We start from the raw sequence: 70,889 nt of genomic DNA on the forward strand, positions 1-70,889 counted from the left end.
TTACAATTTTACATCTTATTTTGTTTAAGTCAATTAAATTGTCTAAAACGATGTGTCGGTTAAAATGTAACAATTATTAAAACACGAAGGGTGTAGTGAATTAAAGAAATTAAAGAAACTCCATTCATAATATAACTAATTTAGAGAGCAGATACTTGTAAAGAAATTCGGATAGGCCATTGGAGGATGATATTCTCCCAAATGAAGGCTAACACCACTATTTATAGGACACCACTATTTATAGTTGATGTATGTCGGTAGAAGAAGTGTGTGGAAAATTCTACACACATCTCTTTAAACTGCCACATAAATATAGAATCTTCATAATCATTCACCAATTCTAAATTCTTCCACAATTCTTCATAAATATCTCAACGTAGTAGAGTTTTCTAGATGTAATAAGTTGAGCTATGGAATTTGAACCACACTAACCCAACATGTTAATTACTCACTATTCCAAAGGGGCCTTCGACATGCAAGATAATAATTCGTTGACCAAATGCGCATATTATTATGGTACCAAGCTTGGAATCCTAGACTCGTACGCAAGAACATGTGATCCTAAGTTCAATTTGATTCTTTAGTACAATACTAAACTTTTCCTAAGTATCAATTCTTTTATTTCAGACTACAAATTTCAATCAGTCTTTGATTCTAGGTATGATATGATATTAGGTTTTGTTTTTTTTTTTTTTCTTTTTTTGAAAGGAGCAAAGTTATATATTAATAGCAAGAATATCCATCGTTACATATGGGGTTACAGAAGGTGGGACACAAAAATCCCAAGTTTGCTCAACATTAAAAGGAATAAAACTTGTGATAGATAAGGTTGTGTGCCACCGTATTTCCTTCTCTTCTAACATGGCTCCATTGTAGATATTAGTTAGTGTGTCAACAAGTATGATTACTCAGTTTTAGATTGATATTGAGGTTTCTAATAGCTTCTGCTACATGTTTATCTGAAGATTATGTTATAAGCTAAAGCTCGTATCAGTTCCAAACTCATTTGAAGTCAAAGAAAAAGGTTTCTTTTAATAAATAATAATAATAATCTTAAGACAAAGGCAAAGGATCAAAGTGATAATAATCTGTTTGCTACTTCTCTTTATGCAATTATGCCGGCTATACAAATTCTTAAATGGACCTGTTTCACACTAATTTATTGTAAACCACCAACATTAGAGATAACATGATAGTTTTATTAATAAAGAAAAGGTCATTATATTAAAATAAAGGTTATTATGTAAAATAAAAAAGATTAAAAGTCACACAATAATATTATAGTGGACCAAGTCCACGCAAGATTTTTTGTGCTATAGCTATACCTTAAATTACCAGAAATATTTGTTATTTATGGTACAGTCAATGATTTTTTTTTTTTTTTTCAGAATCCACTGAAATGTATATTTCCTGAGTTGATATTTCAATCTTACTCTGATCCCAGTTGAAAAATATAAATTTGAATGTTTGGTTTGACATTTGCTGCTGCTTGTTCAATAGATATTTTATTTTCATAAACAAGTATGCTAGAGAAATACCAATTAAAAGAGGAAAAGTCAAGGAAGAAAACAGAGTTTAACAATTATAAAGGAAAAAAATAATAAAGGTATGCAGAAAAGTCAAGGAAGAAAACAGAGTTTAACAATTAGAGAGAGATAATCATGCTGAGTATTTTGATGAGTGATTAGTTTGTAGTTTTGGGAGAGTGCCCTTCCCCTCGAAAGATTGGCAAAGCTGTAATTGGTGATTACATTGATTAGCATTAATGCATATATATCTCTGATTGTTCTTCCTGTATTTTTGTTCTTCCTCCCTTCGTTCCTGTCCTTAATTTCGATGTTTGGTCACTTATCTGAGCTGACGACTGATAGCATTTTGATATTCCCCAGCAGGGCAAAATAATAATAAGAGTGAAAAGGGTAGCAAATAGCATATGTTTGTTGCAGAAATGCTCCCAGCTGCCTGATGTCAAGGATCCAAGGCGGATTTAATTGAGTTGCCTTTTTGTAATGCTGCTTACTGACTAGATTTACCTGGTTTAAAAGCTTCAAACTTTCAGGAGCTAATTTGATGTTTGGTTCAGGTTTTGTTTGTAAGTGCATGTTTTGATCCATGTTATCCCTTGTTTCATGCTTGTTGCTTCTATACCTTACTTTGCTAGTAAATTTTGCTATTGTTTCTGCACTTTCTACGAACTGGTTAGTGTCCACTAAGGTTTGCACCTCCTGAATCAATATTTCCATATACTCTAATTCTACTTGAAGGAACACGTACAGTACAGATTTAATTGAAGGAACAAATTACAGATATGATTGCTTTAATTATAGTATCAGTAGCTGATATTCACTGAATCACTGGTGCTTGTTCTTTACTGATCACAAAAAAAATATGCTAGGGAATTAATTAATTAAAAGAGGATCATAAAAGTCAAGAGAAAGGTGAATTGCTGAAAAAAATTATGATGAATTCATCTAGGGGAGGGGTTGGCATTGATGAAGTAATATCGAAGCAGAGAGATTAAGAAAGGGTACATATTAGCTTCTGGTTTGGATTGATTTCAATACTTCGTACTCTCGTATTAAGGCATTCTTGTCACAGTTCGTTCCTTTATATGAACAGAACCACAAGGAAAGGCTTTAATATTACAACCTGCATTTGAGTATTTATGTTTTATGACTCTGATCGACGTATCATTTTGCCATTTTGGTTGTGCATTCGACCTAATATAGCCTGAGGATATTATTGAGGGGTTTGCAACACCTAATGCCTAGGCTTCCTTGGTCTACATATGGTTTCTAGCTATTTTGTTTCAGCCAAATACTTATTACACTTTGTGCACTCATTTCGCACAGTCCACATGACTGTTTAATGTGTACAGCTGAGAGCTGATGAAGGAGATCAGAACTATTCTATTAAGTGTATAATATATACAATATCCTATAATCAGTAGCATGTAATTGAAGTAGGTCTTATTGCCAAGTTTCTACCAACCAACATATAAACATGAATAATAATCATGTCATGTTGAGGCACATGACTAGAATTTACTTAAACTGAGCTACTATTAAGTGAAAGGTGATTACATAATAATAACCAAAAAGATATTAAATAGCAAGGTTTAAGGTCGTTGACACCATCGAGCACTTTTGACAAGTGATTCTAAGCATTAAAAAAACTACTGCATACATCAAAAGAGAATGAAATTAGATAAAACTCAGAAGTAATCTAAAGTTTACAAAAATAACGTCTGGTTCTTTCAGGTGTAAGGGTGATTCCGTTTTCCCAATCATCACTTGACGTTTCGAGCCCACGTAAACTAAACACAATCTCACAAGTTGAAGATGCCCTGGCTAGACGGAACAAAGACTCACAAAAATTACACATTCCCCTTAATCGATCGTCTTTTTCACCAATAATACATCTACCACGCACTACATAAAGCTTTTCCAATACAAGTGCATTACGTAGAATGTACTCCAGCAACACGAGCTCATCATCAATAGCATCTAGTCCGTATATGCCTAACATCTTCAACTTACTTAAACACTCTGGTACACACCAATTCCTGGGATCCATTACGGGATTTGTATAACCCATATTAGTTAGGCATACCGAAACATGCCTTAAGTTAGGAAAACATCTCATCGAAAGTAGCAAATCCTTCCAGCCGCCATAATTTAGATTCGTTTCAAGACGTTCTAGATTAGGAAAGGTCCCGAGATTTACAGAGTTAAGGCAATGATATAGGTTTGTATGCTCTTTATGCGCTAGCAGGAGAGAAAGCTCCCTAACACTAGACAATTGCCAAATAAACTTGAACATTTCCTGTCCATCTAAATGCCTCGGATTCCAGTACATGTCAATCGATGCTTTGACTAATTTCGACGGATTCTGAATTGAGTAATAATCTGATGTGAAGCTCACTAGATTAAGGGTCTCCAATTTGGGTGCATCGATGAGGATTTTAGGCTTTTGGTTGTACATATGTTCCAACAATCTTATTTGCAACGACCTCAGATTCGGCGCTGATATATTTAGAACAATCTGGGGTTCGGATTGGGTTATATAGTGATTGAATATCAATTTTGCATCTATCAAACATTGACAAGACCTAAATAGATTCCCCAAAAACTGTTGAGGGACGTCAACCATATAGTTTAAACTAATCTTCTTCAAATTCGGAAGTTGAATATCTGTATTTTCTGGTGAATTAAACTTGATCATACCTCTTAATATCAAAACTACCAGATTTTTGGAAGAAAACAGAAACGAAGGAATAGGAAAGCAAACCTTAGAATAAGGGAGATCCTCTTCAATAATGACCTGCTCCACGTTTCGGCCACAAACTTCACGGAAACATGAATCTGCAACACTAGGGTTACATAAGTTGGACAGAGAACTTAACTTGAGTTTGAAGACATGCAGTGTCTGAGAGGTCAGTTGTCGAACAATGTCGACGACAACGGTAGAGAATTTATTTGAGGCTGGTTTGGAAACGTAATGTACATTGAAAGTGGTGACACCGGTCCAAAGGTAGCGCCATCGATGGGATAAGACGGAGGTGGCAACGGCGGAATTGATTTGGAGACGAGAGAGTATATTGGCCAGAATATCATCCGGAAGAGAACTCAATTTGTCTTCCTTGCTCTTCATTCTCTTGTAGGCTGTAGCAGTAGACATACTGCAGAATTGAGTAGGTTAAGTTGAGGGCTAAGGTGATGGTATTGCACCTGTCAAAAAACAAAGGTGATTGTATGGGTGTTAATACTTGAAAAAATAATCAAGAATTATTCGAGATTAAATTTATAAAATTATTGTTTAAAAAGAATTATAAAATTATTGTTTAAAAAGAATTATAAAATTATAAACGTTCCATATATTATACCATGGTTAACATAATTATAATTATTCATATAAAAATTGATAGAGAAAATCTGTAGATATCATAAAGATATTCACTGTCAAAATATATCCTTAACTTAAAAAGAATGTTTTCTACGGATATCTATAGTTTTTTATATACTAAATTAATTCCATAGTTATCCCTAAGATATAAAGGAGAGTTTTTAATTTTTTTTTTTCAATGGCCATGTAAGCAAAATTAGCGAATGAGATTTAAAAACTGATCGAAATTTGTAGTCTGAAATAAAAGAATAGTATCTATAGGATTTAATTATTATGCATGTTAGTGTGTGTGTCGGTCATCAATCAGTTTGCGTTTGTTGATTGATTTTTATCAATTGTAAGTGTTTACTGTAATTTACTGTACATCGAGTACACTTTTGTCAGATTTAGTGTCACTTTTGTCAAATTTAGTGTCACTTTTGTCAAATTTATCAATGAAGCATAAATAACTTTCACATAACAAGTGAGCGGTGTGATGGCCCGCTATCAGGTATGGTCCATACCAAGGGACGAAAACATTATTAGTTATAAAATCAATAATAAAAAAAAAAGTATAAAATTAATAATAACAGTATAAACAAAACAAAAAAAAAGTACTTGGTATGGACCGTATCAGATATTGGCCTATACTTACTCATCAGGAGACATGCAAAATGATCGCCAACACAAAATATACACCTATTATTCGCTAGTCACAAATGTGATATTAACAATGAGGAGATCAAAATAATACAATAGTAATTGACAAAACAGAGAAATTATTCTGTTGCACAGCAGAGTATCATATATAAGGATGCAATAACCAACATTACTAGAAGCAGCAGTAAAGTTTAAATACAGATGTTTTGAACTAGAGGAGAAAGAAATGGATTGAACGGAAGTAAACCAAAGCAAGACAGTAAAGATTGTCTGACAGATTTTTTTTACAACATAACCCTAATAAATAACTAGAGCAACAAAAGAGTAGCCTTGTGAATAATATCAGAGATCATGCTTGGGACAACAGTAAAGGTAATAACATCAGATACACATTTTAGTATTTTACCAAAAGAGAGGTTCTGAAAGGCGGAAAGGGTCCAAAAAAAGAAAGGAAACATCCCTTAAGAGTAAATGACTCGAATAATAATTGGCTCCTACATAATAACAAGTGAATTTTCATTAATAACACATAAAAGCACCAAATATTAAAGTGAAGGTTTCAAGGGCCTGAAAGACCATTCCAAATGTGAATCCAAAGCATAAGGCGATGTATAGATAGATGTACCGTTAAAGAAATGAAGTTAGTAAGAATCAATATCAGGAGTAAATCCTAAATAAAAAGCAATAACAAAGAGAGAAAAAGGGGCTGAAATGACTTGCAGCAAAGCAACCAACAATGCAAGACTAACTTCAACACAGATGCACAAACGTTTTAGAAAAGAATAACAGATCATCAACTCCAACTACATAGCTATCACTAGCCAATATTAAGGAGTTTGCAAAATTCAGGGGCAGTTTTTAGTAAGCAGAACAGCAGCTAATGCAATCTGAACAGAAACGGATTTATTGAATCATACAAGTTTCGTACATTGCATTGTGATTGCTGTTTACAAGCTTTGCACATCATCAGTCAATTATTGATTTTTCACAGTTCTTACAGTTCTTCAAGCTCAGAGGAGAAACCCTTTTAACACTACTACACAAAGTGTCAAGAACTGTACAAATTTCACACTGTAAAAAAGGACTGACAGTGTAAAATTTGTAAGGAATGAGCTAACAAATGCTCAAGAAAGACACATCTTTGCGGACAACATATCTCACTAGCTTAGTGTTATGCCTTCAGAGATCAAAACCAACAATTTGAAATGGAAAACTACTTTGTAACACTCACTTATCAATCAATTGTATAGTGGCATTTGTAGTTTTAACTGAGCCTGAACCACTGAATCAGATTATTGTTTTGTCCTGTTTGTTGATCATATATACTTTGAGCAAGATGCTAGCATAAATTTCTGGACTGATACAAAGTCATGACCTTATAAAAGACTACGAGTAAATAGCAAGTTAGCAACTATGTACTAAGTCAAGCATTGTCTGTTGGTACATCGCACAAAATAAATACCAGGAAAAGCGACCTAAGAAGATTAATTACCTCAAAAGTAACATTAAATCCAATATCATGTATATTTGGCTCTTAAGAGCATATGCATGAGAAGCTTATTTAAAAATCTCAGAATCTTTATGCTACACAAACTTCTTCCCATTTCCTTGGCTCTTTCTAAAGGAGCTAAGATTAAGATTAACCCCAAGAGCAAATTACTCCTTGGACTCTTTCTAAAAGGAGCTAACCCCAGAGAAAATTACTCTTTCGGCTCTTTTCTAAAAGATGCTAGAACTAACCCCAGAGAAAATTACTTAGTTGGCTCTTTCTAAAGGAGCTATGATTAACCCCAAAGCAAATCACTTACCATTGTAATAATCATAGGATTGTCTTTTTCTTGGATATAAGGTCAAATAACTATATGCAAAAAACCATGTGACTGAAAAAAACTGATTATTGCTAAAGAGAATTTCATTGAAAAAAAATAGTTATTACCAGTAGAGAAGACTTGATGTCTGATGAAGACTTCCAAACACAAGACCAGAACCTGAACACAGAGATTAGCGAAGGGCATTTGCTTTATACAGGTCGTAAATACCAAGTTAAGCAGCAAAGGATATTTTTAACAAAACACGAACACAGGCATAATTAGCAACATTTCAATATTTATCTACTTATGATTTTCAATGCCCCGTGCCTGAGGGAGAAATGCTATCTTGATCTGTATGTTAAGCTAGCTGTATGGTAAATTGGTAAGACTTAAAACTGAGATAGAGACACAAATGTACCAGTGTTTAAGGATTTTTATGCCAAAAACCTAACATACACCAAAATTAGCCTTTTAAAGGATGTAAATCATGAGAAACTTCATTCTACACTCTTGATTGACAGGTTTAGACAAAATAAATAAATCCTCTCAAACATCTATTTAAATACCCAGTTCAATTAAATGACCAAACCTGTGTTCATTTTCACCAAAATTAATATGCTTTGTGCCTGATAGTTTTGACAATTTATCACTAGAATTTAACATAAATTAATGATACACAACAGCAAAAAAGAGAAAATAAATCATTCATGAAATTATTTTGTCAATAACAGGTTGGATATGAATACATATCAAAAGCATAAAACTAGTACATCAGGAGGGAATTGAATAGTCCAATACACACCAGCCCCAATGCTCATCTTAGAGATCGCGTCTCATTCTCACCTCCATCCTTTAAATAGGAAGCACATTGTAGATAAGTTAGCACTTAGGCACATATCAGTCAGTACCCTCTATTTTAAATTTCTTCAAAGTTGGCTTTTGGAGAGTAGCAAGAAAATAAATTGTCAACCAGCAACCTATGCCATTTGACATTAAGCTTTCTGTTTTCCGAAACATTACTTGATAATGTAACACAATTACCCGAAAACACAACCTCACAAGTCAATGAGCTCTTAGGAAGCTTATACAAGTACCTACCAAACTTAAGTTCTGCTTCTTTAGAATATTCTTTGACACAATCTTTTAAGTACAGCTCTTTCAAAACTTTTGCATTAGCTAGAATGTACCTTAGCAACTCCAACCCACCATCATTCTCTTCCAGTCCCGTTATCCAGTCCCGTTACCATTGAGGCAGATAAGTAAGATGATTTAACGAAAGCTTCTTCAAATTCGGAAGTTGAATATCAACAGCTTTACTAGAATCATATCCAAAGGGACCATACAAATCCAATACCACCAAAGATTGACAATTAAGCAAACAATCTGGTAACGGAAAGACTATACCATAATCTAGGTTACTGAAAATGAATTGTTGTACATTGCGACAGCAAATATCATGAATGAGTGATTCTAATGCATGGTCACATACAAACCACTCGAATGTCCATGCAACCTCAACTTTGAATACATCAAGTTTTGGGGAAGTCAGTTGCAGCAGGATGTTGCTGAGGAAGTCGGTGAGGTTTCGTGTTTTAGCTATATGATGATGACCTTCACCTCGGTATGGTAATAATAATGGTTTAGTGCGGAATTTAAAGCGAGTGAGTCTGGTCCAGAGGTGGTGGCTGCAGAATTGATTGGAAGGCGAGAGAGGATTTCATCTAGAAATGAGCTCAATCGATCTAGGCCTTCGCCCTCGGGGATGTGGTCTGCCAACTCCATTGGCAATATCACTCTCTTTGGGTTTCTACAAAGATATTCAGTTTCAGCAAACGAATATGGAGGGGATTATTAGTTTATGATCCGTAAAATATGCTAGGATAAATTTTCAACAACTATTAAGATATTTTAGGGTTTTATATTTTTTATATCACAAGTACTATATGTACAAAATTTTCAAAATGCAGAAAAGATTAATATATAATATGTAAATTAAAAGAAGACAAAAATAACCTCTTCTAAATCAATACTATCTTTTTTGGTTATTATAATCAATACCGTAGATTCTTTCTTAATACCGTAGATTATAATCAATACCGTAGATTCCCCCCTTCTCTTAATGTCTACTGTAGATTCTTCGGTTGACTTCACAAATTGTTGTTATATACTTGTATTTCATAATAAGGTAGTTTACTTTTCATATATATGTCTAGTTTGTGGGAAAAAAAAAAAATTGTCTTTTAAGTTAGGGAAATTTTCAATGGTACTCTTAAGATTTTTTTTTTTCTCAATGGTAAACACTAAAAAAACAAATTATCAATGGTAATCTTCAATTAGTAAAACTAATTTAGTGGTAACATTAATGACATTAATTCATGATTATTAGCCTAACCTTAGTTAGCTAAAGGCAAAATGACTAATTTAACCCTATTAATTAAAAAAACCCTTGTCGCCCCAACCACAATCCACACTGCCAGCAACCCTCCCCTGCCAGCGGCGGCCGCGGGCGGTGATCCCCCTCCCTCCCTTCTCCTAGTGCCGGCGCGGCCCAACAGCAGCCGATTCCCTCTCCTCCCTCGATTCCCAGCCCAGCAGCATCTCCTTCCCCTTATTCCCAAAACCCTCGATTTCCAATTCACCCAAATCAAACTACACCACCAACAAATCCCCAACAAACTCCATCAACAACCAACAAACCTGGGACAAAACCTGCGACTAAAATCTACGAGCAAATTCCATGAACCACTGACGAAAATCCCGACATGGCAACCCACCTCCCCCCTTCCTCGATTCGCTTGATTTCCAACCTCGATTTTTGGTTGAAATTTCTAGGGGTTTTGGGGGCGAAATTTTCAGCTTTGATTTGATTTCTTAGTCGTTATTTGCTCGATTCAAAGTACTTTAGGGGGGTTTTCATCGATTTTTGCTCGAAAATGGGATTGGCTCAAAAAATGGGGGTTTTGGCTTAGTAATTCTGGGATTTTCGGTGAAATGCAGGTGGGTTGAGGAGGTGGAAGGAGGCCGAGTTTTGAAAATGGCGGTGGTAAAGAAGGGGGATTGGGTGGTTTAGAGGTTGCAAGTTTGCAACAACAAAGGGGAGGGAGTTCAGCCCGACGCCGGGGAGGGGATTTGGGTGGTCGTGAGTCGTGACTTGCGCCGGCCGGATAAGGGCTTGGGGCTGGGCGGACAGGGGGTGGCTGGGAAGAAGTGGGTGTTGTCATTTTTTTTCAAAAAGGGTATTTTAGGCTTTTTTTCTTTTAAAACATTAACCATGGTTAATATTTTCTTAAAATGTTTAACTATTGTTACCACTTAATAGTTTTACTAATTAAAGATTATCATTGATAATTTGTATTTTTAGTGTTTACCATTGAGAAAAATAGAAACCTTAAGAGCACCATTGAGAATTTCCCTTTAAGTTATAATTCACAGTAGATTGATAAGGGAATTTGTCTTGACGCCCGGAAACATCATCCCGTAGATGATTTAGAGTCCCGTAAAAATAATTCGATAGGTAGTTTAGAGCCGCGAGAACATCATCCGGTACACAGCTTTCAGCCCCGGAAACGTTATCCGGCAGTTGGTTTTAGAGCCCGAACATTACAACCAATTGCTAAATGTTGGTATTGGAAATTTTTTAGAGAAACTTTTCCATCAATCTTACGAGTACTATATACTTCGTATGACGAAAGTGACAGGAAAAAAAATCAAAAGGTTGAAGAAGTTGAAATTTGTGTACAAGGGGTGAAAGGGATGATTATACACTACATAGTACATATACTCCGTATATAATTTCTGGGTTGGAAGTTGGAACTATTGGACTTTAGAGTCTTTAAAAGAGGTTATTTTAACAAAGGGTAAGATTGGAAATCAATTTCTTCGTAAATTTTAATTTGTCCTGCATTTAGGTAATTTTGTACCTGCATTTAGTACCTCATTTTAAAATGTAGGAAATTGAATTTTTAACTAATGATTATGTTGAAGTTTAAAATAAAACTGTAAAGAAAAGATAGACTGGAAGAAGAAAACAAAAAAGAGGGTAAAAAAAAAAAAATTAAATAAAAAATAAAAACGATAAAAAATGACAAATTAAAAGAACACAAATTTTAAACAAAATGACACAAGTTTTAAGCAAAATTATACGGAGTACAAAGTTTTGATTATTCATGTAATCACGTTAATTTTCCTTTGGACATTACACATAAAACTCACCTTGTTAGAGACTTTGTGGAGCTGATCTAGATCCAATTCACCTTATTAGAGAGCAAAATATGAGTTCATGAGGCAGAAACGTTCTTTGAGTTCCCTTTTTAACTCTGCCCAGTGCCCATGTGTTAATCTTTATATTTCCTGCTTTGATGTCGGCATGCTTAGTGAGCCACCAAAACTAGGCATCGTCTGATAGGTGGATGAATGCAATATTCACTTTTAGATCGTCACTCAATCGACACATTCAAATGTACTGCTCCACGTCAAAGAGGAAGTTATCTCTTCTCTTTTGCGTCTTTAACGCCACTAGTCGCTAGTTTAGTAGGTTTCATCTTCACCGCACCAAAACCACCGTCCACCGACATCCTAATTAGGACAGCACAGTTCTCAAGTGCTTCCTCGCCTTGCCCTTGTGCACAATTCAACTACTCACACAGCATTTCTCTTTCTTGCATTAACTCGTCAACCACACACTCAAGTCGATCGATTTGTTTGGACTGCTCGATCATAACCTGCCTGAGCTTGGTCCATTTTCTGACATGCCTTCAAGAAATCAGGGTCTTTCTTCAATAGTTTCCATCGTTATGTAGCCCTCACTAGGGTTATCACATGAGGTCTTTGTCCATGAGGCTTGCTTGCGCAGATAGTCTCTTGACCTTAAATCAGCCTGGGGAATAAGGAGAGATGTAACTTCTTTTTTCTCATTGATCTTTAGTCAGTTACATAATGAAGGCTATAATATTGAAATTCCATATCAAAAGCAGTTAAGGGTTCTAGTAAACAGTAAAAGTAGAAAACAGCAGTGACAAATAACAAACTGCAAACACATGAATATAAGTAGATGCAACTATGCAAGAAACCCATCAACCTACTTCTTAAAGTCCTTATCACCAATTTAGCACTCAGTGAAAGTGTGAACTGTGAAAGTGTGAAGTACTTAATTTGTGAGTGACACAGCCCATACATGTGACTGTGAGCAAGGAATAAGCAAGTATTACCTGCCTGATTGGCTCCGGCACACGGTACTTACAAGTCAATTTTACAACCTTCATGGAAGTAGTAAGTGAAATACGATGACCAATTGAAATATATATTGGCTTCAAAGCACCCAAAGTGGATCTCATAGCCTGCAACAAATAGTCAAGACCTAAATTTTAAGACATGTCAACCAGGAACTACATTTAAGCCAAGGGATCAATAAGAAACAGGTGTTGAACAGTTGATCTCGAACAACTCAATTTTCCGAAAAGTTACAAGATATGAAGCCTTTATACTTCAAATTTAATCATTTTCCTACCTCAGCACAGCTAGTAAACTGGCAAGAGATGGCATGACCTGATTGCCACTTACCCTACTCATCTACATTCCCTATACAGAAATTGAGTAAAGCTCACACCTGACCAGCCCCATAGATCAATGCAGCTTCAACAAATGACATATCTAGAGATATAAAAGAGCACAAATCACAAAATTCCGGTGACATCGACATCAAATTTTGGAAGCATGAAAGCAAGACATTGTGATTTCTAATAATGTGGAGCTAAAGGAGACAATCGATCAAATTACTCCATCCACATCCATCAAAACTTGCCCTATATATTTTTTTAAAAAATGTTTTAAATTTTTTTTTTGTTTTTTTTAAAAAAAAAAGAATTTTATAAAATGAGCTTTTACAACTAACTGAAAAGATGTAACCTTTGGTATGTTGCTTACTTACCACACCCAACGTCTGTCCAGAGTTTCCATTCATATAAACTGATTCATTATAATCACCGGTCTTAAAAAGGTCTCTGACTTCTGAATGCTTTAAACCCTCAACATGATGTAACTGCATTTAAGATTAAACAAAGTGAGCATCTTTTATTTAAATCACAAGATTGCCAACTCCTAAAAACACATATGCAGCAATGCATGGAATCATCCATGACAAAAGATGGATTATTGCTACAATTAACAAATCTAAGATAAAGTATTCACATATGATAAGCAGGTATATGACCAATTCCCTAAAAATCACTATCTGTCATGGTAAACCTTTGAAAGAAAAGCTTTTACACAAAGCTGGCATAAGAACATACGAAGTATCAAACATAAGGCCATAAAGTGGAACACTTTTTTTGGGATAGTTAAAACCAGAAAGTGTTAAAATCTCTAACAGAAAATTAGAGTTACCAGAATGAGCATATGTAAGTACTAAAGCCTTTAACAAAAAAAAATCAAAAATGGATTCATGCAGCCATATACAGACAGAACTCACATTTTTTCCTATTCCGATTGTTGGAAGATCAGCCATAACTCCAAGGTGACAAGCCAATCCAAAACCTATAAAGTAACATTTCAGAATAAATATCTTGCCTTCAGCAGCAAAGCTACATCCAAATGCATAAAATGCATTTTTCACTAGCATATTCTACATCAGTTTCAAAATTAGGGAATGCCGCATGTTATCACACAAGAACACAACCAATCATACTTATAGCTTCATTTTTTATTTTTATTTTTTTTTTGAAAGGATGGAAGGAATCATCCTGTCACCAAAAAGAAAAAAAGAAAGAAAAAAAAAAAAAACCCGACTCTCTCAGTTCATTGATAATAAATAAAAAGCCAGAGTCCAGAGTGCCACTGCTCAGTATATAAGAATTCTTGAAAATTCGCATCTGAAGATTTGAGAAAGTTGAGCCACTATTATGACTTATTCGTCAAAGTCTCATAAAAAATCTTGGCTCTGAATTTCACACAATATGAGCAGCTAAGACCCTAAGCCTCCTTTCATAGGGCATAGTCTTTTATATATATGTAATGCAACATTAAGTAAATAAGAACAATATGTTTGAAGTATTTGTAGGGATCGGAAATGGGTCACTAAGACACCCACTATGTCACACACAAGACAATCAACCCAAATTCAATTCAATCAAACCAAATTCTCACACAACTAAGATTACACAACCAAAACAGCAATAGGCAGTAGCAAAGCAACAATTACACCAACAACAATAGAAAGAAACAATAATCATTAACACACAAAGATTATACGTGGAAAACCCCTTTAATGTGAAAGATAAAAACCGCACGATGGTTTAAGGAGTCCACCCTTTCTTCTTCTCTTATAATGACAAAATTGAGGGCAAAATGAACCTAATTCAGTTCACAACAATTACAACCCACCAAAGAACAGCATACAATAAGAGATTAACAAGAAGAAGAGCAAAAGTGAATAATATCACCAAAACACAAGTATCTGTCCAACAGCAATTTTGGACGAACCAAAGCTTCAAACAACGATCCAACCGTTCAAATAGAGGCCCTATGTGTCCTCAGTCAAAATTCTAGCACGATCTAACGATTGAATTTCCAGCATTTCTGGAAGTTGTCCTTGAAAAACCAAAACTGAAGCACTTTCTTTGAAACCCTTGCCTATCCTTTTCTTTTTCTTCTTCTTTTTTTTTTTTTTTTTTTTTGTGTGTGTGTGTGTTACTTGCTATGCCACGCCCACGACTCTTTTTGATGACTTTTAGATACCAAGTATACATCCTTGCAAAGCTTCCAAGAGAAGCCACCAATTAAAGACCAACATGGACTAAACACATGAGACTAAGTTTTGAGCTTCTCCCAAAACAAACTATCACAAGTTTACAAAACTTATGCTCAAAAGTGGGCTGGACCCTAACAAATCTTCCTCTCCAGCCCAACACGGGGAAGACCAACATGCTTCAATAATCACTTGAAGCTCATTCCCACAAACTTGCTACAAACATCAAGCTTGTTCTGGAGAACCACTTTAGTTAACATATCTGCAGCATTCTTGTCGGTGTGGACTTTCTTCAAATTCAAATGTCTCTCTTCAATCACATCTCGTAACCAATGATATTCAACATCAATATGCTTGGTACAAGCATGGTACATTGCATTTTTACTCAAATCCATAGCACTTTGACTATCACAAAGCATTAGATATTCTCCTTGCTTCAAACCCAGGCTCTTGAAGGAACCTTTTAAACCATAGCATCTCTTTGCCAACAGCTACAATGTACTCTACCTCGGGACAATGCTCTACATTTTTGTAGCTTGGATTGCCATGAAATGGCTTCCCCTTGAAAACGTAAACATAAAACCTGAGGTAGATTTTTTGTTATCGAGATCACCTGCCATGTCGACATCTGTATAGCCTCCAAGTAAAGGGTTGCCACTTCCATAACACAAACTCAATTTGGAAGTGCCCCGCAAGCTATGTTACTCGGACACTGCAATTTTGTCGTCATATCCGAGTCGATACGACCCGACACGGTTCCAGGTATAAAATCCGTTCCGGACACGCCACTTGGCTCTCGGGTACGACATTGTCGTCTTGAAAATGATTTTCATGGCAAAGATATGTACAAAAAACCCATAATTTAAGCTCCTGTATACTTATTCGGCGAGGTTAACTGGCTACTTCCATGCCATATAAAAAGTTTTTTATTTATATAAAAGGAGTGGGTTGGATAAATCTGTATTATTTTAACTTTGACCTCTTGACCTGTCAGCACTTCTGTAACCATACAAATTGTTTCTCACAATCTATCCCACGTAAACCACCCCTTTTCCCACTTTTTATTATTTTTTTTACAGTCTTTTCATTACTACTCAGTGCTCACATACTATATTATTACTACTAGATACTCCGTTCTACTCTACAGTCTACACATGGTAAAAGATTTTTAATTTTGTTTGAATTATTAATACGGGCATATTAATTATCCATTTTTTTCTGAAAAATTTATTGTCGTATGCCCGTATCCGTACCCGAGTCCAAAGTTAAGACGATACATGTCCTAAATTTTTGAAATTAATGTATCGGACACTTGGATCCGTACCAATATCGGATACCCGTAAGCTGTAACTGTATCAATGTAACAAAGCCCACAAGTATCTGAAGATCCACTTCACTACTTCCCAATGAGTCAAACAAGTGGTATCACGGTTCACTGGGACCATACAGGTAGTGTTATGTGTGTTGGACGTTCCTTCAAATGTGTGACCTCACGATTAAGGTGCCTTGTGCCGAAAGTCCTGACATTGTGGCTAAGGTGGCGCGTCCTCTAGTGATAGCCCAAGATAGTTTCGCTGGAAGGGGAGGTCATGAGTTATGTGGTACTTGGTCCGAGGGGAGGTTTGTTAGGGTTGTTCATCCCAAGTCCGACATTGAAGAAACAAGAAAAGAATGACTTCCTTATAAGTGATTGCACATTCCAATTAGTATGAGGCCTTTTGGGAAGGTGCCCAAAAACAAATTCGTGCGGATTAGGCCAAAGCGGACAATATCATACTAATGTAGTGTGGAGTTGTGCGTGCGACCTGTTAAGGTGTGTGACCCAGACTCAACAAGTGGTATCAGCGCCCATGGTTCAATTAGGAAAATATGGGCGTTATGTGGGACGGTTCCCTCAAATGTGAAGGGAGGTTTGTTGGGGTTGTTCATCCTAAGTCCCGCATGGAAGAAGTAAGGAGGTGAAGAGCTCCTTATAAGTGAGTGCTCACTCTATTAGTACGAGGCTTTTTTAGAAGATGGCCAAAAACAAATTCGTGCGGGTTAGGCCTAAAGCGAACAATATCATACTAATATGGTGTGGAGTTGTGCGTGTGACCCATGAATGTGGGTGACCCAGCCCAACAAGTGATATCCAGCCCACTTTTGAGCATAAGTTTTCTAAACTTGTGCTAGTTTGTTTGAGGAGAAGCCCAAAACTTAGTCTCATGTGTTTAGTCCAAGTTTGACATTAATTGGTGGCTTCTCTTGGAAGCTTTGTAAGGATGTATACTTGGTATCCAAAAGTCAACAAAAAGAGTCACGGCATAGCAAGTAACACACAAGAAAAACTAGAAAAATAAAAGGAAAGGCAGGGATTTCAAAGAAAGTGCTTCAGGTTAGGTTTTCCAGGGACAACTTCCATAAATGCCCGTTGCCATGAAATTCAACCGTTGGATCGTGCTGAAATTTTGAAAGATTACACATAGGGCCTCTATTTGAACGGTTGGATCGTTGTTTGAAGCTCTGGGTCGTCTAGAACCGGAATTGTTGTTGGACATAAACCTGCGGTTTGGTGATATTACTCACTTTTGCTCTTTTTTTGGTTCATCTCTTATTGTATGATATTCTTTGGTTGGTTATAATTATTGTGAACTGAATTGGGTTCTTTATGCCCTCAATTTTATCATAATAAGGAAGACAAAAGGGTGACTCCTTAAATTGTGCCGTAGTTTTTATCCTTCACATCAAAGGGGTTTTCATGTATAATCTTTGTGTGTTGATGATTATTGTTTCTTCCTATTATTGTAAGTGTAATTATTGCTTTATTAGTGCCCTATTGTTGTCTTGGTTTTGTAATCTTGGTAGTGTGAGAATTTGGTTTGATTGGGTTGATTGTCTTATGTGTGACATAGTGAGTGTCGTAGTGACCCCTTTCTCATCCCTACAACTTGGTATCTAAGCCGATGATTCGGCAGGATAGACACGGGCACTATGTGTGAGACGTGCCTTGCGTCGAAAGTCTTTCTAATATTGTGGCGCAATCAGCGTGTCCCATGGTAATAGCAGCGGTGCAAGATAGTTTCGTTGGAGGAGAGGCCATGAGTTATGTGGTCCTTGGTCCGAGGGGTGGTTTGTTAGGGTTGTTCATCCCAAGTCCCACATGGAAGGAGTAAGGAGGTGAAGAGCTCCTTATAAGTGAGTCACTCCATTAGTATGAGGCCTTTTGGGAAGGTGCCAAAAACAAATCCGAGTGGGCTAGCCGGTTAGGCCTAAAGCGGACAATATCATACTAATGTGGAGTGGAGTGGAGTGTGCATGCGACTCTTGTCAAGGTGGGTGACCCGGGCCAAACAGTATTCAACTAAAGTAGAATCACCTAGATGTTTGCTAATTGGAATCAAGTCTAAAAGTTGACCAAAAGTCACCAAGCTCCAAGCACTTCACAAAAAAATATCATATTCTCATTTTAACCTCTATCCCTGCAGGCCACCAGAATCAAACATACTCCAGAAGGAGAGGCAGCCACAAAAAGTTTTCAAACATAATCCCTTAATGATCATCACATCATACACAGGACAAATAAGACAGAGATAGTATGCATCTCTTATAGTATAATGTTTTTTAAAGAAAATCTTGTAACACTTGAGGGCTTTCATCTAGAAGAATTGTCTTAATTAAGGTATTATTACAATTTTTCAATTGAGACTAACAGTTCCTACAGTTGGTTCATTAATTAGAGAAATTATTTAAGATAAAGTATTTGCAATAACCAGAGCTGTGTGCTTGGGTTAAACCCTATATAACAGGAAATCTTTAAGCAGGACATGTTATCATAATTTCCACCAACATAGATCTTTCTTTTCCTACTTGGTGTGCAAGTAAGTATATCTCTGCTCCATGCCTTCCAAATTGTTTTTTTTTTTTTTTTAACGTTCTTAAATAGAATAAAGGGTTTTTTTTTCCATTTCAAATATACTGGTTATTTAACTCTTTCCTTTCAAGTGCCACTTTCGTCTAAAGTTCCATCTTGTAGAAAAGAACTTCATTTAACACTTCTCAAAATAAAACTTAAAATATCTTCTTATATTGTTAGTTTGTTACTAAAAACATTCAAAAGGATAAAAACAGTGGAGTAATTGATGCATACTCTAGAACCTGATTCAATTGATTCAGAGAATAAAAACACCACCCATCAATTCATCATTGACAACCAGAACTTGTTATTATAACCATAAGGTAATAATTAAAGCCAGGTGTGGTTCTCTCATGATAACTGTGGGACTGTGGGTGGAGTAAAAAAGCAATTGAGAACCCAATAGCCTATTTAAGTTTTATAATCTTTCCTGACCACATATAACTTCCAAAGCCAGGTAAGAAAAATAAACATAGGTTTAATAAACTATCGTATCAATAATAACAAAATCTTGAGACTGGACATCCTCAAGTACAAGTACCATGCATATTAGTCACAACATATTCAAGCAATATAATATGTACTTGTAGGCTATAACAAACATGACAATTAGTGTATCAAGGACCAAAAGGAATTAATCGAAGAGCTTTTAGGTTCAAGTAAAATATAGGAATGGTCAGAAACATGACAAGAACCAGCAATGCTAGTTTCAACAATGTTTATGAGGCTCTGACCTATTTACAAATTACCATGATCCTGTTCTCAATGGTCAAACTGATGCAGTAAAATATGCAGATGCTGCTCTACAGTAATATTAATTCAGATAGAAGATGACTGATTTAATTATTGCAATTGCATATGCATGTTCATGAGTCGGTGAGTGATCTAGGATAACCTGCCTCGGGGATGAAGAATTCCATTGCCATCAATCATCAGTAGCTGTCAACAAAGTGTATAACGTCAATACAGTGAAATAGGCAGAATTTATTTGGATAGAAACAGCACAATGTTAAATGAGAGGGGACAAAAAAAGTTAAACTGGGACAAGAAAAGGAAGCATAGAGAGAGAGGCTTTGAAGCCTTGTAGGTTGTGTATAGTGAGCATCAGCAGGAATGTGATTGGAGAAATGAATTGCAGTATATCAAATATAAATTAAGAACACTAAAGTATTCTGTTACTTGTGTACAAGGTAAACAAGCCAGTGGTGGTGAAGATTTTAGAAGCCATCACTAGTTCACAACGCAGTTCATTGGCTAAAACACTTGTTTATAAAGTTGAATTTTATCTAATCTCCATCATAATTCTACTAACTGGAAGCCCTTAAACTCCCATGTATCCCTTTAAAGTAATTTTTAAAAAAAAAATCATTAATACTTCTCAATTTCTTTTGCATAATTCACCAAAACAAGGCTTATCCTTGATATAAGTTAACATGGAAAGTGATGAATATCACCAGTTCACAATAGCTAAAGGTACCCACACGGCCACACAGGTTTGTAATATATAAGCAAAACAGGTAAGCAGAACGACCACAAAACAACTATAGTGAGTCCCTCATATGCATTTTCCATAACAATGCGAACCAATTATAGACTTCAAATATATGCCCATCCTAGTACATCTTTTCAGATTAAAACCATTTTCATTCTCAAGATTATGTTATCTCTCCCTAACATATTTTCAGTCACTCTTACATAATTGAAGGGTAGATAACTAGTAAAATAAAACCAACAAATAATTATGATCGACAATCATTTTCAATGTCAAAGCACTACATTACACAAAGTACCTGAGGATAAAATGGGTGAGCATTTTCCTTCATTTTGTCCAAAAGCTTCAAAAGAATAGGAGCCTACAATAGAAATCAAACAAATTCATATAACACCCAACAAATGCTCAAATGTTTCAAACAAGTAAAATAACAATTTTCCACTAGAAGTTGAACAAATTACCACCAAAAAAAAAAAAAAAAAAAAAAAACATCCTATGTGCAATAGGTCATAGGTGTATTGTATACAATGCTCATAGTCAATCCAATCACAAAAACAAATCAGTCTCACAAATAGATGACTTTTAATTAAATACGAAATACAATACACCCGTTGTATACAAGACCGCACGAGCACAAACCTCTCTAAAAGCAAGGAAACCCGGAACATAGGGGATATGAAGCTCGGCAACAGAGAAATCATCATAGACAACATTCAACGAGTCAAGTTCCAAAACCACAAGGGTCCCACAAGCAAAAGAAGGATCTTCCTTGAGGAAGCTAATGTCAACCCCTCCAACATACTTCAACACCTCTTTTCTCTCTCTATTATCACCCATTTCCAATTCTACAGAAGATGATGGAATTTCCCATGAAAAATCATCTTCTTTTATTAATTTCTTTTTGAGTTCATCTTGAATCCTGAAATGTAATACCCAAAATTAAGAAAAATGCTAGATTAAAAATACCCATTAACGAAAAAAGGTGAAATAGTTGAGAATTACAGAAGAACATACTCAATCCAGTTGTGTTGATGATGAGATGAGGAGGAAGAACTCTGTTCCATGCCTTCTGAATAACAAATTTTAAGGAATTCAACTAAATTTTTGTATTTCCTGGAAATGAATTTTGAACAATTGATAGCAACAAATTTGGAATTTGTGTAATGTTTAGGGGCGTTTGTTAGTCATAGTATGAGGACAATGAGTTAGACCATCATCATGTGCCGGACCGGGCTCGTAATAAAAGCTGACCCATATTGGACCTAAATTTTCCCCTAAACCCACTATTTCGGGCTGAAACTCAGATTATTTGGGTCATTTTCAGATTGGACCAAAATTATAACTACGGAGTATATACAAACGTCTCGTTCACCTTAAAAAATAATATTCAGTAAAAATAATTTCATTTTAGTAAAAATAAATTTAGTATAATAACATTAATTTCAGTTTAGTAAAAATAAGTTCAATTTAATAAAATTAATTTAAATTCATTAAAATTAATTTCATTTCATTAAAATCAATAAAAATAATTTCAGTTCAACAAAAATAATTCCAAATCAATCAAATTAATTTTCAGTTCAATGAAAAAAAATAAGTTCAATAAAAATAATTTCAACTCTATAAAAGCAATTTAAGTTCGGCAAATATAAAGTGAAGTGGACAGGGTCTAACTTCGTTTTTTTAAATGCATCACTTTGTACATATAGATTTAATAATAGAAGTTTAATTTAGATACGTTATTTTTCTTTTTAGTAGACTTGATCAAAGTGTGGGCCCAGTCGAGTTCGAGCTGGGCCAAAATTGACATTACATGCCAAAACCCTTCCTAAATGACCGGCCTATTTTTCAAGCCAGGCTAAAAAAAATCGACTAAAATTACATAAAAATGCATTCCCAAGCCCAAATCCAAGCTGGGCCAAAACTGACTTTGATCAGATATACTATTCCCGTCCCATAATATAGTTTTCGTTTTCCTATTTTGGTTATTTTGAAGAACCAAATTATTGTTCTGTTTTTATTTTTGGATGGTATGTAATTACCATTATTGTACTTCTTAGTTTATCACTTTTTTCACTTTCTCTCTCTAACTTTTGTCTATGATTGTACTTTTCACTTTTATTAATGTACTTTATTTTTTTGAAGCCTTTTTTATTAATGTACTTTATCCATTTTCTCTTCCTATTTCTTAAATACCGTGGAAAAACACAAACAAAAACTATATTATGAGATGGAGAGAATATTTTTTTAGTTATTAAATTTCACTCTCTCTCTCTCTCATATCATATGGGTCCTCTTTTTTTTTCTTTCTATCTATTTCTCTCATCCATAAAAATTTGCATAAAAATGAATGAGAGTCGAGTCAAACTTAGAAATGAGAGTCTCATGCAATATAATACTACTTTTTTAAAAAAAAACTATTTCAAAAGTTTGATTAAGAATGAATAATAAGCAACCAAGCAAGTTGAAGTTTTGGGAATGAAGGTTAGTTTAGGGGACAATAATCCACTTTAAGAGTTGTAGATATGGAATATTATGGTTTATCCTTGAGACATTTGGTTCACAATATGGAATATTATATGAATATTATTCAAATAATATCATAAGTATAAGACATTTGGTTTTATGAAAGCTAAATAAATTATATTTTCTCTATGTTTTATTGGTTGAGAGAAAGTGTGTTGTACCCCTTGATATATGCAACAATTATATTTTTTTTTTTTGGTGTTTAAAGAGCCATAAGGGCGGGGTCAGAATCGATCCCAAGATCTCTTGAAATCGGGAGGGAAGCTCTAACACTTGAGCTATCCTTCACTCTCATGCAACAATTATAATGAGTTTATTGCTAGTTGGTACTACTATTCTATTAGATAATTGGTCGATTTAGTGATACAATTAACATTTTAGGTAACTCTTAAGTTTCATATAACTATTTTATTTAACAACTTATCAATTTCAGCTCTATTTCACACATGTGTAGTCGAACATACCCATATTTTTTTTAGGGGGGGGGGGGAGCCATAGTTTATTTATATCATCAAGTGATCAAACCTAAATTGTGATAATTTTATATTTAATAATGTAATTAAAAAACAAGTGCACTTTTGAGAAAAGGGCCATGTTTGGTAATTGGCTTTTTAATGGCTTTTTGGTTAGCTTTTGGCTTTTGGCTTTTTAAGGAGGTCAAACAGCCAAAAAATGTGTTTGGTAATTGGCTTTTTAGTCAGCGAAAAAGCTGGCTTTTAAGCCAAAATGAAAAAGCTGCTTTGAGTAGCTTTTTTGTTGGTTTTTGACTTGTTGGCCCACAAATTATCTAATAAACAGCCAACAACCACCAATTAATTTACCAAACACTTTTGTAAACAGCCAATTTCAAAAGCCATTATAAACAGCCAAACATTCCAGCTAGTCAAACAAGCCAAGTGAACCAGCCAACCACCAATAGCCATTTGCCAAACAAGGCCAAGAACTTCTAGAACATTCCAAAAGTAGAAAAAACCAACTAAGCCAAAAATAAAAGTCCTATAACCCGAACACAAAAAACCCGACCCGAAAATCTAATCCCGAACATTCCAAATTCCCATCTCTCTCTCTCTCCATCCCTAAACATATTTCCCTGCGACACACACAAACATAGACGCGAACCAAATTATATAATTAAGAGAGAGAAACACCTCCTCAACGTATTTCTCTCAGCTATCCGTTAATGGAGGAACCGACTACGTCATCCATGGAAGAACAACAGCCTCCTTCTCCTTCGCAAACTCAATCGCAACCTCCTCCGTCACCTCCACCGCCGCCGGAGATTCCCGAGGGTTCCGGCGCCGGTGAAGATGTAGATGATGATGATGAAGATGATGAGGAGGATGATGGGTTAGGTCTCAAAGCTCAGAAGTTTATGGAAATGATTACTTCTTCTCCTGATAACCCTAATCCTAAAGCTCTTCATGCTCTTGCTTCTCTTCTCGAAACTCAAGAATCCAGGTTTCTTTTTTCTTTTTTCTTTTTTATTTTTTGAATTTGAATTTGAGCTTGAGTTTTTGATTTTGTTTGTTATGAATTTGAGTGGATTTTTGGATGTTTGATGTTAATTTTGGAAGTGGGGAGCCGAGGTGATACTGTGAAGTGGGAAAATTGGAATTCTTAATTTTATATATTTGTTTGTGAATTATTATATAATAATGAATAAAGAAAGGGTTAATTTGTTTAAGGTTGTTGATTAGTGAAATTATCAAGTTGATGAAAATTTCTGTTTATTATATAATATAGCTGGTGATGATTGTTGTGAGCTGTATTTGAGGATCACCTGGGTTTTATTGTGACGTTGCAATGATTATATCTCTCTTCGAATTCTCGTATTTGAGGTTCAATTGGGTTTTATTATGATCTTGCAATGATCGCCTTTGAATCGATGCCGTTTATGGCTAGCTGGGCAATGCTTAGGAACAGAATTATTGTTTCTTACGGAGTAAAATCTGTCGGGATTTTAGCATCTGCTATATGACTATATCGTCGTAAAGATTTGACGATATAATGAGTTTGTAGGTAGCCATAGTTTAATGAAAGGGATTTAGCTTACTTGTCTCCTTTTTTTTCATTCTAGTTGAATTATAAAAAAAAATCTTCTTTTGTAGAAAATAATTTTCTCATTGTATGGTAAATGAAAGCCTGCAAACGGCTTGGGATTCTTTTCTCACAAACAATTTTGAGGCTTCGGGCAATCTTTCTCCTTTTTTTTTGCTGTTGGATTGATGTACCAAAGATGAGAGCTATAACTGCATGAAAAAGTAATTGTTATTTCAGTTGTTTTCACTCTTTATAAATACTTGGGCTGTTTGCTGCAAATACTGTTTGAGCCTTATGGTTCAGTGACTTGTTATGGTGGAGGATAAGATAGAATAAATAAACTTATCCCAATGTTGCATTTATGATTTTATCACATTATTATCTGGGTTGGAATTCTTAATTTATCTCCTAATTCCATCTGAATTTGGATTGTGAGTGGTTTGTGAAGAAAGAAATTGATTTCATGACGACTGGTTTGATTACTTGAGCAACTTTGTTACTTAATCCTGTTTAAGATGTACTTATATACCAATAAAAAAATTCAGTGATTACTAATTACTGGTATAGGGTGCATGCCTTTTCTTCTTGAGAGAGAGAGAGAGAGAGAGAGAGACAGAGATAAGGATGGGATTTTTATTTGATGACTTATCAAATTCCCCAAACCCTTTTAGGGGGTGTTTGGTATAGTAATTTTAGATGTAGGAAACGGATTCAATAAAGTGTTTCCATTTCTAGTTGTTTGGTATGTGTTAAAAGTAACAAATACCGTTTCCTAAGGGTAACAAAATCCCCCAATTTATTACCCTTAACAAACTAGTGGAAACAAAATACGATTCCTTACTCAATCACAATCTACTCAAATTGTTTCCATTCCATCAGGATACCAAACATATAGTAAAGATAACGTTTATTATTACCCTTTCCCCTACTTATTTGAATCCTTTCCGTTTCATTTACATTATTTATACCAAATACCCCTTAATGTAATGGTAAATCATAAACAATGCTATATGTCGTGTCAGAACTGGAAGTCTGGAAGTAGTTATTTGGTTGAAATAAAGGAAATAAGGATGGGATCAAGAGTAGAAACAATGCTGATTAACACTTTTAAGAGAGAAGAATGTGACACATGAGAATAGGAGGACAATGAGGAAGGAAGGTTTTGGTCGAATCATAGGTAATGGGCCGTGATGCTTTAGGTAGAAGAGATGCAGGGATATCGTATGACTTGGTGGAAGAGGAGGAACAATAAAATTGCAGATACTAGCTTTATAGTTGCACCCCTTTGAAAATGTGCTCCAATTGTCAACAAAAAACAGTGTGGCAATCTTTTTATGCTCTACAAGTGGTTTAGTGCTGAACAAAAGCAGTATTCCCTCTCTTCGCAACCCCTTGGGTAAACATTTTACATCCTTTCTTACATTAAGGCATAACCATAATGGATTAATTGTGTCACAAGTTGATGAACTTGGATTTAAATTTTGTATGGCTCATTTTCTTGAAACTTTGGTGCTAGAATGATTCTTTTGCTGCCTTATTAAAACTACAACACAATTTAACATCTTATTCTGAGATGTTTGATTATGTTGTCATGGTTTTAACTTTAAAATCATCTTAAATATGGTCAACTGGTACTTATGGTGATTATTAGAGGCATGGGTGTTCAAGAAGAAAAATTGATCTTTAGTTCCCATGTTAAACTTTAAAGCCTTGATTTTGGTCTGTACGACTTCTTTAGTGCTTGCTGTTTGGATGTCAGGGATTTTTGGCTACATGCTGTATAAACAGCTACTGTGGTTTCTTGTTTTCTCTCTCTCACTCTAATGTGTGTGTGTGTGGGGGGGGGGGGGGTGTGGTTCTTTTCCTCATACTTCCGCTGGGTGGGATTTTTGGTACTACCTCTTGTCCAAATTACTTGTAACTTTGGAGTAGTTTGCGGAGGCCAAGGAAAAATTTCCTAAGCATGTTTATTGAAAGATAAGGGTATACACTTAAGTATTAATCAAGTAATAAAAAAAAATCCAACCCAATTTTATAAAAGAAACCCACGACCACCAACCCAGTCACAACCACCAACCCAGCACACCGACACAACCAACCCAGCAAACCCGACACCGAAACCACCAACCCAGCACACCGAAACAACCAACACCGAAACCACCAACCCCAACCCACCGATTTGAAATCCACGACGCCGCCGATCCCCGCCGATCTTAAACCACGAGGAAGGAGAGGAGAGAGAAAACTCACGACGAACCCCGCCGCTCTTAACACCACAAAGCCACCATGAAAATGGGGTTGGAGGAGGAGAGAGAAAATTAACTAGGATGAGGGTTTAATTAATTAAGCTTGGGGTTTAATCTAATGAAATCAGATTTGTAATTTAATAAGGTTGTTTGAAAAAAAAAGTAAGGGTACATTGGTCAATTACCACCCATAATTTTACTAAAAAAGGAAAGAAATGGGAAAGTTGTGAGTAATGTGGACCGGCCTAAAAAGGAAATAGTTGCGAATAATTTGGACCGGAGGTAGTATATTATTTTGTTAATGTGCTCTACCGAGTAATTTCTTTGTTTTTTTTTCGAGTTCACTTACATTTTCTTATGAAGAAAGAGTGTCTACATTTAGTTTTTTTCTTGCTTTCCTGCATTTTATTGTGTTCTAGTTGTGGAAAATTTTCAGTACTCATAGCATTGAATAACTGGTTATCACACACATTGATACAGGTATATGGAAGAGGCAGATCATTCCTCCCCCAATCACACTCGAGCTTCACATAGTATTGGACGCTTGGGTAATATAATTCGGGTAATGGCTAGAGGACAATAGGAGTTTAGACTTCGTAATATTCTCCTTCATCAGAGCATCTACAATTTCATTATGGATTTGATTTTTATTTTGTTTGAAAATTTTCTCAGCTACCTTAATTGTTATCTTCTTCAGGAAAATGATGAATTCTTTGAATTAATCTCAGCAAAATTTCTATCAGAGTCTAGATATTCAGTATCTGTCCAGGCTGCTGCTGCGAGGGTGCTTCTTAGCTGTTCACTAACTTGGATGGTAACTTGTTGATTGATTTAGCTCACATTCTCATCATGCAGAATAATATGAGTATTTTAATCTTAATAAATAGCTGTAATATATGTGCAGTTCCCCCATGTATTTGAAGATGATGTTACAGAAAACATAAAAAACTGGGTTTTGGATGACAGTGCGAAATGTTGCAGTGGTGATGATGGCTTATGGAAACGACAATTTGGTGAAACAAAGTGCTCTGATTTTGATATGCGCAAGACTTATGCTACAGGACTTCTTGCATTATGCTTAACTAGGTATGTCAGAGATTCAATATCTTGTTTTGCACTGTGTTTTTTCCCCTAAAATTTGCTCACTAATTTTCATCCATCAAATTGGCAGTGGTAGTCAAGTTGTTGAAGATGTCTTAACTTCTGGTTTGTCCGCTAAGCTGATGCGTTGTCTTCGTAATCGTGTCTTGATTGAGACAAGTAGTAGTCAAAAAGATACAAGTCATGTCGCTGAGAATAAAGGTGTTTCTACAGTAGGTGGTGGAAGAGGTAGAGATGAAAGTCGTACCAGATTACGACCACCTATGGAGACTGCTTCTCTAGATGATTCTAGGATACTAGAAGATGGAGGTTCAGCTGATCTAGGCAGTGAAAGGGATCATGATAGAAGCTTTAACAGGCCAGTGCATGGAGAAGAACGATGGATTATTGGAGAGCCACTTGATGGATTGGCTGAAGATATTGACTTTTATGATGCCGATATTGACGGTGAGGATCGTTGGCATGGGCGGGATATGCATGATGGAAGGTTGAAAACTGGGGAAAGAAATGGACCGGGAAGATCCTTGCATGATGAAGATAATGATGAAAGCGCAAGAGATGATTCAGCTAGGCGTAGGGTTAATCGTGGGTTGATGAGATCTAGGAGTAAAACCAGGGGTAATGAAAGCACTACAGAGCCTGAACAATCTATTATGTCTCCTGGATCAGGAAGCCGTGGAGGGCAATTGCGAAGTGGTAGGGAGAGGAGTTCAACTAAAAATTTGGATGCTAAGCGAGTAATTGATAACAAGAAAAGCTCAAGTAGGACAACTGCTGAAGGTATTGCAATGGATAAAGAAGATATTGATGAATGCATCTGTGAGTGCAGAATTGGCTCCAAGGACATCTCAGATCTTGTAAAAGCAGCTGTTAGGGCTGCTGAAGCTGAAGCAAAAGCTGCCAATGCACCAATAGAAGCTGTCAAAGCTGCTGGAGAGGCTGCTGCTGAACTTGTGAAAAGTACTGCAATGGATGTAAGCAAACACCCTCCCCCTCTCCAAGTTACCACCATTCCCCCTCCCCTTGAGCTTTGTCTTTCAGATAAAACACATTTTTTAACTTTGTATGTTTACATTAATAGGAGTTCAAAACTACAAATGATGAAGAGGCCGCATTTTTGGCAGCTTCAAAAGCAGCATCCACTGTTATTGATGCAGCTAATGCAGTTGAAGTTTCAAGGTTGTCATTTTAGAATCATGCCATACAATACATGTCACAGTATTAATTAATTGGTTTTGTGACTATGTTTTATGGGTTTCTTTTAATTATGCAAATGGTGTAATTGATTGATTGTAGGAATACTGAAAGTGTTAGTGTGTATTTACCAAAAGATGGAGCTGATGAGCCGGAACAGAATGAGGATGTAGAATTTTTCATCCCAGATAGTGATACACTTGCCCAACAAAGGGAGAAGTTTTGCATCCAGTGTCTTGTGCTCTTAGGAGAGTATGTTGAAGTATTGGGGCCTGTGTTGCATGAGAAGGGGGTTGATGTTTGCCTCGCGTTATTACAGAGATATTCTAAAGAAAAAAAGGAATCAGAAATAGTCTCTTCCTTGCCTGAAGTGTTGAAGCTGATATGTGCTTTAGCTGCTCACAGAAAATTTGCTGCAGTATTTGTGGATCGAGGCGGCATCCAAAAATTGCTTGCTGTACCAAGAGTCCTTCACACTTTCTTTGGCCTTTCCTCTTGCTTGTTTACTATTGGGTCTCTTCAGGTAAGATATTTCAGTTTTCGGTTGCCTTGTGAATATTTTGGGATCTATTTTGTAATTTATTCTATTGAGTATAACTCCATATCTGTTTGTACCTGTAGTTTATTTTTATTTCCAAACATCTGACATCAAAATATTATATCTGGAATATGTGTTTTAGGGTATCATGGAACGTGTTTGTGCCCTTCCTTCTGATGTAATTTATAAGTTGGTTGAGCTGGGTCTTCAGCTTCTGGAGTGCCCGCAGGATCAGGCTCGAAAAAATGCAGCTTTATTCTTCGCTGCTGCATTTGTCTTCAGAGCTGTCCTTGATGTTTTTGATGCACAGGATGGTCTGCAGAAATCACTTGGCCTTCTGCGTGATGCTGCTTCTGTAAGATCGGGAGTTAATTCAGGGACTTTGGGGGCTTCTCCCCCAGGAGCACTTAGAAATGATCGATCAAATGCTGATGTACTTACATCATCTGAAAAACAGATAGCTTATCACACTTGTGTTGCTCTGCGACAGTATTTTAGAGCGCAACTGTTGCTGCTGGTGGATACTGTTCGTCCTAACAAAAGCAATCGAAGTATAGCTCGTAATGTTCCAAGCATGAGAGCTGGCTATAAGCCTCTTGATATAAGTAATGAGGCTGTGGATGCAGTTTTTCTCCAGATACAGAAGGACCGAAAGCTTGGCCCTGCTTTGGTCAGAGCTAGATGGCCAGCAGTTGAGAGATTTTTAGCTTGTAATGGACACGTGACAATGCTGGAGCTATGTCAGGTGATCATCTTTCTCCCCTATTTGAATGATTCTCTTGAATCTTAAATATAGTACTAACTTTTATAAATATAGGCTCCACCTGTTGAGCGATATCTTCACGACTTGCTTCAATATGCATTGGGTATTTTGCATATTGTCACATTGGTACCATATAGCCGGAAATTGATAGCTACTGCCACATTAAGCAATGATCGTGTTGGGATAGCTGTTATTTTGGATGCTGCTAGTGGGCCTGGCTATATCGACCCTGATGTAAGTTCACTGTTGGTCTGTGCCAAGTATACAAGTGGAGATATTCTGATTAGTTCCTTGCAGCCTTGACTCCTGCTTTGCTAATTTTTTGTGTTTTTGATATTCAGATTATTCAGCAGGCATTAAATGTGTTGATCAACCTTGTTTGTCCTCCACCATCGATCAGTAATAAATCACCTCTCCTTGCACAAAACCAGCAATCTATTTCAGTAAATCCTTCTACAGAGGCCAGAGATAGAAATACAGAGAGAAATGCCACTGATCGAGCACTTTCCAGTCAAAGTGAAGCAAGGGAGCGAAACGGTGAACCCAGTACTGCAGATCGGGGTTTGTCTGTTAATAACACCATGCAAAGCCCATCTCCAAACTTAGCCTCTGGATTAGTGGGAGATCGTAGAATTTCCTTAGGTGCTGGTGCTGGGTGTGCCGGCCTTGCTGCTCAGTTAGAACAAGGATATCGCCAAGCAAGAGAGGCTGTCCGTACTAATAATGGCATTAAGGTTCTTTTGCAACTCCTTCAAACCCGTGTGGTATTGCCACCAGCTACTCTTGATTGTCTGCGTGCACTAGCATGCCGAGTCTTGCTTGGCTTAGCCAGGGATGATACTATTGCACATATATTGACAAAGCTTCAGGTAAGATACCTTCTCTATATAGGTTATTCTTTATCGAAGGCACCGCTAGTTCAGTATCATCTTATTTGTAGACGGGTGAAAATACGCTTGCTTTCAACTAATACAAGAATTAAAGAAGTTGTAAATCTAAATAAAGAGGATATTAATGTGAGTAGAATGATGAGCTTATGTTTGTATATTTCTTAAAGCAGAAAATATGATAAATTGTCATATGATTCAAAAACATATCTTCTTTTAAACTGGATTTATAGGTTGGCAAAAAGTTGTCAGAAGTGATCAGAGATTTGGGAAATCAGAACCCTGGAACTGAGCAAAACCGGTGGCAAACAGAGCTTACACAGGCAGCTATTGAGCTAATTGCGGTATGTGATGGTCAGAGATGTACTTGCATTTTGCCTATGTTGTCTTTATCTGTTTCTCTCAACTCCTCCATTTTCTTGTTAGATTTAGCGCCTTCTTGACTGAATTTGATACTACACCTCTGAATTTCTTATGCACAATATTACTATTTTTATATCATAGCTTATTTAGGACTTCAATGTTTACCTTTGGAGTATTTTAGTTGCATTCTTTGACGCATTTGCATGTTGGGTCTGTTTTTTTTAGTCAGTTGCATCTTGTATCCATGAGCTTAGTTTGGTAAGTAACTTGTGAGTTGGCCTGTTCAAAGTAGTTTAGGCAAGAGAAACATAACTTCATTGTTCAAACAATGAGACTAATAATTAATCCAGAGTTTTGGAACAATCAAATTGTAGAAGAGAATAGAGAGAGGTGGGTGGAAAAATCAAAAAAATATTGGTGTTAAACACTACAGTACTACACTGTGGCATTATAAATGTGCAACCAAAAAATTGGGATATACTACTTAAATAGCAGAAGCCTTCCTACAGTAAACAGAAACCAAAATATAAGAGAATCTAATCCTAACAAAATAAGAAAACATTTGATGCATGTCTATTATAAAGTATAGTAAGATAAGATACATTGATATTTTAGCTGAAAATAAATAGTTGACAGCACTCATGGCTGATTTATCTTTCCTTAGCTTGCAGATTCAGATTGTGCTGTACAAAGGTAGCTCTAGGTTGTGAAATACGAGTACATTTGGGGTAAAGGGAAAAATTCATTGGGTGTTCTTGAGGTATAAACCTGGTACATCGTCAAACAAAGACTCTTGCCAATCGATCCATTCACTGTGTTTTTGTGTGTGTCTTTTATTTATTTATTTATTTTATTTTACACTGGAAGGAAACTTGACGATTTGCATGGTTAAGTTCCAAATTATCTAGTTTGCACCAAGAATTTGCCTTAAGTGCTCACCTAGACAGCTAGGCTAAGTGTTCTTTACATATTTCCGGCTGTGAATTTGGTGTTAGCCATGCTTGTGGCCTTGTTTGGCAAATGGCCGTTGGCGGTTGGCTGATTCACTTGGCTTGTTTGACCAGCTGGAATGTTTGGCTGTTTATAATGACTTTTGAAATTGGCTGTTTATAAAAGTGTTTGGTAAATTAATTGTTGGTTGTTGGCTGTTTATTAGATAATTTGTGGGCCAACAAGCCAAAAGCCAACAAAAAAGTTACTCAAAGCAGCTTTTTCATTTTGGCTTAAAAGCTGACTAAAAAGCCTATTACCAAACGCGTTTTTTGGCTGTTTGACCACATAAAAAAGCCAAAAGCTAACCAAAAAGCCATTCACCAAACATGGCATGTATATTTTTATAAATTGTTAACCAGAGTTTTGATTGTCTACCTATTTAGATTTGATATTATGTTTCTCTCTTGATCCACAGATTGTTACAAATTCAGGCCGTGCTAGCACTTTAGCTGCTACTGATGCTGCTACCCCAACACTGAGGCGTATAGAGAGAGCTGCTATTGCTGCTGCTACCCCTATCACATACCATTCAAGGTACCCTGTGTTTGTGATTCTGATCCTAATTTTGTCTCTTGTACTTGTTTGTTCTAATTTTTTTTTTTTTTTGTTAATTTGTATTTTATTTTCAGGGAACTCTTGCTGCTTATGCATGAACATTTACAGGCTTGTGGTTTAACCTCTAGTGCTGCTACACTGATGAAAGAGGCGCAGTTGACGCCTCTGCCATCCTTGTCTGCACCGTCATCTCTTGCTCACCATGCTTCTGTGCAAGAGATGCCTTCTATACAGATTCAGTGGCCATCTGGTCGAGCTCCCGGTGGATTTCTAAACAAGTTAAAAGTGCTGGCCCAGAATGAGGAACTCCCCTTGAAATGTGATTCGGCTGTCTCTTCAAAGAAGAAGCCTCTTTTTTTCTCATCTAGCTTCAGTGCTCGATCAAAGGGTAGGCCTTCATCTACTGAGCTCCAAACACCTTTGATAAGCAAGTCACACAGTTTTTCAAGAAGGGCTCTGGGACCTGCTACTCTTCCAGAAAATTCTGCACCAACTTCAGATATGACGGCCGATGGCGATACTCATATGAAATCTCCAATAGTGCTGCCTATGAAAAGGAAGCTTACAGAGCTAAAGGAGGGTGCAGCAGCCTCATCTGCAAAACGATTGAATGCCAGTGAGCATGGATTAAAGTCTCCTATATTCCAAACTCCTAGTGGTGTCCGCAGAGGGAGTCTATTAAATGACCTTTCTGGTTCCATTACCCCAAATCCAAGTTTCAAGGACTTTTATGGGAGACAAACGCCTTTAGCAGGCCAGATTGATAATATTGAGGATGGTCAGTACAATGAAACTCCATTTGCTCCCAACCCAGGGCTTTCAGCTGACTTACAACCTGCCAACTCTGAAAGGCTGACCTTAGACTCCATTGTTGTTCAGTACTTGAAGCATCAACATCGCCAGTGTCCTGCTCCCATAACTACTTTACCTCCCCTTTCTCTCTTACACCCTCATGTTTGCCCTGAACCTAGACGAAGCCTTGATGCTCCATCTAATGTGACTGCACGTCTTTCTACTCGTGAATTCAGAAGTATGTACGGTGGCATCCATGGTAGTAGAAAGGATCGTCAATTTGTGTACAGCCGGTTTAGGCCATGGCGAACTTGTAGGGATGATGCTGCTGCCCTTTTGACATGCATGACGTTTCTTGGCGACTCTTCCCAGATTGCTGCTGGGAGTCATTCTGGAGAGCTCAAAATTTTCGACACCAATAGTAATAACATTTTAGAAACTTGTACCAGCCATCAGACTCCTTTGATACTTGTTCAGTCGTATCAATCTAATGCAACTAATCTAGTGCTGTCTTCCAGCTCCCTTGATGTTAAGCTGTGGGATGCATCTTCAATATCAGGCGGGCCTATCCAAACATTTGATGGATGTAAAGCCGCTAGGTTTGGCAACACTGGTTCTTGTTTTGCAGCCTTACCAACTGAAGCATCTCAACGAGAGATTCTCTTGTATGATGTGGCAACCCACCGGTTGGATCAGAAACTCTCAGATAACTCTTCTGGCCCTTCTGGTCGAGGTCATGCATACTCTATTGTGCACTTTAGTCCTGATGATACAAGGTTGCTTTGGAATGGAGTCTTGTGGGATCGACGGGCTTCTGGTCCAGTGCATCGATTTGACCACCTTACAGATTATGGTGGCGGCGGCTTTCATCCTGCAGGAAATGAGGTGAATTATTATGCTATAACATAATCTTGTTTCAATTTTTTATACTTCTCCAAAGAGTTTCTAATAGGTCTTTTACCAGTTTTTGACCATCCTTGTCTTGTTTGAATTTGTTTATTATTCCACGCTGTTATTTTAGAATTGCTCCTGATTTTGCTTTCTGTTTAATTGGGGTGTATGGAGTTAAGCTATATTGTCCAGGTTTTGTGGCATACACCAAAGTTTCTGTAATTTTCTGATATTCAAGCTGCTCCTTCCTTTTGTTGTGATTTTTGTTCATCCCATGACTAAGTTCATTGGTATTATGTTTCAGGTTATTATAAACTCAGAAGTTTGGGATCTCCGAAAGTTCAGGCTTCTTAGAAGTGTGCCTTCTCTTGACCAAACTGTTATAACATTTAACAGTAGTGGAGATGTCATTTATGCCATTTTAAGGAGGAATCTCGACGACATAATGTCATCTGTCAACACTCGTCGTTGCAAACACCCACTGTTTTCTGCATTCCGCACATTGGATGCTGTCAGCTACTTTGATATAGCCACAATCCCTGTGGACCGTGCTGTTCTGGATTTTGCAGCCGAGCCAACAGATTCATTCGTTGGGCTGGTCACTATGGATGACCAGGATGAGATGTTCTCGTCTGCTAGGGTTTACGAGATCGGTCGCCGAAGACCTCCTGATGACGACTCCGATCCTGATGATGTTGAAAGTGAGGAGGAGGACGACGACGACGATGATGATGAAGATGAAGTGGATCTAGATCCCATATTGGGCCCAGATCTTGACGGGGATGGTGATAGTGACGGTGATGATATGAGCAACGATGATAGCGGGTCTGACATCGATGACGATGATGAAGATGACGGTGACTTCTTGGTCGATGGTGGCGGTTACGATGTAGGGGGCGGGATTCTGGAAATCTTATCAGAAGGCGATGAAGATGACGATGACAGCGACATGATGGGATCTTTTAGCAGTGGGGATGAATTCATGTAATGGCAATGCCTGATTGAGGGGAGTGGAGTTGTTGGGTTTCAAGGGTCCATCCAGGTACCATTATCTCAAAAGAAAAAGGGGGTTTGGTACTTGGTCTTGTAACTATAGTTAGTTTAGGTCACAAATACATCACCTGCCTTCCATGAGTCATAGGAGAGAGAAAAGAGAGAAAAATGGAGGCTATTCCTTTCCTGTTCAGGATTTTGATTTCATTAATCTAAAGTGTCCTCAATAATTTTCCTCATATGATTGTCACTTTGTTGTTTTGTTAGTTATTATTGTCTACCGTTAATACTGAGTCTATACATACATTGCCACGCGTCGCGAACGCGTTACTGCCTCAAATGAAATTTAAAGTAAAAAGTTTTACGCAATTTGGATATTTCCAGTCATCATCTCTTTTTTGATGCTGTATCTCCAGTTGTTCAAAAGCGTTTTGATATTGTCTAAATGAAAGGAAGTGTGAATCGCTAACCTCCCTTAATTATGACACTATATGCTAAGAAATTCATGATAATCTTAAAGATAAGCAACTGACAAATAAAATGTCTTTTTCTGCTGTGGGTTCATTCATACACCCTATAAAACTATAAGAGCCACATGAACATGCTATGATAAACAAGCTCTTAAGACTCTTCACCACTGAAAGTTTGTGTGGTTTACTAATTTTAAGCTGTACTTCCAAAGTTACAGTAATTTGTTTTTTATTCAGCTTTTCGGGCCACCGTTAAATAATTCATTTGCCCATTCATATGTTTGCTGTCTTTACTGCAACTGAATCCAGGACAAAGTTGCTTACCTGCTGTATTATATAACTCTCTTTGATTCTTTATCTTTCTTGCTCCCACATTCTCTATTGGTTCATATATTCTCTCATTTCTCATTACCAAGTAGCAGTATCTTTCGAGTTTCAGCAGTGCTCTTTGAGGCTTAAGCTCTGCAAGTGTGATATCATGGTAATGCTACATGATTTTTTTTCAACTGTCTTCTATGTTTGTGTTTTCGACTTTCCACCTGATATATTTCTGCATTGGTTACTGCAGGTTTTGGTCGGAGATTACGATAAACATGGTGATGATAGTGAAGCTGTAGTAGACTTTAATGGAAATCCAGCAGATACGGCTCGTACTGGAGGGTGGCTTGCTGCTGGCCTCATTTTAGGTTGGTATACATGCAGTTTTGAGCTACGTTCTTTCTTATCTTTTTTATTTGTGACAGCAGATTTTTGACAAGTTTTTTCTGGTTATTGTAGGGACTGAATTTGCTGAGAGAGTATGTGTTATGGGGATTTCGATGAATTTGGTCACGTACTTGGTTGGATCTCTGCATCTTACATCATCAAAATCTGCTACTATAGTGACCAACTTCATGGGAACTCTCAATCTTCTAGGCTTGTTTGGAGGATTTATTGCTGATGCTAAGCTAGGGCGGTACTTGACTGTTGCTATCTTTGCATCCATAGCAGCTGTGGTGAGTTCCAGCTTCAGAGCTTACAAATCTAGTTTAGAATCTGAATAAGTTTTTTTTTTTTTTTTTTTTTTTTTTTTTTTTTTTTGAGAACAACTGAATAAGCTTATTTTATATTTGTGTTCTAGCACAAAGTATGTCACTAACTCACTAACAAAGCATAATTTTTTGTGCATGACATAGCTCCTAGAAATAGAATATTAGGCGTATCTAAACTGGATTCATTTATCAATATATTATAATCATCAATTAGATTCTTGGGTATCCCTATCTTTAGGTATATGTTATAACCAGGATTTTTAAGAATCTTCAAAGTCAATGAGCTCTTAAAGGACTGATTGTGATTTTATTTTCTGATTGTGAATTTACAAAGTCTAGGTGCTTTTTCCTCCTGTTTTATTTCTCGTCGAGACTAAAAACAATTTATTCCTGTTATGTAATGAGAAGTATTGACTTGTTTCATGTAATCTTTTATAAATAAACTAGGGAGTGTCACTCTTAACATTGGCAACCTCACTTCCAAGCATGAGACCCCCTCCATGCAGCAACATAGGGGCACCAGATAGCGACTGCATTCAAGCCAATGGAAAACAATTAGCCATGCTCTATGCCGCTCTTTACATCCTTGCTCTAGGTGGAGGGGGCATAAAGTCCAATGTCTCAGGCTTTGGTACTGACCAATTTGATCCATCAGACCCAAAAGAAGAAAAGGCCATGATATTCTTCTTCAACAGGTTCTACTTCTGCATCAGCATAGGCTCGCTGTTTGCTGTTACTGTCCTTGTTTATGTTCAAGATGATGTAGGAAGAGGGTGGGGTTATGGCATTTCAGCTGCAACCATGATGGTTGGGGTCCTTGTTTTACTGGCCGGAACACGGTTGTATCGGTACAAGTCTCCTCAGGGAAGTCCCCTGACAGTTGTCTGGAGGGTGCTTTTCCTGGCCTTTAAAAAGAGGAAGCTTCCTCATCCCTCTCATCCCAGCTTTCTGAATGGGTTTCAGACTGCCAAGATCTCTTACAGTCCTTTGTTCAGGTAAACATCTTCCTTTTGACACATTTTTTTTCCTTTTCTACATAAAATAAGGGAAATCCAGAAATATCTTTTAATGGGGTCCTTTATTTAATTGCTTTGCATGTTTCTTTTTTATCTTTAAATTATAAACTTTTAGGATATTCTTATATAATACTTACAATAATTGGCCTTTCTTCCAGGGTGGGGTGTTGGAGGACCCTATTATGGATAATTATTGGCTAATCTTTGGAATTACAACTTTGCATGATAACATGTTATCAATTCAATTAATGCAGTCTGGTATTTGTTATACCAAATCAATTCAATCATTGTACTGGGATTCCAAATCTATTTTTTCTGTCCTGTATTGTTTTGTATTTCGTATGTACTCGAAAATTGAGTGCAGTAGATGGATAGAAAATAAGAGGATGTGTGAGGTTGATGAGAGAAAAAGTAATGGAGTGTGGGGATCGAGAGAAAAATAAACACAAAAGAATATCCTTCAGACAACTGTGCGATTAATTTTGACAACTAATTTGATTTAGCAAAACTGAGCCGACTTAAAAGAATATAACCATAACCGAGATTGGATAACCCAATTTGATTCAAATTTAAATTTATCTTAATCAACCTGAATATGACTAAAATAAGCCAATTTTCGGACTTAATTGATGATTTTTAAAACTCTTTTAAATCTGTTAGAAAATTTGTGTTGGATTAGAAAGTAATTGAGCTTAAATATGATTATATGAAGACTAATTTTGTGAAATTTTGAACCTGCAGATGTCTTGACAAAGCAGCCATCATAGATGATTTTGCTGCAAAGGACGAAAACAGGTACAATCCATGGATAGTCTCAACAATGACAGAAGTTGAAGAGGTGAAATTGGTGCTTAAATTGTTCCCCATTTGGTCTACCTGTATTCTCTTCTGGACAGTCTATTCTCAGATGACTACATTCACCATTGAGCAAGCAACTTTCATGGACCGAAAAGTAGGATCCTTTGACGTTCCTGCAGGCTCTTTCTCTGTATTCCTCTTCATTTCAATCCTCCTCTTTACCTCCTTGAACGAAAGGGTATTCGTCCCCATTGCCAGGAGACTCACACACAATTCTCAAGGCCTCACGAGCCTTCAAAGGGTTGGGATTGGTCTTGTGTCTGCTATGTTAGCGATGATTGCTGCTGCCATCGTTGAGATACACAGGAAACAGAAAGCACATCAGGGAATTAAAATCAGCGCATTCTGGCTTGTCCCTCAGTACTTATTTGTTGGTGCAGGGGAGGGATTCGCTTATGTTGGCCAGCTCGAGTTCTTCATTAGGGAGGCCCCTGAAAAGATGAAATCTATGAGCACTGGTAAGTATCAGAAGCTGTATCTTTCATAGAGAAATTTGCCTACTACTACAGCTTAATATCGAAATTCTAAACTGTCTGTTTTATGAATGCAGGGTTCTTCCTGAGCACACTTGCAATGGGATTTTTTGTGAGCAGCTTGCTGGTTTCGATAGTAGATGAAACATCACATGAAACATGGTTGAAGAGCAACTTGAATAAGGGAAGGTTGAATGATTTCTACTGGCTACTCGCCGGGTTGGTGGCCATAGACTTCGTTATTTTTCTAATTTTCGCCATGAAACATCAGTACAAAGTAAAGCAACACATAGAAGTGTTGAATAATGATGAGAAGGAACTCGAGAGTTGGGAGAAAGGCAATGGAGTTGCTTAGTCTAAGGATGCATGAAAGAAAATGTTCATGTACAATTGATTAGGGGAGTGTATTGTCCGAACTATGTAAATCATGTAGAGCTCGGAGCTCGATCCGATCCAATAGTTTCAATCACCTCTAAACCTCAAGGTACAAACCTTAGAGGTTAATTATTGTTAGGAATTTTAGTGTGCTTTAGTTAGAATAGTTTATGTCTTGCACTAAGATTGTTGATTCTCTACAATGTGTAAATTGCAAGTTCTCCATTTCCTTAAAGGGTTGAAGATATAGCAATGGTTTTTCTTTGATGTTTTCACAATTAACTTTTAGCTAATTCACAAACGGTAGATCACTAGGTTACAATTTTTATACAAAGAAAGACACAAACGACAAATTTTAAAATTGTTTAGTTATGAATGAAAATAACATCATGTTTTATATAAATATCAACTAAATTTTATTATAACATTCCAAAACCAAATCCATATCATACTTTTATTGGTGTTTTATATAAATAATGTGTCTTTTTATATCTTTTGAGGTGGCAATGTCACATTAGTCACTTTAATAAATTCTTATAGGAGAAATGTATCAAAAAAATTGGGCACAAAAGATCAAAGTTAGGTTAGATGACATGACAATGGATAAATGGTGTAGGAAAGAAAATATACTCCTTCTGTTCCTTTTTATTTGCACCATGGGCCCATTTAATTTTATGTAAGAGTTTTAGGCAAATTATAAGATGCACCATGGTGCATATAGTTCTATGTGAACCACCATTTAAAATATAATCTCTATTCTCTTTCCTCCTCTACTTTCCTAATTTCTGATTTTTTTCTCTCTTTTATTTTCTCTCTCCTCTATTTTCTCTCTCCTCTATTTTTCTCTCTATTTTATTTTTCTTTCTCTTGAATTAGTTCATCATCCTTTTAATTGAATTCCTTCATATTGTTAATCACCATAGAGTGAATTTCTTCATTACAATAAATTAAATTCAAATTTTGTTTTCTTCAACCTTCGATTTGAAGCTTCGTTAATGGAGTTTTACAATGAAGTAGTGAAGCTAAAAATGGCGTTGTCGTCAAATAGAAGGTGGTTACGCCGATGGTGTGATTATTTTTCACGAGATTTCATCATCTAAATCACCATGGCTAGGTTTGAGTTTCGAAATATGTAACTTTCATATTCTTTTAATTTTTTTTAGTGATAATTGTGCATTTTGTTATGAACAGTTCTGCATTTGATTATATTTTAGTATTTTGAACATTTTAAGTTAAAAATTTAAACGTATGATACGTTTTCTGTAAATACATAACATGTATTTTTGGAATTTCGATCATCTTTATTATAATTCTGAACATGCGATACATTACTTATGAACTTATTTTTGTTTCAGATCTATGTATTTTTAATTTTATTAAAAATTTTGGCATTCTCTACTTTATAATTTATAAATCTAAACATTTGGCATTCTGAGCAGTGTCTTCAAGTGTAGAAGTTTTTGAAGGGTGTTCAGATGTTTGTGCTTGGGGTTCATAAGTTTAGGTTTTTGTAGGGTGTTCAGTGGTTTATGATTGGGGTTCAAAGGTTTTTGTAAGGGTTCAAAAGTTTTTTAAGGGTGTTCAGTGGTTTGTAGGGGTTCAGAAGTTTTGGGGGTTCAGAGGTTTTTGAAGGGTGTTCAGTGGTTTGTGATTGGGGTTCAGAAATTTTTGTAGGGGGTTCAGAGGTTTTTGAAAGGTGTTAAGTGGTTTATGATTGGAATTCAAAGGTTTTGTAAGGGTTCAGAAGTTTTTGAAGGGTATTCAGTGGTTTGTGGTTGGTGTTCAGAAATTTTGTAAGGAGTTCGGAGATTTTTGTAGGGTGTTCAGTGGTTTGTGGTTGGGGTTCAGAAGTTTTTGGGGGTTCATAGGTTTTTGAAGAGTGTTCAATGGTTTGTGATTGGGGTTCAGAAGTTTTTGTAGGGGGTTTAGAGGTTTTGAAGGGTGTTCAGTGGTTTATGGTTGAGGTTCAAAAGTTTTTGTAGGGGGTTCAGAGGTTTTTGTAGGGTGTTCAGTGGTTTGTGGTTGTGGTTCAGAAGTTTTTGAGGGGGTTGAGAGGCTTTTGTAGGGTGTTCAGTAGTTTATGGTTTGGGTTCAGAGGTTTTTGTAGGGGTTCAGAAGTTTTTAAAGGGTGTTCAGTGGTTTGTAGTTGGGGTTCAAAAGTTTTGTAGGGGATTTAGAGGTTTTTGTAGGGTGTTCAGTGGTTTGTAATTGGGGTTCAGAAGTTTTTAACAAATGGTTTTTTCTTAGATACATCATTGAATTTCTTCTTTTTTTGGTGTTCTGATGTTGAACATTTGACTAATTGTACAATTTAAAAACAAATTGCGAATTTAAACAATAAATTACTAACACATCTTTATCCTCTTCAGTAGGAGCAGATAATTTTGATTTTCAACCAAAAAAAAATTTTAAAATTAATTTTAAAAAAGTCAAAAAGACAATTATATAGTAGAATATAGTTTCAACTTTATAATTTGTTGAATTATATTAGCAAATTTATTTAACATAAATGTAGGAAAATAAAAAAAGTTAAGTATTGTTTATCTTTTTTGAAGGTATTTTCGTGTGTTTTTTGTCTTTTGTCATGGTAGATTTCAGTTTTTAGAGAGACAAAAATGGTGAGAAGAGAGAGAAAATACAAAGGAATTCATTGAAGATGATTTTCAATTTATGAGAGGAGAGAGAAAATTTTTAAAATGAAATAAAAATAGATATGACATTTAAAAATAAAAAAAAAAAACTTAAATAGATTTGACAGTTGGATTGAGGAGGAACTATTATAAAAATATATAAACAAAAAAAAAACTTTGTGGGCTTCTATCATTTGGGCTTCTTGTGTGTTGGGTGTGGATTGGGCCAGGTGCACCATGGTGCACATAATACTAATTGAAGAGTTTTATAAGTCATTTGACGCAAACAAAAGGGAACAAATGGAGTAGTAAGAAAAATATATATTTTAAAGGAACTCATGTTTCAAAATAAAAGTTAGCTTGATTTCTTTTTTACTAATCGACAATTTAACTATATTAATGACTAAAGTTGTATTTTTGACAATTTGACCATCAAAATTATGCATTTCAAATAAAAACATAGAGAACAATAATCTTGACAAAACGCGTTTATATATAGACCTCAATTAATATAGGGTTTAACACACTCAAACCATATATTTGACAATGGTAGGGAAGGGAACACTACTATATACGGTTATACACTGTCCCATATTGAAGACATTTTGGTGCTTGAGACGACCTCCAATAGCCATACTTGCTTGTACACCCTTGTCATTATAGACCACATTAATTAGCATGTTTATTAAGAGCCTTGGCTATCTTAATTGCAATTATTGGGACCACATGTCAACTTGCAAGAAATTCAAAAAAGAAATCAGCAACTTAATTAATCTACGAGTAAGAATTAAGGAGGGAGCACAATTAAGCAATAAAAAACTTTGAAGTAGTAAATAACAAAATCCATTTCATGTAAAATCCTTAACTTTCATCAAGATAATCATCATTAGCAACAAAAATTAATTAAAATTTTCAATATACGTTTATTCATATCCAACATGTAGCTTACTACATATCAATCATTATGGGAATGATCAATTAGCCACTCTTTTAAAAATGAGACGTAAATATATGAAAAGTGTTATAAATAATGAGACTAATATTAAAAAAAATGCTTATAAAATTGAGATTAAATATTATATAAATGAGACTCATACAGCTAGTATTTTTTAAAAAAATGAGATACTTGTTAAAAATGAGAAACTTATGAGTTTTTGAAAGGTACACAATTAATATAAGAAAATAAGGTCCAAGTAATATTTGAAAATGATATTTTTGAGTGTTCAAAATTGAGACCCACCCAAAACATCACCAATTTCAACATGAGTTTATTATGTCAAATGTCATTAATATGAAGCTACTTTTTTGTAGAGCTTGGAAAATTTATGAATATATGATCAAGAATAAAACACGTGCAATATAAGTTAGGCCTTATAATTTTGTGAAAGTGTTGCACTTTACATCCTAGTGTGTATAAAAGTTGTCTGTGAAAGTTTGATGTATATAAAAGTTTTCTGTGAAAGTTTGATGTACGACACATTGTTGAAGTTGATAATTTGATATTGCCATTGCTAATCCATTAAACAAGCACCTCTTGAATTGAGCTTCCTTCTTCTAATAATGTTTTGGATTCATTTTGGGGTTTGTCTTATTTAGGAAGATAAATTTATGTTGTTTGAAGAATATGAGATAGAATGAATTATAAACGATACATGATGATTGATGTTGTTTAGGTCTTTGTATGCAGTTGCAAACGGCATAAAAGAAAGGGAAATTAAGTAGAAAATATAGCATGATGGGTGAGAATCAATCTCAAGATCTCTTGGTATAAGGAAGGAAACTCTAACCACTTAATTCTTAAATGGATCTAGTTCACACTAATTTATTGTGCACCACTAACATTAGAGACAATATAATTGTTTTATTAATAAAAAAAAGTCACTATATTAAAATAAAAGTTATTATGTTGAAATAAAAGTTGGTGTGACATTATAAAAGCTATAACAACTTAACTTTTTTTAATGAAATTTTTAATATAATGGTCAATATGAGTAATAAAGATGTTAAAATTAGGTTATTATTCAACATAATTTCGTACTTTAAATTCATAATAATATTAAAGGTCACACATGTTTTAAAAAAAGGTTACTATGTTAAAAATAAGGTTACTATAATATATATAATTCGGGGTCACTATGGGTCTGGTCACATTTACTGAACTGAACTGAACTGAACTGATTGGAACTGAACTGAATTGAGCTGAAATGAATATTTTATGAGAGAGGGAAATTAAGAGCTGAACTGAACTGAACTGATTGGAGCTGAACTGAACTGAACTGAACTGATTGGAGCTGAACTGAACTGAAATTAAGTAACTGTGAACAGGCCTTATGTTGAATATAATGTCAGTTACGTGTGTATAAACCTTAGATCCACAATAATATTATTGTGGACCAGGTTCACGCAAGATTTGTTGCTTGTGTTATCCCTCACTCTCAATGCATAACTCCGTACATAATTTTTATGAATCTTATGATGTTTAACTTTCTTCCCCTAACTCTTTATTTGTGTAAAAAGATCTTGTAAGTGGTCGATTTATTTAAAAGGACATTTTAAGTGAAAATTTGTGAAAAAGACCTTTTTAAGTTGTATTATTATTATGAAGGGGTACTAAGCTGATTTTTCGAGTGGTCAATGGTGGAGCTTCGACATTGACTTTCATGTGGGAGACACGTGACTTTTTTTAAAAAGCCCACACGTTTTTCTTTTAGGAAGTATGAAAGGGGGAAAAATGAAAAGGTAGTTCGAAAAGGAGGGAATTTTGGGGGAAAAGGGAAAAAATGGGTGGGTATTTTTTAGAAGTCACTTGACCCCACATGAGAGTCAACGTCGGAGCTCCGGTGTTCACCACCCGAAAAACCCAGGCTAGTACCTTCTCACATCATAATACAACTTAGGGTGCGTTCTATTCACCTGATTTTTACTTACCTTAACTTATCTAAACTTATATAATCAACCCTTATTAGAACTTATTTTAGTCATAAATTAAACTTGGGTAGTCCTGATTAACTCTTATTACAACTTATCTGAATTTATTTTCCCTGAACTTATCTTATCTAAACTAATCTGAACTTATTAACCCTTATCTGAACTTATTAATCCTTATCTAAACTTATCAACCCAAAGATAAGTGAAAATAAGGTGAAATGAATATCGCCTTATAAGATTTTTTTTAAAATTGAGCACTCAAAAGTTCCTACACAAATCTTCCTTTTACTTTTCTAAATCTTTTGTCATGCGTTTACATGATTTTTGTTGTCATTTGGACTTTTACATGATTTTTATTGTCATTTGGACTTTTACATGATTTTTAATGAGCTAAAATTCATGATTTTTTATTGGGCTTTACTGCAACTTTTTGCCAAAATGTTTTTGGGGTCAAGTACTCAAGTATGAGCTCTAAAATAATATGTCATTTGATCTTAAGTTTTGTATGTAGGTAATTCCTTTCTTTTTTTTTTATTTTTTTTTATTTTTTTTTATAGTTATAGTATATATATAATTAGAATCTTGCTAACGAACGCCATTGGGACGTTGGATAATCATTTAAAATACTGCGTAAAATGATATTAATTTGGGAAAGCATGACAAAATCACGCGTTGATTGATGCAATTAATGTTCATTTTAATTTAATCTTTCTACTTTTAGGCTTTAGCTAGCTTATCCAACGCCCCTGGGGTGTTCGTTAGCTTTTACCATATAATTATTATATATATACATATATATATTTTTTTTATACATGTAATATTATTATCTAATATAAATAATTTGTTCTCTAACATATCTGTATAAAAAGTTGTGGCATGGTTAAGAATTCTGATTTTTTATTGAACAAGTATGGTTGGATCAAACACCTCTAACTTTAATTTTTTTTTTTTTATCTAACATCCACCATTAATGATGATTACGGTATTGAAGTTAATAAATATAGTTAAGGCCCTATTCTCAATTTAGTTTTTAATATTATGAATTGTAGCCTAAAATCAATCATATATAAGCTATAACCTCATGTTACAAGATAGAGAGTGAAAACATGAAACATATACATAAGATTAAAGGTGGGCATGCATCGTGTCGTGCCGTGCCTGGATGGGGCTCGTGCTGGGCCGTGCCGTGCCAAATTTTGGCACACCCCAGCCAACGGCACGGTCCACGTGTCTGGCGGACCGTGCCGTGCAAGGCTGCGGGCCAACCCGTAATTTTTTTTAATATATACTTCGTATGTATATATAAAAAAAAATCGATTTATAAAAACTTAAGTTTATATAAATAATTGTGTAGAATTGGTAATCATTTTAATACTAAAATATTTTTTTGTACCAATTTTCTTTTAGGCTTAGTTTGATACCAATAGACTTCTTTTTAGTACTAAGATACCAAGCTAATTTAGTACTAATAAATTTTACTATAATCCTTTTAGACACGCGTTACTTGAAACTGTGAACTTTTCCTCTAGGTGGGTTATAAGAGAAAGTTTTTGCCTCAATAGCTTGAGTTTTCTATGACTCTACTATTTAACGTTGTTATTAAATTACGCTTAGATGATATCATTAAGGCACCAAAATGCTTCTTCATTAGTACCTACAAGTTCAAAATTAGGAGTAGGATATAAGCTTCATTGGCATTAATAGCAATTCTATACTTCATATCATATTATCATCTTATTATAACATAATACAAGCAAATGTTATAATTTATTAAGTATCATTAAAATCTTAAGTTATTAGAGAATAGAGACATTCTTTGGGGTGTAAGGGAGCGGGGGATTCGATGCTCACTTTCTCTCATTTATGACAAATTGTGGTTGTATATAGGGACCACATACAACAATTGTATGTGTAGCCTTTAGAAATCAAGCCGAGTCGACTAATTGGGTCATTCATCTTACTTACTCGCAAATTCGCAATACCCAATAAAAGTTACAGTAAAATAAAATAACTTCCCCTCATTCCCACCCTTTTCCCATGCACCCTGTCTTTTCCCTGCATTACGTACTGCAAGCTTGAAGAGAAAGTAGCAGAAAAATACAGTGGCAGTATCAGAATTGCAGTAATAAAAAATGGTGGTTTTGCCAGATTATCCAAAATCCTTCAAATTAGACCGAAAATCCAAATTTGCTACCAAACTTAAACCCCTCATTTCTCATCAACTCAACCATATTTGCCCAGATTTTACAAATGAGAGCGATGACGTCCTTGCTGTAATCTCTCTACTCTTTTTCTTCCATTTTCCCCCATTTTTTTGTTGCTTTTTATATATTTGTTTTATTTATCTTTGTTTGCTTGAAATTGAACCTTAATAAGTTAAGATTATGGAGTTATTGCTATTAAACTAGTTATAATACGCATTAATGTAGTTGGAATTTGTGGGTTTTGTTCGCCATTTTATTTTGTGGGTTTTTGTTCGTCATTATAAATTTGTGGGTTTTGTTCTGCACAAAATTTCAGGAAATGGGTTTCATAAAAACTTCAATGGTGGTGAATTATTTGTACTAATTTTGATGATTATTAACTGAGGAAATTGTTAATCAATTGTTGTGTATCTTTGGTGTAGGAGCCCTAGTTGTTATTGAATAAGGTGAAGAAATTGTTTTATATAACTGCATTGTTCTTAAAATGTTGTGGGGTTGTAAATTTGTTGTTGGTTGCTTTTGGCAATTCTAGTTTGATGCTTACTTGGCATGATTTTGGGGTGAATCTAACGGATAGCCGGCGCTAATTACTTGCCAAACCCCATTATTAGTGCTGTGATAATAGTATTCATGGTCTCATGGTGAAGTTGTATGATAAGTTATTTATTTTGTGTGTGTATGGAACATGGAATGTTAGTATAGAGCCTGATTTCAAAAGGGTTTGTAAAAAGCAACTAGATGAACATATGTGAAGAATTTCCTGTTTAAGCTTGGATGCAACTGTACCAGGATGTTTTTTTCCGCGTTAAGTAACTATCCCAATCTAGGGTAAGCTGGTAGAAATGTTATATAGTCCAGGTTCATTGCTCATGCCACACACAAGAATTGATTAGCAGGGAGCACAAGTTCCAGATCATACTATAATAATTCATAAGTGAACATATATAGAATGCTGTTTGTGGTAAGATGCCTATTGCTGTTCAGCTGGCGAAATTTGACTTGTTATGACAAAAAAACACCCAGAAGTAACATGCCATATTAGTGTGGGCATCGTTGCATTGGTGTTCCTTGGACGAGTCATTGTTGCAAGTTCTAAAGTTTAGATTTACATGTATGGATTTTAAACTACAGGAGTTGAAAATGCTAAGTTTCAATTAGGGTGAAGGTCTCAAAAAAGAATTGTTTCATTACTAACTTTGGAAGCTGTTGCTTCAAACATTGGAAGCTGTTGATGATGAAAGTGAAATTATGTGATCTTCTCTATGTGCATGGAAACCTATCATCTTAAAAAAAAAAAAATTCCCCTTTAATAGAATATGCTAGTGATCAAGCTACAATGTTCCTTCAAAAAAAAAAAAAAAAAAACCTACAATGTAACAGAGAAACAAGCACAAATTTACCTGGCCTGGAGCTTCTTTGGGAAATTGGAACTTCCCTCTCAGTAATGTTGTACTATATTATTAAATATTATTAACTAATAAACAAATTTTAAGCTGTCAATTTTTTATTTATATACATTTTTTTTTATTTGAAAAGCTGTCAAATTGTCGGTCTCAAAAAGGAAGCAGTTTGGTGACTGGTATAGATTAAAGTAACTGGAGGGCTTCAATGTGAGATAAGTTACCATCTGACCAATCCTTGTCTGAGCCTTTACTACCCTAAATATCTTTAGCTTCTAGTTCCTGTTCAAGTGTTCAGTCTGCTGGATGATCTGTGTGTTCAGCTATACTTATGTTGAATTTGATACTCTGGAGTCTTTTACCTGATTTCCTTTCAAACCATGCTGTTTTGTTGTAAGGTGGCATCTCTTTGACTCATACCATAATGAAACATGCTATATGATCTATTAATGAAAACCAGGTAAAACTGGGTACTTGAACAGAGTTTTTTACCAAGTAGAGGTGTGTTTCAATAATTTTACATGAATTGCTTTTTGAATCTTGCTTTCCTCTAGAGTATGAAGTCACTTAGACCTATATCAAAATCATATACCAAGGGGTTTTGAACAGTTCATATCTGGTAATCTGGTATTATTGCTTTGAATGCTTGTAACTTGGTACAAAATTTTTCTGCATGTGAATGATCTGATAATGTGACTCTGTTCTTTCTTATCTAGTATTATGATTTCATTTTCATACCATCAGTGAGCTCATGTTTAACATTGGAGCTCACTGTGAATAGGTTTTCCGTTTTCATAACTTACTTTTTGCTTCCTTTCTTTTTTCTGCAGGAGTACATTACAGTTTTGGTATGTAATGGGAAAAACCAAAATCAGGCAAGAGACGATTTGCACGCGTTTCTTGGAAGGAGGACTGAGGAATTTGTATTTTGGTGAGTAATTCTTGATCTACTGATCAGCTGTTTTATCATTATTCAACAAACGCTTGTTTCTAAATCAATTGCTGTTCTCCTGGACTACTGCATTTAGGTGGGATAAACCTTGCAAAACATATAGTGTTAGATAGCATTCTTGAGCTACCTCACAGCAACTTGCCGACTGCAGCAATTGTTTAGTTACTGATACAAAACAAACATCTGTCACTGTTGCCTCCTGATAATTGTTTGTGACCAATAATATTGTTGTTAATGATATCCTTGCAGTATTTGAATAGTGAAACTCCAATGTAAATTTAGTGAGGATTCAGACATCTGAACTGTGTACTTGCTTCTTAATTCTATAGCCGAAATTCTCTTTTGATATTTCCGGCTCAATATTGTAGGCTATGGAAGTTTCTTCTGAAGAATGAGACTCAATTAACTGCTTCGGTATCATCAGATATGACTGTTGGCACTGTCCATAGTTTGTGTGATGTTGATAGAGACAAAGCTTGCGCAAACAGAACATTTAAAAGTTGTCCGAGTTATTCTGTCAATATGATGGTAATGGAACTTTTTGAACTAAACTTCTTTGTGCTAGAATCGTCTGTAATTCTTGTCAAAAAAACAGAATTGTCAGTAATTTTGTGGTGAAATTTTGAAAATTATTTTTATCGACAGGGTAAACATGATAAATATCATTCATCTGGGCAAGCCTGTAAATCGCCTGATATCGAACCACAAAAGGATTATCATCCTCCCCTAGCAAAAGAGTTGGCAAAAATTGCCATCCAGTCAAGTGACCTTCGAAACAAAGTTGCTAAGTTTGATTATTCGAAGAAGGTGCTGTCATCAGTTAGGAATTATCAGCTTGAAACAGTAAATGACTACGAAAAGGTAGACATAATGAGTGCTAAATTTGTTTGTTCGTGTGGGTATTGATATGCATTATATCTGATTTTTTAACTACTGATCCAGCATTCTAGGTGCACTGACTTGTTCCCTAAGGCTGCTTCTTTAGCAAGGAAAGATGTTGCTTTGAAACTCGATTATCTCCCTGCATCTGTAGCTAAGTCTACTCGAAGCTGTAAGCTGCCAGATAAGGAACCTGCTAGTTTATTGGGGAGGCCTCCTACTTCTTTACAAGAGAGGAATCCTGCTTCTAGAACACAGTTCTCTAATGTCAGTAAGCTTTCAGGTAATATAATTGCTTCCAAGAATTAGCCTTGTTCTTCATGAAGACTCATTCATTGAAATGCTGCTTGATATTATCATTGTAAACACCAGCATTACTTCTTTTTTTTTTTTTTGGGTGGCAGAGTGCCCACAAATGCGTAATGTGGGTAATGCCTTGAAAGGGAGCCTTACTCCAGTAATTTCATCCTCCAATATCAACCAGCCACGGAAAAGTGTTTGGGACAGATTGGGGAAGCCTCAACAGGATGCACTATCCAGAAGCCAGATTGTTGATTTTTGTGCAAGAGAAAAGGCTCATTGCAATAAAAACTGGACTGACCACCATTCTTCAATGACTCCAATTCCTTCTGAACAAACAGTTCAAGCTTCTCCCTTGCCTGCTCTGTCTAGAGGTCAAGGCAGCCGAAAATTGGGACAAGTACATCAGTCTTTCCGGGGAGGTGGCACTCACCAACTTGATGACACCATGAGACCAAAAATTGCCGTTAAGACAAATTTTGAGGTTCCATCTATTAGTAATATTGGAAGAAAAAGGCAGTTTGGTGAAATTAGTGGCCAAATAGATGCTGGTATGACAACAGAGAAGATAACAGAAAACCAATTTGAAAAGCCTTGGCAGTCCCGTAATATATCAGAAGTACCATTAGAGGGTTCTCAGTCTGTTGTCCCTGTATGTGGAACCTTCTCCCTTTTCCCCCTATCCCCTAGTCCACTCTCTCATCCTCACCATAATGAAATATTGAACTGGTTGGCCTGTATATCTTGAAACTTGTAAGGGCATGATACCTCTAATGCGGTTCATTTAAGTTGATTTCATTTCATAAGCAGTGAAGCCGGTTAATAATTGTCGTCTGATATCAAGTTATACTGCTCAGGAATCGAAGACTTAGTTTCTTAATTGTGGAAGGGACCTATGTTTTTTTTTTGTTTTTTTTTTTTTTTTTTTTTTTTTGTGGAAGGATCTTGCTGCTCATTTTTATCTAATGACCTAGAAGGTGCTTACTAATAAAAAGACTAGGTTTCATCTAAATAATTGTCGTCTCCTTTGAAATTGCTCTGTTTGTTACACCGCGCCATTGAGATATAATGAATGTGATAATATCCCTCTGCTTTGGCTTAGTGCTTCTTGCCTTATAGTACTAACATGCCCATGCATCCTATGCAGCAAGTGGATGATATGAAATTGCGTTTGCGTCAGATTGAGCTAGATATGGTTAAGCTACGAGAAAAGCAAGTATCATTGGAGAAAGATGGAAAGACCAACTTACTAACAAAATCTGGTAAATAGTGTTCCATTTGCTCATCTGATATCTTGATAATATTATAGTGCCATGCCTATTGTACAATCTGCCTACAACTTTTACATGTAATAAATTTTTAGCCTATGGATTTGTAATTAATTTTTTGAACATTTTAAACAAGTATGTGCTGGATTGCCGGATCTTTATTTGTTGATGGCCATATATTCACAAATGCCTAAACATTGTGCGTTACTGGGATATTAAAGAAATATGCTCTGAAATCTTATCTGTGCTGGATTGCCAGATCTTTATTTGTTGATGGCCATATATTCACAAATGCCTAAACATTGTGTGTTACTGGGATATTAAAGAAATATGCTCTGAAATCTTATCTTATTCATCAACATAAAAAACAAACAAACTAATTATTTTATGCTCTGCTATTTTTTTAACAAGTTTCAAGTTATTATGATTTTGTCTCACAGGTTCCTTCCCAAAGTAACTATCATCTCTTTCTTGTTTTTACAGCTATCTTGTACTCTTAATACTTAATTAGCTCAATGTTCTCCTCCCTGTGCTTCTCTCTTATATTCTGACAGAGGTTTGCCATTGCTTAAGTAAACTTGATCACTCCTTTTGCAGGTGTGATAAAGCCAACAGTGGATGAATCAAGAACAGTGCTCGTGACTAATGTAAAAGCCTAATGTGCTACAAAAAATTGCAATAAGTCCAATATGATTGATTTAACCTCATCTTTTCTACATTGCATGTATCTTCCACAGGAGGGAAATTCATATGTTAAGACTTTGCTTAGCATATCCGGCCTTAGAATAAATAAAGCTGACATGCATAGAAAGTGGTTTGCATAGAACATAATTGGAAATTGGCTGAGTGCTAAAGCAAAATATTTACATTTCATTTCTTACTTATGTTGAATGGAAGTTCTGGAGAATTGGTGTATTGATTTTTAACTTGAAAGTACAGAAACAGTATGGGAGCTTAAATACCCCCCCCCCCTCTTCCCCTTTACCTATCTAAAAAGAATATGAGTATAAAAAGTAGGCACTCATGCATATATGCACCAACCCTGAGAGCCATCTTATCATTTGCTTTGCTTTTAGAGAAAAGACAGATTTTGATTAATTGCCTGTTCAAAATATCATCTTTTCCTGAATTTGAACATATAAGTTGGGTAATGAGACTGATGACAAGTATGTTAATGACTAACAAATTTGTAGGTACATTTTGAGGCAACAAAAGAATCTTTATTGATGTACTTCTGGAAGTGTGGAGCTGTTGTAGACATCAAATTTGCTGATAATATGCCATCTGCACGAGAAAAGTAGATTTCATATCCTTATCTGTCTTTCATTTGTCAAAAAAAAAAAAAAAAAAATATATATATATATGGATATCTGATATTTGAGAAAAACTCCCATGTTTAGGTCTGCTTACATTACTTTCCAAAACAAGATGGCTGCTGATAAGGCTTTGAGATTCAGTGGGGCATCTTTTTATTCAAGAACCATTAAGGTAAATTTTCAGCTCTACTGATGCATTTTTTTAAAAATGATTCTTATAGCTGTTATTCTTATAGACTCAGTGGCTCAGTGCCTTATCGAGTTATCGTACACGTGTTTGTATAACACTGGAACAGCTTCTTTCAGTAAAGACTGGGTCAGGGAGAAAGGGGGGGGGGGGGTTGTAGTATGTACTGTGTAGTTCTCCATAGCAGAGATTGACTGTAAACTACAGTTCTTTGGTTCTCCGTTGGAAGTCGGGGCTGTTCTTCTACCTTAGTTCTGCCTTCAGCAACCAAGCATGATGTAATTAAAAAGTTATGGTGCTGAATTTTGTAGGTTTGTAGGACGGGGGAATTTCCCAGTACAGCCACAGCACCATCAGCTGAAATTTCTGGCAAGAAGATGCAAATTACTCCTTCAAAAAGCAACGTTAACCCTGAGGGGTTTTCTAATTCTGAATCTCATTCCAAGTGTCAGAATGAACCTTTTTCTTCAGCTCATTCAGAACCCTTGTCTTCTACCTTTGACGAAACAAAATCAGTTGCGGAATCTTCTTGTCAGCAAGGACCTTCAGCTGCTTCTTCCGTAGAGATGCCTGCAGAATCAGAGCAGCAGAATTTGGCGACTGAGACATGTACCTCACAGCCAGAGCATCTGTCTTTATCATGAAAGGCCTAAAAAGTGCTCTGATAGAACTGAAACTTACAATTTGAGATCAAATTTTACAAGGGTGAGTTGTGGATTATAGTTTTAACTTGGGATAGACAGCATATACCTTAAAACGAAGTATATAATAATTTCTGTAGGTAATTGTACAGAAAGTAAGAAAGAGCTTTGGCAATGTCATTCACCAGTTGAAAAGGACATGTTTGGATCCTGTAACGGATTTCTTAACTTTAAATACAACGAATTGCATGTGCATTGGTACAACACTTGTTTTTCTTTTCCTTAAAGCTACAGAGTGCAAATTATTACTTCGTATCTTTTTATACAAGTCATTCTTTAGTATTAATGCCTTTTGTCCGATTTTGGTAAATTTTTTAGGCGCCAAACCAAAATCAGATCATATTTCATGGCTAAACCTAATAAAATGATTAGGTGTACAAATATATACTTGTATCTTCTGAATTTCTGATGTCTTGGAGCTTAAAATCTGCCAGAAAAGAACAATAAAGTGAAGTGCACCAAATGTATTTACAAGTGTTTAAAAGGGATTGAAGACTTAAAACTGTTAATAGTAGCAAATTGGCCTTTTCATACTGAGTACGAGACTACTGACATCTATCCGCTTCAGTAAACAGCTGATAGCACTGCTAAGTGCTAACATATAAAAATAAGCTTAACCCTGTAAGCTTTATCACTACCTTGTCAGCAGTGTTTTCCAAACATGCCCAAAATCTGAGACATGGAGATGGTGATGAATACTCTACTGAGCTTGGCAAGCTGCGCTCTCCTGTTCAAGCTCTCAAAATTTTAATCAAAGTGTTACATATAAAAGCTCGACAGACATTTCCTGCTGTCACATTGCACATTTCTCTGATCCATGTTATGCCATCTACAGGCAGTCGGTAAATACATTTTGTTAGAATTAGAATAGCACAGACAAAATATATAACCCACTCAGGCACTAACAGTCACAGACTTGGCTTCAGAAATTTAGATGGCTTTCGGAAAGAAAAGTTTCAGTCAGTAATACATCCCGAGGAAAAAAAAACATTCACTGCATTCAAGATATTAGAAAATAAAATAAAATAAAGTTACACTACATGTTCGCTGGCTAAGCTATAGCCTGCAATACAACTGGTAATGACTAGAAAAGAGGGCTGTGTACTAGTCACACCCTTTACCAAGGAAAAACTAAAGGTAGAATTCTCCATTGATAGCAATATGTACCCTCTAAGAGCATCTCACTACCAAAGGTGAAATGCTCCCGCTAATTACATTCATTTATGAACAGGACAATTGGTGAGATACAAATTTATAAAGCTTTAAACACAGGCCAGAGCTCTTGCCTCACAGCTTTGTACAAGAAAATATGAGGTCAGATGCACAGAAGATGTTGATAGGTGCTTTTGCCTATGATTTAGAGAAAAACAAAGACCTAAGATCCTAAAAGTTAGCTCTCTGGGGTAGGGTCGGTATCTGATTTGGGAAGAGGTACATTCCCATTCATTCTTGCCCGAGCCTCCGCAAACATCCTCTGCTGCTCAGCAGCAGCTTCTTCCTCGGTCATCTCGGCAGCGTTGCCCCACTTACCACCACCACCACCACCTCGAACTCCATCTTGCTGAGAAAAATACAAACATCGATTATTCAAAAAATAGCTAGAGCAAATACTAAGCCTGATAGGCCACCAGGATCAGTGCAATCTTTAAAGTTAACTTGGAAAAGAAGAATCACCATTGTCTCCACTTTATGTTGTTCGTATGCAGCATAAACATCTTCAATGTACTCCCCAAAACCAAGAACCTGAATGATAAACATGATGAAACCATGATCTGTCTAAACTCAGAACGAATAAAATAGTAAGACAAGAAAAAATCAATAAAAGAACAAATACAAATCATTAAGGTGACACAATCAGTTCAAAACACAAATCAGCTTCCAGATATCAGAACAGGCAGAATAGATATTAATGAAAAGCAATGTAGATGTAACTTTATCAACATAAAGAGGGGGGCCAAAGGCAATAACATTAGATGCTAAAAATTATTTTGCTCCCAACCCTCTCTACATGAGTCAACAAGATTGGAAAGAGACCGATAGAACTAAGAATTTGTGCCCAAAGAGCCCACTACAACACAAAAGAACTGCAACCTAAGGGAAAGAAACTGATCCAAACTTCTTTCAACTTAAGAAAGATTGAGAATCTTTCCAGAAATCCAGGAGATTGCCACAAAATTTCCCCTGGTGAAGGCCTACAATGACGGCTACAACCGAATTGATAAGGCAAAACGCCATTAGGAGGTAGCATCTTTGTACAAGCTATGTACACTACAAAATTCTCACATCTACTTGTTACAAGCTACCAGAGTTGTCTCACTAAATCACTAGTCACTATCAAAACAATCATGGCCAACCTGCCAAGCTTCTATACCTGCCCAGAGTATTGCAGTATCTATTCACCTATCCCATTAATCATCTATTTTAACTTCAAAACTGTAAAAGGTCAAAGAAATTCATCAACAATCTTGTGTCCTTGACTCCCCAAAATAACAAGGAAAACCAATTCAACTTATAGATACCACACAGGACACCAATCATACAAAAAAGAGACCTTTAGTATATTTCAAGGAGAGAGACAGATGGTTTAGAATTTATAACAAAAATACCTCCAAAGCCTTCAGTACATGCTCAGGTGCAATTGTTCGTTTTTCTTCTCTGTTGCAAACGTCATTTGATTCTGATGAAACAAGATTTATAAACTCTGAAAGAATGAGATTCTGTCAGTATAAAAAGCAACTAAAACCACAGAAAATACCTTAGATACTGCAAATGAAGGGGCTTCACTCCACAAATAAACAGTAAAATGCAATTTGGAAGCATGGTATCCAACACCAACTAGCAGAAACATAAACAAAATAAAAATAACCACACAAATAAGGCCTTTTGATATAACTAAAAGTATTAAATTTGAAGAAGAAAATCATATACTCACCAACACAACATTCAATTAATAGATCTTGAGCATCTCTAGCCACACGAACATCTGGGGGCAACATCTCCTTTATTATTTTAGTCATTGTAGCTGGAAACAAGTAACAACATGTATTGAAAACTCAATCAAGTCACAGAATATAATGACTATTGACTAATTCTATTCAAAACCATGGTAATTAAAGTTTAAAATCTTTTGGAATTAAGTCACAAAGCTAGCTGCATACTAAAAATTTAAGTAACAATTAAGCTTTAAGACATACTTTGATGCTACCATAATTCCATAACGAATGTATAATCAGAAATAAGACATTTGGGAAAAAAAAAAATGGCAGTGCATAGCATTTCCTGAAACCACAAGGCCCCTACTTATGATTTTCAAATCCCAAATAGTCACGAAAATGCTTTAGTCTGTTAATATGCTTATATGCATGCTTGAAAATGCAGTGCAATCAAGAACAAGAGGAAAGAGATAACACCTAATCAACTTTATACAGGCCTTATTAATCCAACACATTACGCCAAGCATTTAGCTCAATGAAGGAATGTTAGAACAATTGCATCATACAATTGAACCGAACAAAACAATATTACTCCGTATAACACTATCGTTATAACACTATCCAATGATCTTACATGTTAGCTCGAGAATACTTTAAAGAAAATCAAGAGTAGGAAATTCAAGTTATTTATCAAGGGTGGCAGAATTACCTTTAGGGAGTGAAGCATCTTCTTTTGCCTTCCCAACTATGTCCATTGGCTCCATCATACAAATACACGGCCTACAAGTAGAAGCACATACACATCATACTCGCCGTCATCCCGACACATCGTAACTAACAAATTAGCATCAACACAACAACAACAACAACAACAATAACAAAGCCTTAATCCCAATATGATTTGGGGTCGGCTAACATGAATCGTCATAAGGAACCGTATGATAATAGAAATTTTAGAATCTCCTTCAAAGTGTTTAAAGATAGCAATAATCCGCCTTTTCTCGTAATATCTTTCAACCCTCACATCAGTCAGATCAAACTAGGCTAATCCTAATTCACATAAAATATCGTACTCAAAGAATTGCTAGATTCTATTTAATCAAAACCAGTTTCAGATAATAAATGAGAAAAATTGCAAATTGGAAGTAACCTCTTCGAAAATAAACCCTAAATCAAATTAATTCTGAAAAAACAAAACAAATCACAATCAAATTAGGTATATAGAAAACTAACCAGAAAGATCGTAAAAGAGGTGGAGAGTTGAACCGATGAGAGGCGCCGGAGAAGAGGGGAGAAAGAGGGAAAGTCACCGGAGAACGGTGGAGTTTGGCGGAGATTTTAGGGTTTCAGAAATTTGCGAAAATTTGGGGGACTTTTAAACTATGCAGTTTTAATTAATTTTTAGAAAATAATTTTTTAAAAAAAATTTAAAAAGAATTAGAATTGGCAAAAGTGGTGTTGTTTTGTGGATTTTTTACGAAACTAAGCCTTATCAGTAAACTATTTACGAATATAGACGCGTGGCCAAACTATTTACGAAATTGAGCTTTCTGAGGTAAAACGCTGCCTCGGTCAGCGTTTTTCCTCATTTTTATTTATTTAATTTGTTTTGAATTATGTATTTTGTGAAATACAAAATAAAAAATAAAAAAAAACTGAAATACACAAAAACGCTGCCTCAGTCAGCGTTTTTGTGTTAGGCTATAACAGGCCTTAAAACGCTGACTGAGGCAGCGTTTCATTAATACTAGAAACACGCTGCCTCAGTCAGCGGTTTTGCCTGGTATATTCTTCCAGGCAGACGCAACGCATTCACTCTTCCTCAAAACTAAAAACTCAAACTCACTCTTCCTCACGCAACGCATTCACTCTTCCTCAAAGCTCTGCCGCCGCCGCCTGCTGCCTGCCACCGTCGCCGCCGCCTACTGCCTGCTGCCGCCGCGCCTCTCCTCTTCTTTATAATCACATTTTTGGTACTTCTCACTTATTTGTTTTTAAAATTTTAAAACCTAGGTTAGTTTGATAATTATATAGTACATTGTTTTAATTTGATAATGTTGTTGATTATTCTAAGTTATTTTGATGTAAATTGATAATTATGTTGATAATTCTAAGTTAGTTTGTTGTAATTTGATAATAGTTTAGTATAAAAGCCCTAAATTGATGTTAGTTTAGTAAGAAAGTTTATGATGAAATTGTGGAAATGTTTGGTAAAAATGTTGAAAATGTTGATGAAATTGTTGATATTGTTGATGAAATTGTTGTTTTAATTTGATAAAATAGCCTACATTGTCGTTTAATTACGAAAATTATGTTATGTAGAATACGTTGGTTGTTAGTGTGAATATGTTCGTTGTGTACTTTGTTTTGGTTGTTATGTGAATTGGAACAATGATGGTTAATTATGTTTGTAGTGTGAATTTCTTGGTTGTTATTGTGCGAATTGGTGGAGATTGCATGCAATTAAGATGTGTTTTTGGTTGTTGTATAGAATATGGCTGCACAAAACGCAGCTTTGTTATGCCGATGGGGGGGTGAATTTGTGTCTGATGGACCGAATGTCCAGTATAGTGGTGGAAATATGGAACCATTGCCACTTGGACCAGACATGACTTTCAACGATATGATGAACGAGGTTCATAGCATTATTGGCTTAAACCGAATGAATGTACAACTTAACATTCAAATGAGGTTTGAGACTAATAATGTGGTTCAAGTGTTACCTTGTTCTAACGATAAACATTTGAAAGCTTTGAGGAGCGTTGTTTTAATGAGGGGTTATCCACATGAGATATATGTAGAAATAGTGTCTACGTGTACGCAACAAAGTACTCGACCAGATCAACAAGCTACCTATTTTTTCGGTTACACAGAGTCCTTCCGAATGCCCTCACAAGACATTCCATCAACTGAATATGGGATGGGGTCCTTCAGTAGACTGCTTCATGACGATCGGTTCCAGATGCCGTTGAGTTCACATATAGCTTCACCTGTATATGGTGGAACATCTACGACAATGTTTGGCCAATCTGGGCCTTCGACATCGAACACAGTTATATCTTCTCCCATGCAACTCCAAAGTTATTCACCTACGCAGCATGATGATCATACATCACCGTCTCAACCATTGGTGAATCATCTTGAAAATCTACAACATATGGTGAATAACGAGTTGTCTCTGTATGATGCGCTCCGGGAAACAAATGATGAGGCTGAGAGCGAAGAGGAGGAACCAATTCTGGATAACATGGATGTTGATTCTACAGACATGGAAGGTGGGGAGGCCATGGTTAGAACTCCTATTCCTTGGTTAAGTCAAGTAAATGAGAATTATGAGGTTGATCAATATTGGGCCGAATCAGGTAGTCATACAACATTTGTGATCGGGGGGGAGTTTGAGAAGGGTATGTTCTTTGAATCTAAGAAACTGCTTCAGGAAATGGTGAAGAAGTATTCTATACAAAGGAACCAATTCTACACCACAGTGACCTCGAATGAGAAGGTCCTTCATCTGCGGTGCAAGAAGAATTGTGGTTGGTCGCTACGAGGCACCAAAAAAAGTGAGCACTCAGATACCTTTACCATAGTCACATACAAAGGCCCGCACCGGGACACATGTGTCACTGAAGTGTTATCTACAGATCATGCACACTTGGATTCATCCATAATTTCCGATTTTGTGAAGTCTTTTGTGCAGAAAGATCCATGCTTGAAAGTTGAATTTATACAGGAACTCATATCCAAGCATTTTCAGTTCGACGTTACTTATCGAAGAGCATGGTATGCTAGGGAGAAAGCCATAGCTGAAGTATTTGGAGATTGGGAGAGTTCTTATAGCCGACTTCCGCACTTCATGGAAGCACTCAAACAGTCAAACCCGGGAACCGTTGTTGTATGGAAACACAAAGCTCTGGTAGACGATGTTTATTACAGCAACATGGAAGTGTTTGAACGAGTATTTTGGGCCTTCGGCCCTTGTGTTGAAGGTTTTAAACATTGTATGTCTGTCATCTGTATCGATGGGACGCATTTGTACGGGAAATTTAAAGGAACATTGTTGGTTCCTACAAGTGTGGATGCAAACTTCCAAGTATTTCCGCTTGCATTTGCGTTAGTCGAAGGGGAAAACATTTCCAGCTGGTCTTGGTTTTTGGGCTGCATTCGGGTTCATGTCACTCAACGGGATGGCCTCTGTGTTATATCTGATCGACATGCTGGGATCATTGCAGCAATGAATGACCCTAACGTTGGATTCACCGAGCCGCGAGCCTATCACAGGTTTTGTGTTCGGCACTTGGCTTCTAACTTGAAGACTCACGTGCGAAGAAACGACATGAGAGATATGTTCAAGGCTGCTGCGTACCAAAGGCAGGAAAGAAAACTGGTAGCTGATATGAGTTTGATCGGTCAGGCGTGTACCAAGGCCATACAGTATATTGTCCAAGTGCCCTTGCCTATGTGGTCTTTGTTTCACGATGCTGGTCGCAGATATGGGATATGTACTACGAACTTCTCAGAAACATTTAACAATGTGTTGAAGGGTGCTCGATTTCTACCTATCATGTCCCTTGTTGAATTAACATTCCACAGAGTCAATAAGTATTTCACTGATAGAAGGGAATTAGATCTGAACAGGGACTTGCATACTCCCCCAAAGTCACATCCATTATGGAGAAAAACATTGCAAAGACTAGATATCACAAAGTGGAAGCGTATAACCGTCGACTGCATATATATCAAGTTGAAACAAAGAGGGGAGATAGAATTGGTAGAAAAGGAGGCCATAGACATACTATTAACTTTCAGTTAAGAACGTGCACATGCAATAAACCACGGATCTTCCACCTCCCATGTTCTCATGTTCTAGCAGTTTGTGTGAAGTATTCGATATCAGAGCGGCCATGGGTGGACCGGGTACTGCAATCAGAGGCCTACGCAAACACATACGCTCCCCAATTCTGGCCTATCCCTTGTGAGACGACATGGAGAGAGAATGGAGGGCCTAAACTCATTCCCGACAACAGCATGGTACGAGGACAAGGTCGCCCTAAGTCAAGACGCATACGCAATGAAATGGATGAGACCAACCGTCCCGCGAGCAAATGCGGCCTCTGTCACCAGCAGGGTCACAACAAGAGATCGTGTCCCTCTAGATCGACCGGGCACTAATTTTTTTATTTTTTCTGTTATCTAGAGTGATGTAGTAGAATAGTACGGTGATTGTATTTCTACATTTCAAATGATTGTAACAGTTGGATTTTTAGATTGAAGTATGAGATTTGAAATTCTGTATTTTGTTATCGCTTATATGTAATTTTTACTTTATAATTGTTGGATTATAACTGTTTATGAACAGATACCATGGACATCCGAGATAGGACACCCGAGATGGGAGTCCGGTGTCTGGATCTGCGTTGGCCGATCCCCCAGGTTATGTAGCTCAGGTTCTCGGGGTTCAGCCAGGACCGGACGATATCAGGGGCAGCGGATTGAGGACCGGCTGGATACGCGACACTTTTCGTGTGTTGCCTGATGGTGCTGATGAGGCCACTATTGCGAGACATGCTCGAGCGTACCTTTTTCTACTCATCTCGGGTGTGTTTTTCGGTGGCAAGAGTGGCAGCCATTTACAGATCATTTATCTGCAGCTGGTAGACCACGACTGGGAGCATATTCGTGGCTACAGCTGGGGCAGTGCTTGTCTGGCGATGTTGTATTGCCATTTGTGTAGAGCATCCCGCCGGGGTTCTCGTGAGATCAGCGGACCGTTATTTTTGCTTCAGGTAACCTACCTATCTGTTAACAAATTAATTCGGAAAGTTCTTACTTAGTTTACAATTAACCTAGTTTTGTGTGTTTAATGTCCAGTATTGGTCTTGGGAGCACATCCATGTAGGCAGGCCAGGTAGGCCTGCTATACATCGTCAGGGACAGCAGGATCAGGACCAGCAGTATGAGCGGTACATTCCTCCACCACGGCCTTCCGCTGACGAGGCGTACGCTTGCAGATGGGCGGTCCCTAAGCTGACATATGCGCATGCGGCGAGGGGCCTGCCGTACTACCGAGACGCCCTTGATCGACTGACCGAGGATCAGGTGAAATCTTTAATTTGTTTATGAAATTGTTATTTATTATGTATACTCTTAACATATTTAATATGCACTAACCTGTTTATTATGTTACTTTTTATGTGTTATCGCAGATGACATGGGACCCGTATGAAGCTGATTTAGTTGCTGCCATGCCTCCACATCTGCTAGATCATCTGGCGGACGGAGCATGCCAGTACATTGACTTGTGGCATCGACGGTTGGAGTTCGTCGTCACTGGTGACCCCATCCACGGCGTTATGGATCCATACATGGAGTGGTACATGCGGATTACACGGCGTTTCATCAACCCCAGCTACACACCGCCATCCGCACATTACCATCCATCCTTTGACGTGATCAGGGGATATGTAAGTGTATTTGATTAACTTATCTTTATCAATTTTAAATTTGTATATCATTCAACTAACTCATCCTTAATTACTGTAGGCGTTGGATATGACGGCGATGGTTGACGCACTGTCGGACGTCCTTCCAGGCATACCTGAGCCGCCCAGAGCACAGGTCGAGCGGGTGCGAGATATGGGCATGGCTACCTTGCAGAGATATGGTCACGCCTATCTCGTCCACCCCCGGGACGATCATGGCGGCCACTCTAGGCACTCACAGTTCGAGGCTGGCCAGAGTAGCTGTGGGGGTGATCCTTCGTCATTCACGGGCGCAGAGGAGTACGACATTCGCAGTTCCGCGCCCCTACGTCATCCTGATGACCCATCTTCTAGCCAGCTGACTCCGCCAGTACGCCCGAACCCATTTACCACGGTCCGTCACTACAACCGTCGTCAAAGGCCGAGAGTGGACATACAGGATAGAGAGCCGTTACACCAAATTGATGAGTCAGAATAGGATAGAATTATTTGATTTATTTGCTGTAATGACCTTCTCTAGTTTGTTGTACATAGCACTTACATTACATTATTATTTTAATAATTATTTGAATGAAATTATGTCTTGTTTGAATTTCAAATTCCTTATTTGTCCACGTTTGACTCATTTCGTTCAAAATAAATTGTGGATGCGGAGGTGGTGGATGTGGAGGAGGATGGGTGGTGGAGGTGGTGGATGTGGTGGATGTGGTGGATGTGGAGGAGGAAGGTGGTGGAGGTGTTGGAGGATGTGGAGGAGGAGGGTGATGGTGGTGGTGGATGTGGAGGAGGAGGGTGGTGGATGTGGTGGATTTGGAGGAGGAGGGTGATGGTGGTGGTGGTGGATGTGGAGGAGGAGGGTGGTGGTGGTGGTGGATGTGGAGGAGGAGGGTGGTGGTGGTGGTGGTGGATGTGGAGGAGGAGGGTGATGGTGGTGGTGGATGTGGAGGAGGAGGGTGGTGGTGGTGGTGGATGTGGAGGAGGAGGGTGGTGGTGGTGGTGGATGTGGATGTGGAGGAGGAGGGTGGTGGAGGATGTGGAGGAGGAGGGTGGTGGTGTTGGTGGATGTGGAAGGGGGCTGCACTGGCTGCTGTTGGGGGCCTGCTGTTGCTGCCTTCAGCCAACAGACAAAACGCTGACTGAGGCAGCGTTTTATGCTTAGGTGTAAAACGCTGACTCAGTCAGCGTTTTTCTCTGTTATGGATACAAGAAAAGTCAGCGTTTTTACTGTATTTCCATTTTTTTTTTTAAATTTGTATTTTACATAATACGAAATTTTATAAAAAAAATAATAACCAAAGGTAAAACGCTGACCGAGGCAGCGTTTTATCAGAAGCTCAGTTTCGTAAATAGTTTGGCCACGCGTCTAGATTGGTAAATTATTTGCCAATTAAGCTTACTTTTGTAAAAAATCCTTGTTTTGTTTGGTCAAAATATAATTATAGTGGCTCTGTTATGATTGTTTTAAGATTGGGATAAGGACAGTTAATTAAAAGAGGTGCAAACGTCCATATTATTAAATTAAACTTGTTCTATACGGTTCTCGAGTTCTAGTGCCTCAACAGTGAACACTTATCACTTTTTAAGTACTTCACTAGTGTGTGGAATCAGATGATACTTTGAATAATTTCGTTTTTGTATTAGACGTGTTAATAATTTTTTTACATGGTAAATTTGAAAATAATGACAACAATTACTCATTTTGGTTTTTTTTTTTGTTTTATATTACATTATAATACTAGGTTAAATCCCGTGCCATGCACGGTCATAATTAAACTTTACAACAAAATTTATAAAGAATGGTGTTAATTCAACAAATTTATCCAAAAAAATATATGTAACAAAATAATAGTCTCTAATTAAAAATATTGATGGTCAAAGTTGTGTCTCAACAAATATGCAAATCCAACCATAACTTATAAAAAAACGGAGGAGTATAATATAATAAAATGATTTTGTTAAGTTGTTCTTATAAACGTTTATATTTTTAAGATTTATACAAATTATCCTACCAATATTATTATTCCTATTTTTAATTAAAATAAATTTTAAGTCGGAGGAAAAAAAATTATAATAATATTATGATAATCTTGGATGATGATATATGTCAATACCTTAATTTTAAACTATGTTAATATATTTGTAACTAAAAAATTTATAGTATATAAAATATATGTTGAAAAATAAAAATAAAAAATAAATTAATTGAGTATGATTGGATTAAATGTGTTGTCAAAATGGAAATAAGTATTATGGTAGGTTATAAAATGAAAGTCATTAAAACTTGGCAAAAAAAAAAAAGGCGGGAAATTATTTTATAACATCGTGACAAGTGTCACTTTAGGTTCGCTTTTATTATAGGTTAATTGACTTGTACTATATGTAACGAAGGTAGTATTTAATATTTATACATAAATTTTGGTATGGTTTGGCTTTCTTTTGAAAAATCGAATTTAAAACGGCATGATTTGGTTCAATTTCAATTATAATATGGTCGATGTGGTTTGAAAAATCCAAATTAATGTGGTTTGGTTTTGGTTTAGGCTATAAACGATACCGTAAACCGAACTTTATGTTATATTTTCTTCTTAAAGGTACTGATTTTACTAAACGAAAATTAATTTTACAAAACTGAACTTATTTTTACCGAACTGAAATTAATTTTAATTAATACGGAGTATAAACTATTCTATTAACTATTACTAAAACAGAAATCTGCTGACATCGTCTTCTCGCTCAAATGTATATGTGTCACTTTCTCATGAATTTTTTTCCCGCCAAATGCACTTATGATATCATATATATTTTGTTTTTATTTTTTTTTGAATTGGTTATTTTTTTTATTTTTAATCATTTTCATTTCAATCTTTTGACTGTGTCAATAAACAGATAAATTTTATTTTTGGTTGGAATAAATAAATTGCTATATAGTAGGGATGGCAATGGATTTGGACCCGACCGGATCCGTGGATCCAGATCCGTTTTTCACGGACCTGGGACTTCAAATTTTGGACCCGACGGATCCGGGTCCTACTGACAAAAAAGGACTAGACCCGGATCTAGATCCGTGGACTCTTTTTTTATTTTTCCTATTAAAAAAATTAAAATTGTTTGTATCTTTATTAAAAATGTTGATAATGTTAGTAATGTTAAAAATTAACCCTTTCAAGAGATGAATTTTGGATGCTCATATTATATACATCATCGTTGTTTTTTCACTAGCTCATATGTAACATCGTATTTTTGTTGTTGATTATTATTTTAATTCAAAATATGAGGGTATAAGTTGGTTAATTTGGGGTTGAACTTAATAACCAACAACGTAAGTTTGAAATAAATTTTTTGCCGAACATTACATTTATTGCAAAAAATTAGGCAAAATATATTGGACCCGTTTTGGACCCGGATCCGTTGGTCCCGAGGATCTTCATTTTCTAGACCCAACGGATCCGGGTCGGATCTGGATCCTATATACAAAAACGGACATAGGATCTGGATCCGAGTCCATCCGGACCCGATCCAGATTCGACCCGCTGTCATCCCTACTATCTAGAAATTGGCTTTCATTTTTATATTTTGTTACTCATGTTATTTATGACGATAGCTTCATATCTTTTATGATTTAATTTATATGTATATAAAATAAAATAAATAATAGAAATAAGCTATTTTATTTCAATAATTTTTGTAATCCGTGCATCGCACGGGTCTAATCTTGTTTAATTCTAGCTAAGATGGAAATGCATGTGGTTTTTATTCAATACGGTTTAGGTTTCAAATCTCTTTGCATGAATTTTTAATTTAATTTGGATAATTGAATGATGATGTGGCATGATGGTAGAGGTTATTGAATGATGATGTGGCGTAATACGGGTGTAAGAAGGGGTACACGTGGGCACGTGGCACATACACAATTTTATAAACGCCTTTTTTAATATATAGTATAGATACTCCTTTCATATTTTATTATTTGTATTTTTTTTTATTTTTCTTTTGCCATTTGTATTTTACACTTGCTCAGGGGCAAAACTAATGCGGTTTAAAACTAAGCCAAACCAAATGAGAAATGTGGTGCAGATTTTTTTTTTTCATATCGTTTGGTGCGATTTGAGGCATTCCAAAATCGAATTAATATGGCTTGTTTTCGGTTTTGAGATTGAAAAACCAAAAGCCGAAATCCAAACCGAATTACGGCCCATATACAAATTTATATCATAGCCTTATACTAATTTCTATCCTACATATACGCCAAAATTGGGTTTCATTTATTTCCGAGAATGTCAATTAATGTGGGCGATGTTGGAGTGAATGATTAGTTAAATGGAGCAAACAAGAAGAGGATGAAAAATTTTGGTATGGTTTGGTTTTCTTTTGAAAATCGAATTTAAAATGGTGTGGTTTGGTTCAATTTCTATTATAATATGGTGCGATGTGGTTTGAAAAATCCAAAAACCAAATTAATGTGGTTTGGTTTTGGTTTAGGCTATAAACGACACCGTAAACTGAACTTATGTTATATTTTCTTTTTTTTTTTTGACGGAATATTTTCTTCTTAAAGGTATTGATTTTACTAAACGAAAATTATTTTTACAAAACTGAACTTATTTTTACCGAAATGAAATTAATTTTAATTAATATGGATTATTAATTTTTGTAAGGTGAACTGAACAGGACTCTAAAGATTATAAACAACGATCCAGCCCAAAATTAAGGCGAGATTTGGCCTGCTACTTTTTACGGTTTAGTCATGACCTGCCCGGCCCAAATTTTTGATCACCTCACTATGAATTATGGAGATTCGGTTTCTCTTACTCAACAAGACTTCTAGAGCGCAACGGGCAATAAGTTACCAAACAACCAACTAGTCTTTCTCTTTGTTAAAAAATAAAAATAAAAAATAAAAAAAACTAGTTTCTTGCTCAGCAAGACGCTTCTAGAGCACAATATATTGCAGATTAGTACACCGTTCCACGTTTTCTATACAACAAGCAAACCAATTTGGCCCTCAAAATTATTCATTATTCCCCATTAATCTCGTTTGCTTTAGGTAAATTTCTGCTTTATTTCCGTGATTAATTCTCCTACTTCACTTTAGTCATGAATTATTATTCGTTTACTATTTCTCGTAGTAATTAGTAATTTTTCTAAATTGTTGCTTTCCTTCTGTAACTGATTGTGTTAATTCTAAGAATTTGTTTTGTTTGATTTTTCATTGAGACATTTTGTCGAGCATCTGGTGTGCATTACAAGGATTACTCCATTCGTATGTATAAAGTACCACTGCTTTATTTAGGTCCTGGAATTCTTGGATGTTATAAGAATGATTTTAGTAATTTAAATTTCAAAGTCTTGAATATGATTAATTAATTAATTAATTAGGTTTCAGGGATTTGACAAGCATGATCATGAGATTAATTTGGCAATTTAATAAAACTTGCAGTTTGAGGATCATATTAAGGCTCCATTTGTTTTGATGGAAAACATTTTAAGAGAAAAAAAAAAAAACACGATTGTAAAAATAGCTGTGTAGTGAAGAAATAATGGGAGTGGAAGGGAAACATATGGATTGGAGGAGAGGAAAAGGATGTTAGTTGTAGAGAGGATAATGTGACATTCCATCTTTTCATTCTTGGGAAAACTATTTTACACCTCTAACAAAATTGGTTTGAAATTTGTTTTCCACCCAAGACAGTATTACAAACCTAGCTATGAAAAATGGGAAAATCATTATCGTAGGTAATGTTTTTTTATCAAAACAAACAGAGCCTAAGACAGTCATAATAAGCGTATTGGTTGGTTTTATGGTTATAACTATAAGCATATCATGGGGTTTTTTTGGGGGATCTTGTGAACTTGTAGAGCTCATTTTTGGGTTATTTAGGGATGTTGAAATTTTTGTCATAACTTTTGAATATGCTTATGGGATTTGTTTCATCTTGATTAAGATGTTGTGAGATATTGGGTAAATGCTTTAATATAGTTGAATTTTTGTGCTTACTTTGGTTTGTTGGGGTGAGTGGGAATCCTTGATATTAACCCTGCTTTCGAATTAGAAAATCTTTCTCATGGTGGGGTGAAACGAGTGTGTGTGTGTGTTTTTTTTTTTTTTTTTTTTTGGGGGGGGGGGGGGGGA

At 36.1% G+C, this 70,889-nt stretch overlaps 6 protein-coding genes and 1 long non-coding RNA gene across 8 annotated transcripts in view; 4 read left to right on the plus strand and 3 right to left on the minus strand.

The window, feature by feature from the left end:
• Positions 1–3,225: 3,225 nt before the first annotated feature.
• LOC110683925 (F-box/FBD/LRR-repeat protein At1g16930-like) lies at positions 3,226–4,680 on the minus strand. Its single transcript, XM_021860329.1, has one exon. It carries the CDS (start codon positions 4,678–4,680, stop codon positions 3,226–3,228), a length of 1,455 nt encoding a protein of 484 aa, XP_021716021.1.
• A 6,779-nt stretch (positions 4,681–11,459) lies between these two features.
• On the minus strand, positions 11,460–21,645 carry LOC110683833 (endonuclease V-like). The gene is made up of 8 exons (XM_021860246.1): positions 21,495–21,645; positions 21,120–21,399; positions 20,779–20,841; positions 19,888–19,927; positions 13,822–13,886; positions 13,282–13,392; positions 12,563–12,691; positions 11,460–12,231 (listed from the first exon to the last, which is right to left on the minus strand). Exons 1-8 carry the CDS (start codon positions 21,542–21,544, stop codon positions 12,118–12,120), a joined length of 852 nt encoding a protein of 283 aa, XP_021715938.1. The 5' UTR covers positions 21,545–21,645; the 3' UTR covers positions 11,460–12,117.
• A 2,424-nt stretch (positions 21,646–24,069) lies between these two features.
• LOC110683834 (DDB1- and CUL4-associated factor homolog 1-like) lies at positions 24,070–36,605 on the plus strand. Its single transcript, XM_021860247.1, has 14 exons — positions 24,070–24,461; positions 27,770–27,851; positions 27,987–28,103; positions 28,194–28,375; positions 28,461–29,364; positions 29,472–29,569; positions 29,687–30,107; positions 30,265–30,867; positions 30,940–31,119; positions 31,227–31,754; positions 32,006–32,116; positions 33,544–33,662; positions 33,758–35,360; positions 35,671–36,605. Exons 1-14 carry the CDS (start codon positions 24,184–24,186, stop codon positions 36,352–36,354), a joined length of 5,910 nt encoding a protein of 1,969 aa, XP_021715939.1. The 5' UTR covers positions 24,070–24,183; the 3' UTR covers positions 36,355–36,605.
• Positions 36,606–36,886: 281 nt separating this feature from the next.
• LOC110683835 (protein NRT1/ PTR FAMILY 6.4-like) lies at positions 36,887–40,857 on the plus strand. The gene is made up of 6 exons (XM_021860248.1): positions 36,887–37,310; positions 37,398–37,515; positions 37,607–37,824; positions 38,308–38,855; positions 39,618–40,192; positions 40,285–40,857. The coding sequence occupies exons 1-6, from the start codon at positions 37,308–37,310 to the stop codon at positions 40,560–40,562; spliced, it is 1,740 nt and encodes a 579-aa protein (XP_021715940.1). The 5' UTR covers positions 36,887–37,307; the 3' UTR covers positions 40,563–40,857.
• A 9,066-nt stretch (positions 40,858–49,923) lies between these two features.
• LOC110683836 lies at positions 49,924–55,542 on the plus strand. The gene is made up of 8 exons (XM_021860249.1): positions 49,924–50,675; positions 51,065–51,224; positions 51,342–51,557; positions 51,639–53,137; positions 53,741–53,790; positions 54,337–54,440; positions 54,544–54,631; positions 54,958–55,542. Exons 4-8 carry the CDS (start codon positions 53,002–53,004, stop codon positions 55,288–55,290), a joined length of 711 nt encoding a protein of 236 aa, XP_021715941.1. The 5' UTR covers positions 49,924–50,675; positions 51,065–51,224; positions 51,342–51,557; positions 51,639–53,001; the 3' UTR covers positions 55,291–55,542.
• Positions 55,543–56,263: 721 nt separating this feature from the next.
• On the minus strand, positions 56,264–59,676 carry LOC110683837 (protein Dr1 homolog). 2 transcript variants are annotated; one of them, XM_021860251.1, is made up of 6 exons: positions 59,514–59,676; positions 58,990–59,060; positions 58,280–58,369; positions 57,954–58,024; positions 57,022–57,090; positions 56,264–56,908 (listed from the first exon to the last, which is right to left on the minus strand). In XM_021860251.1, exons 2-6 carry the CDS (start codon positions 59,045–59,047, stop codon positions 56,738–56,740), a joined length of 459 nt encoding a protein of 152 aa, XP_021715943.1. In that variant the 5' UTR covers positions 59,048–59,060; positions 59,514–59,676; the 3' UTR covers positions 56,264–56,737. The 2 variants fall into 2 exon arrangements, with proteins under 2 accessions (XP_021715943.1, XP_021715942.1); XM_021860250.1 differs by having other exon boundaries at positions 57,954–58,048; positions 59,514–59,670.
• Positions 59,677–69,623: 9,947 nt separating this feature from the next.
• LOC110683838 overlaps positions 69,624–70,889 on the plus strand; it is a 2,791-nt gene continuing 1,525 nt past the window's right edge. The window contains exon 1 of the long non-coding RNA XR_002503692.1: positions 69,624–69,803. This is a non-coding gene — a long non-coding RNA (uncharacterized LOC110683838). The remainder of the gene's footprint in view (positions 69,804–70,889) is intronic.

This window comes from Chenopodium quinoa, unplaced genomic scaffold, assembly GCF_001683475.1.
Source record: "Chenopodium quinoa cultivar QQ74 unplaced genomic scaffold, ASM168347v1, whole genome shotgun sequence".
Taxonomy (NCBI): Eukaryota; Viridiplantae; Streptophyta; class Magnoliopsida; order Caryophyllales; family Amaranthaceae; genus Chenopodium; species Chenopodium quinoa.

What these genes read in the sequence shown, in the direction of transcription:
- LOC110683837 (XM_021860250.1), bottom strand. Translation starts at nt 59,047, where the DNA reads ATGATGGAGCCAATGGACATAGTTGGGAAGGCAAAAGAAGATGCTTCA. An exon ending in AGATGCTTCACTCCCTAAAG is followed by an intron (nt 58,370 to 58,989) that starts GTAATTCTGCCA and finishes ACTTGTTTCCAG; the next exon opens with CTACAATGACTAAAATAATA. An exon ending in ATGTACTGAAGGCTTTGGAG is followed by an intron (nt 57,091 to 57,953) that starts GTATTTTTGTTA and finishes TTTATCATTCAG; the next exon opens with GTTCTTGGTTTTGGGGAGTA.
- LOC110683835 (XM_021860248.1), top strand. An exon ending in TGCTGCTGGCCTCATTTTAG is followed by an intron (nt 37,516 to 37,606) that starts GTTGGTATACAT and finishes TGGTTATTGTAG; the next exon opens with GGACTGAATTTGCTGAGAGA. An exon ending in GATGAAATCTATGAGCACTG is followed by an intron (nt 40,193 to 40,284) that starts GTAAGTATCAGA and finishes TTATGAATGCAG; the next exon opens with GGTTCTTCCTGAGCACACTT.
- LOC110683836 (XM_021860249.1), top strand. Translation starts at nt 53,002, where the DNA reads ATGCCCATGCATCCTATGCAGCAAGTGGATGATATGAAATTGCGTTTG. An exon ending in GAACAGTGCTCGTGACTAAT is followed by an intron (nt 53,791 to 54,336) that starts GTAAAAGCCTAA and finishes ACAAATTTGTAG; the next exon opens with GTACATTTTGAGGCAACAAA. An exon ending in ATGCCATCTGCACGAGAAAA is followed by an intron (nt 54,441 to 54,543) that starts GTAGATTTCATA and finishes TCCCATGTTTAG; the next exon opens with GTCTGCTTACATTACTTTCC.
- LOC110683834 (XM_021860247.1), top strand. Translation starts at nt 24,184, where the DNA reads ATGGAGGAACCGACTACGTCATCCATGGAAGAACAACAGCCTCCTTCT. An exon ending in AATGCAGTTGAAGTTTCAAG is followed by an intron (nt 29,570 to 29,686) that starts GTTGTCATTTTA and finishes GATTGATTGTAG; the next exon opens with GAATACTGAAAGTGTTAGTG. An exon ending in ATATATTGACAAAGCTTCAG is followed by an intron (nt 31,755 to 32,005) that starts GTAAGATACCTT and finishes CTGGATTTATAG; the next exon opens with GTTGGCAAAAAGTTGTCAGA.
- LOC110683833 (XM_021860246.1), bottom strand. Translation starts at nt 21,544, where the DNA reads ATGGAACAGAGTTCTTCCTCCTCATCTCATCATCAACACAACTGGATT. An exon ending in TGGAATTCTTCATCCCCGAG is followed by an intron (nt 13,887 to 19,887) that starts GCAGGTTATCCT and finishes GTTACTTTATAG; the next exon opens with GTTTTGGATTGGCTTGTCAC. An exon ending in CAATCGGAATAGGAAAAAAT is followed by an intron (nt 13,393 to 13,821) that starts GTGAGTTCTGTC and finishes TCTTAAATGCAG; the next exon opens with TTACATCATGTTGAGGGTTT.
- LOC110683925 (XM_021860329.1), bottom strand. Translation starts at nt 4,680, where the DNA reads ATGTCTACTGCTACAGCCTACAAGAGAATGAAGAGCAAGGAAGACAAA.